This window comes from Hyperoodon ampullatus (genome assembly GCF_949752795.1).
Source record: "Hyperoodon ampullatus genome assembly, chromosome: 15".
NCBI lineage: Eukaryota > Metazoa > Chordata > Mammalia > Artiodactyla > Ziphiidae > Hyperoodon > Hyperoodon ampullatus.
The window spans coordinates 1,856,139-1,928,227 of NC_136928.1; the positions used below are offsets into that span (position 1 = coordinate 1,856,139).

At 40.4% G+C, this 72,089-nt stretch overlaps 3 protein-coding genes and 1 pseudogene across 5 annotated transcripts in view; 2 read left to right on the plus strand and 2 right to left on the minus strand.

The window, feature by feature from the left end:
* Nucleotides 1-371: 371 nt before the first annotated feature.
* STAMBP (STAM binding protein) lies at nt 372-30,098 on the minus strand (the record flags this gene model as incomplete). Its single annotated transcript, XM_079721317.1, has 10 exons — nt 30,080-30,098; nt 28,507-28,724; nt 12,468-12,543; nt 12,055-12,150; nt 10,555-10,921; nt 9,389-9,513; nt 8,378-8,515; nt 2,668-2,780; nt 2,000-2,099; nt 372-428 (listed from the first exon to the last, which is right to left on the minus strand). The coding sequence occupies exons 2-10, from the start codon at nt 28,707-28,709 to the stop codon at nt 372-374; spliced, it is 1,275 nt and encodes a 424-aa protein (XP_079577443.1). The 5' UTR covers nt 28,710-28,724; nt 30,080-30,098.
* Nucleotides 30,099-40,281: 10,183 nt separating this feature from the next.
* On the plus strand, nt 40,282-59,411 carry DUSP11 (dual specificity phosphatase 11). Its single transcript, XM_079721157.1, has 9 exons — nt 40,282-40,408; nt 41,797-41,872; nt 42,835-42,966; nt 45,949-46,072; nt 49,407-49,467; nt 55,971-56,017; nt 56,597-56,672; nt 56,901-57,083; nt 58,922-59,411. The coding sequence occupies exons 1-9, from the start codon at nt 40,308-40,310 to the stop codon at nt 59,115-59,117; spliced, it is 996 nt and encodes a 331-aa protein (XP_079577283.1). The 5' UTR covers nt 40,282-40,307; the 3' UTR covers nt 59,118-59,411.
* LOC307064375 (RING finger protein 11-like) lies at nt 52,475-54,663 on the minus strand (annotated as a pseudogene). The gene is made up of 3 exons: nt 54,643-54,663; nt 52,852-53,164; nt 52,475-52,641 (listed from the first exon to the last, which is right to left on the minus strand). The product of its transcript is annotated as an RING finger protein 11-like (transcript).
* Nucleotides 59,412-68,273: 8,862 nt separating the features above from the next.
* The window catches only part of LOC307064107 (EKC/KEOPS complex subunit TPRKB), a 6,066-nt gene continuing 2,250 nt past the window's right edge, over nt 68,274-72,089 (plus strand). Inside the window, exons 1-3 of one of the 2 annotated variants that reach the window (XM_079720596.1) lie at nt 68,274-68,352; nt 70,513-70,672; nt 71,578-71,700. In XM_079720596.1, coding sequence (XP_079576722.1) covers nt 70,532-70,672; nt 71,578-71,700 — 264 coding nt within the window. In that variant the 5' untranslated portion in view covers nt 68,274-68,352; nt 70,513-70,531. Of the gene's footprint in view, nt 68,353-68,525; nt 68,624-70,512; nt 70,673-71,577; nt 71,701-72,089 lie in introns of those variants that run through there. The other variant, XM_079720595.1, reaches the window with a different exon arrangement.

Sequence of the window (72,089 nt, forward strand, 5' to 3'; positions counted from 1 at the left end):
GTCCAAAGGTAAACAATAAACAAGTTGGCAGAGAAATTAGAAGGAGCTCTGAGAGGGAAAAAATGTTAACAATTGGTGAATCTAGAACAAAGGGTACATAGGTGTTCATTACAACATTTTTTCAACTTAATTTTTTAGTTACAGGCAGACTGAAAAGTTGCTTTAGCATGATCATGCTATTTTCCAGATGTGCCTAAAAAACATATTCAATTATTTCTTTTCAAACCAGAAATAGAAAATCAGTTCTCCCCCAGGTGACACGTTCTATTCTGTTTGAAAAAGCTTCCAGAGCTTTCTGGAAAGTTTAAATTAAGGGGCTACAGTACACTGATACGGTTTTCTAGTTCTTGGGAAGTGTCTGAGCCCAACTCTCATCGCAGGTCTGTGATGGTCACTGCTCTGTCCACAACAGTCACGTGGCTGCAGCTCTGCAACAGGGAGAAAGAAAGAAAGGGCAAGTCCTGGAAAATTCTGAAAAGTCATCTTTAAAACTCCTTACTTGTTGAAGTCATGGAAGATATCGTTTACTTAACCTCCTGTATGTTTTCTTATCTTTGAAAAGCAAGTTTAAAAGCTATTTACAATAAGCAGTCCACTGCCTAACTTCTTGTATCTTTTGTATATTGTCATGATATATAAATATATATGTTTAAAAAAAACCCAAACAAACAAACAAACAAAACTCCTATTTACAATGCTTATTCTGGCTAGTAGTTCCCAGGCTGGCAGCCAGACTGCTACTTAAATGGCTGTTATGGTAAGGGGTCCGGGAATTACTACTTCCACCAACCCAGAATCCATAGGCTGTAGCCTGAATCAATGTGGCCCCATATACCTTCATTTATTTTTCAAATGTATGTATATTCTAGAGTCATTCATAAAATATACATTTATTTTAAATAACTGCTGAATTCATTGCAGTTTTTTGTGTTATTATGTCAACCAGATAATAAAGTACACCTACTCTCACATGGGGAATACTCCCTCTTGGCATGCATAAGGCTTCATCCTAACTGAAAGCCTAGGCATTTCTGGGGGATTGTGTAGCCTCTGTTTCAACATCCTGGTACCTAGACATTTATTACATTCCAAGGCAGGCTAACCTATTTGTGAACAAGTCTGCCAGAAAGTTCTTTCTCATACTCAGCTGAAAACTGTCATCCCACAGGGTCTTAAGTTTTAGTTCTGGGAGTCACACCCAATACCTTTTTATGCAACAATTCTTCTAACACTTACAGTCAGTTCTCAGATGCTTCCTGGGGTTCTCTCCTAAACACCCCCAGCTTCTTTTATGTGACAAGGGTCTGAGTCCCTTTTCCATATTGGTCACTTTTCAGGGAACCCAAAAGAAATAATAATACTCCATGGCCAGCATGGAGTGAAGCAATACTATCACATTAGATTTGAGGGGAAAAATTGAAACATACTTATCAGCAACTGAAGGTTTTTACTCACAGAATACCACTTGGGGAAAAAAAACTTCCTAAGAAGGTCATAAAAATCCCTGTTATCTAAAATCAAATTAAAAGCAAAATTCCAAAATTAAATCTACTTTGCTTAAGTGGCTTTTTCTTTTGAATTCAAATCTCTTATTGAAGTGCAGGCTTAGCAACAGATGATGATGAAGGAGAAAACCTAACATTTGATAAGCAAGCTACTGCACTTGGTACTTTCTGTGCATCACTTCATTTAATCCTGTCAATAACCCTATTCAAGTATGTATTATTATTATTATCATCTCCATTTACAGATGAGAAAGCTGAGGCCCAGGAAGGTTAAGTAACTTGATCAAAGACACACAGTCCTTAAGTAGCAGAGCTAAGACTCAAACTCCTTCCTATCCCACGCTGCTTCCCATATGTTTTTATTAGGAAGATTTGGAAAAATAAGTGACAAGGCTGATCTTCTATGTGTGTCACAGAGGACAGTGTGCCTCATCAACTCTGACTGTCCTCCCTGGTTAAAGCACAGCTCCGATTTCTTCTACATAGATACATACACAGAAGAGAGGTGGATCCTTGCTGTGTGGATGAAATCCTTTCTGGCGACAGGAAGAAATCTCCTCTAGTCCGTGGTCAGTTAGTCTAAAGAATCCAGTTCTGAAATAAGAAAAAGCAGGTCTAGAATCAAGCAAAGGCGTCCCCTCAATCACACACACACACACAGAAACACACACACAGAGCAGTGAACAGCTCACTTTGAGACAGCTTCAAAAGTATGCTGGCTCATAGGTCTCTTTGGTGAATGAATCAGTTAGAGAATGACTCATCACTGCCACCACGCTAGTTTTACTGGCAGAATTCATAGTAAATAACAGGATTTAGAATGAAAAAGAAGTTAACTTTTGGAGATAATCTGTTGGATTTTGAAATTTTCTAATCTGATATCAATCTCTTGAAATTCCTACTGCTTTAAGTCAAACACTTCAAATTTTTTATGTCCTTTTCTTATAAAAGCATCTAGGTTGTTGCTTGGATACTTTTGTGAACAAGTAGAGTAGGTTTATCAGGATACAGGGCTTAAAAGGAAGCCTTTTTAAAAAGCCAATCAATACCACAGTCTATATATTTTACAGAGAACAAGGTCTTAAGAATGGAGAACATTTCCTCTGAGGCTTTCCCCCCGCTACCTCCTTGCAAAACCCTGAACCGCACCCCGTGTACTTACTCCTGGAACCTGGGGGAACAAACAATGGCTATTGACTCCGGCAACATCATCTGGTAGGAGCAGTGGGTGTGCAGGTCAACGCTGGAGAGGAAGGCGGTCTGCGTGGGATGAGTCTGGGAAGAGAGAAGAAGGCAGGGACCCCTTCAGCGAGAAGACACAGTCAAGCCTGGCCCATGAAGGAAGGTAGAGCTGAGTCATTCTCAGTAACTTGCCACGACCTCCTTACGTACAAAGCCATTAGCAGCCATGAGGAATATCCCTGAAGTTCATAATAAGTAGTGAGCCTCCTTCCCAGCCCTGTAAACGGGTAGAGTGTAACATGAGTATGTGAAGAGACTCAATTTCTACTTGACCATGAAGGCTTATCTGGCTCCTCACAAGCTCTCTTGACAAATGGCATCTCCCACACTGGATCAGACAGTACATGCTGCCCAATACAACAACCCAGTAGAAGTCAAGGACTTAACAAAGCACAGTTAGATGAATGATTCTTCTTCCTGATGGACAGGTTAAAAGGTGAAGCATGAGTCTGGGGCTCTATAGGCAAAAGTGGCAAAAGCTGTCCTGTGGTTAAAGCATATCTCTCAAGGATATGGAGGCAGAGGGTTACTGGGATTTCAGAAGGGTAGTTAAATCACACAAAGGACCCTGTCATATTTGAGAAAAAGACCAAGAAATTGAATTTTGAGGTTAATCAGTTAAAGCACCATCTAAATTACATTCAGTTTATCTCATTTGTTTTCAGTTACTTAATGGTTTTTTTTTTTGGCCACGCCTCGTGGCTTGTGGGATCTTAGTTCCCCAACCATGTATTGAACCTGGGCCACAGCAGTGAAGGCACTGAGTCCTAACCACTGGAATCCCCCAGTTATTTAATGTTTCATTGAGCACACTCTTTGTACACAAACGGACCATATAATGACTTACGTTCATCTCAGAGGGAATGTGAGACAACAAGGATGGAAAAAGGAAGACCCAATATGACTCAAAACGACCACCAATCTTTACTGACAGAAAAGCACAGAAAATCAGTATGTGCCCTTGACCAGTGTTTTCAACCCTGCTGTGCAAAAAATGAAGCTTCTGAGGAACTTGTCAAAAGCACAGGCTCCTGCACCCCACCCTGGAAATATCCATCCTGAGAAGGACATTTTTTTCTTTAAAGCTCATTAAATGATTCTTATGTGAAGCCTCATCTGAGAAGCACAACTGCATAGAATGCTGTGACCAGCTCATTGTGGAAGAGGTCTGCGATACAGGAACCTGTTAGCTGAGTGATGACAGTAAATCTACACACGGGTCTGCCTGGGGAAGGAAAGGACTTTCATGACCACGAGGGAGAAACAGTCTCTACCTAATAAGAATATGATCCTATAGACTGTTAAGGACAAACGGCCTGTGCCAACATCCTGCACCCCATGGTTACAGCCTGAAATTTTAACTGAGAACAAATAAGACCTACACAAGCTGATGAAGGCCTCCAATCTAAAGTTGGGCTAGCTAGAAAGATGATATACAGACACATAGCAGGGGATCGATAAATAATTGTTAAACTAAACCAAAAAATCTTGTTTGAGCCTCTGCTGCCCGCTAACTACTGCACCTTCTCTCCTTCCCTTTACAGTCAAGTTTCTTGAAAAACCAGTTATGCTCACTGTGCCCACCATGCTGGAGACAGAGGCAGGCATTTTTATGAAGAGAAAACAATACACCAAAGGAGCAGAAATAAGTGAGGAGAGTGAATGCTCTGGGCAGCCACAGGAGAGCAATGCCAGGTGAGACAAGGTGAAGCAGTGCCTCGAATACTGAGCTGGGGGTCACACAATAGCTGGTGGTAAACATGACCATACGAAGTTTTGGACCAGGGAACCTGATTTATAGCTGGCAAAGTACAGAAGGAAGAACTGACCTTTTGCCTTCTCCTCTTGCCAAGTTTAAGATCTGAGCAAACGTTATGGTCTGCTTTTGTTTGCTTTCAATCCCAAGTTAGGAAGGAATGCTACAGAAATATCATGGGGAAAAAAAGCTGGAATACTATCAATTTAGGCTCTAAATTTCTTCCTAGCTAGGCCCTCACTGATATTAAAAATCCTTTTACTCATTTGTGGCTAAGATCTACCTGAAGCCTAAACAGAAATTATTCCAAACTTTCCCCATCTTCTCCAGTTTTTAAACTTCCCTGTCTCCTCCTGCTGGGCAGTGGATCTAGACTTCAACCTTGCTGATCGCAAGATCACCTAAAATGAGTTCCCTCAACCCCTCCAATTATAACCTCAAAAATCTCGCTGTATCTTTCTTTCTTCCTTCAGTTCTGTCTCAGAGGAGTGAGTGTTTTCTCCCCCATATGAAGATGACCCCCTTTTGTACTTTTGATTTAATACTTTCCTATCTTCACGTTACCTTGTCTCTCCGGACCTCTGACATCTCCTGCACAGGCTCCACTATACTCCACCAGCTCACTGGGCTTAAAAACATGTTCAGGGACTTCCCTGGTGGCGCAGTGGTTAAGAATCTGCCTGCCAATGCAGGCGACACGGGTTTCAGCCCTGGTCCAGGAAGATCCCACATGCCACGGAGCAACTAAGCCCGTGCGCCACAACTACTGAGCCTGCGCACCTAGAGCCCGTGCTCCGCAACAAGAGAAGCCACTGCAATAAGACCATGCACTGCAACGAAGAGTAGCCCCCACGCGCCGCAACTAAAGAAAGCCTGCGCTCAGCAACGAAGACCCAACGCAGCCAAAAATAAATAAATATATAAAAAAAATGTTCAGACAACTATACACAAGAATGCAGATGAACCTTAAAAACTGAGCAAAAGGGCTTCCCTGGTGGCGCAGTGGTTGGGAGTCCGCCTGCTGATGCAGGGGACACGGGTTCGTGCCCCGGTCCGGGAAGATCCCACATGCCGCGGAGCGGCTGGGCCCGTGAGCCATGGCCGCTGAGCCTGTGCGTCCGGAGCCTGTGCTCCGCAACGGGAGAGACCACAACAGTGAGAGGCCCGCGTACCGCAAAAAAAAAAAAAAAAAAAAAAAAATTGAGCAAAAGAAGCCAAGTACAAAAGGATACATATTATATAATTCTATTTACATAAAGTTCAAAACCAGGCAAAACTAAACGATTGAGTTTAGGGATACACACTTAGGTGGTAAAGCTATAAAGAAAAGCAAAGAATTTCCAGAAATGTCAAGTGAGGGACTATCTATACCAGAGAGGAAGGGTGACTGGGCAGGACATGGAGGTTGGGAGTGTGCTTCTGGCGACGCTCTATTTCTTGACCTAGGTAATGTGTGCGCACAGATGTTTATTTAATGATTCATTAAAGTGTACATTTATTTTATGTACTTTCTTCTACACATTTCAAAAATAAAGGTTTAAAAAAAAACAAAATAAAAACAGAACACATTTTCACACTAAACCATAAATCAAGCAAATGCTCTCAACCTGGCTATTCCTTAAGCCACCATTCCACCTCTTTCCTTTCCTTTAGTCAGTGCTAAGCTCTTCAAAAAATCAGTATATATCTCACTATCACCACAACCTCAATACCCATTACTTCTTAAACCTTTTTAATCTGCCTAAAACCCACTAAGTTGAGGTCATCAATGACCTCATCAAATCCAAAGGGCTCATACAAGTCTTCATCTCTCTGCAGCATGTGGCGTAGTTAACATCCTGAAGCTTCTTCTTAAGACGTTCCTCCTCCTTTGGCATCTGTGCCTTAACACTCCCCTCACCTTTCTCTGACATCTCCTTGCTTCGTGACTGACTACTCCCTACGCTCCCCTAAGTGGCCTGTCCTTCAAGCTGCCAGTGAATCTCTTCTTGCTCTCCACCCTCCTCCAGTTCCAGGGCTTCCAAGGTCAGCTCTATGCGGAGGCCTCCCGGTTCTCTTCCCACCTAGACCTTGTTCCCAAGTTCCAACTGCCTGATAATTACCTCCACCAATATAATGTCAAATACTCACAACTGAAGACACCATTTGCCCCACTTCCAAATAAGTTCTCCTGCTGGAGCCTCTGCTTTTGCTTATGAGATGATTAATCGTTGCCACTCCCATGAGTCAGGCCTGAAATCTCTAAGTCATCACTTCTACTCATCATCCTCTCTTCCTCATTCCCCACATCCTCTGAAATCCCACATTTATCTCTTCCTTCCCAAATGCACTGCCATCACCGTAGCTCTCATCATTTTTAGATTTTATCATCACATTAACCTCTTAAATGATCTCCCTGCCTCAACCTCCTCACTAAAAAGCAGAACTATCCTGCCTGTCCACCCAAAACCCTCCAGAACACTGCTCCTAATGTATCATGTGAAAGCTTACCTACCACTGTTTCCTGATAAGAACCATAAGCCCCAGAAAACTGGACCACTCAATGCTCCAGGATCACAGTCTGCCTATTCCAATGTTGTCCCCTCTGTATGGAACTCTCCCTTGGCTCACCTTGTCAAAATTCTAGAAAATCACCCCAGGTGTGATCCTTCCCTCCTCTGAATTCCACAGGGCTGTTGGCACCTCTTGAGGCACTTGGCACATTCTGCCTCACATGAAGAGTTATGACTTGTCTATATGTCAGTCTCCTTTATGAGACTAAAATCATATCTTTTTTTTTTTTTTTGCGCGGTACGCGGGCCTCTCACTGTTGTGGCCTCTCCCGTTGCGGAGCACAGGCTCCAGATGTGCAGGCTCAGCGGCCATGGCTCACGGGCCCAGCCGCTCCGTGGCATGTGGGATCTTCCTGGACCGGGGCACGAACCCGTGTCCCCTGCATCGGCAGGCGGACTCTCAACCACTGCGCCACCAGGGAAGCCCTAAAATCATGTCTTACTCAAATTTGTATCCCCTGGTGGATAAGGTACAAGTTTTCTACTCCCCATGTACTATAATGGGGGATACACAATAAAAGGCAAATATTTATGGAAGGACAGAGGCACACTGACTGCCTCACAGGTCAGTATTTCCCAAATTCTAACACACAAATGTGTGCAATCTTCCCAAATCCAGAAATGAGCTGCCTTGTTTGTATGTGACCCTGTCACACAACATGGAAAACAGCTTGGTCTATGAGAATGAGGGGTTGAAAAGGAATAGAAAGAAAAATTAAGAAGTAATCTTTAGGGATGGAATTATATTTTACCTGAATATTACCAGAAGACTGTTAAGACATGCAGACACTTGAAAATCTCCTATATTGGTGGCCCTTCTGACTTACGTAAAAGTATAGGTTGCTTTAAGAAAGACCAAATGGAGGCATCTGAATTAACTTCCTTGGCTCATTTAAAATATATTGATTTATATATCTTTCATTTATATACCTTATATATACCTTTCATTTATATACCTTATATATACCTTATATACCTTTGTACAAAGTAAGGCATAGCCTCTACTGTCAAGGTACACATATACTCTACGCTAGCATCCTATTACTGTTCATGCTCACAGGGGAATTGGGACTTTAGGGAAACAAGTTCATTTCCATTAAAAAATTTTAAGTTAAAAAGCCCTAAGTAATGCCTAGAAATCAATACTGTGGTGCAAGCAGTTAAGTACGCTAGGGAAGTCAAGTCTGCATCAACAGAGGGAAATACAACCATCTAAATAGTCTGGATACAATTCACTCTGCTCCAAGAAACAAATAAGCAGTGTGTTGATAACACCACGTGAGAAGAGGAGACGAAGCCCTGGAGAGCTCGGAATTGCTTACGTGAATCCAGCCCAGTGTGATGAGACCCTGCTGATCCTGTATGAGGAAAAGCTCTTCTTCGTTCTCGGTGTTGCAATAATCAGACCCAGCACTTTGCTTGGGGATGAGGACATGGGTAACGGTAAATTCATTCCTCATCTGTCAAATGAGAAAACAGCTCATCACAATTCCCTGGCACTTAGGCAACCCCACTCTGTCACAGCAGTGGCAAGTTAAACATCTGTACAAGCGAAGGCCCGTCCCCCCAGCGTGAGTCTTCTTCGTGAGGTGAGTCCCTTATGTTCACAACCCTGACTGCCCAAGTACATTGCCTGGGGCCCTCTGCAAAGCCACAGATGCCCACAGCCCTGTGGGAATTCCCTGCTGCAGCCAAAGAGGTCTACTCATGATCCTGAAGAAGCTCTGGGTATAGTACCATTTCTCTTCCTCTGTTCACGTCTAGAGTAGTTTCCTTTTCCTAGTTCTCTAAGCCCTCCCCATCCTTTAAAGCTCAGTGTAAGTCCACTCCACCTTATGTGTTTATTGATTCAGCAGTTAGCAATGGGTTCTCTAAGCACCTCCATTTAATGATCCTTCTTTCCTCATAATTCCTACTGCTTTTATTGTACATACTAGTCGGCATACTATCTATCTTTTGGTGTATATCTCCCATCTCTCCAAAGTGCTTGGGTACTTTTTGCGGACACATGCTCTGTGCCTTACATATTTCATATTCCCAGGTCCTGCCGTAAAGTCGGTGTTCAAAAGCTGATATACAGGATCCTCCTACCAAGTTTAGAATTAGGTATTTCTTACCACTGGCATTAAAATAATCAGTTCAGTTCAAGGGACTTTGAAAATCAATCAAATACAGGGTCACTAAAATCAAGGTGACGTTGCATTACGCTGCCCACGGCTCTTTGGCAGAAGGACTGGCACAAAGAGTAACTGACTCTGGATATCTGCTCTGAGAGCCACAGGGGGCCAAGGGGGAAGAAACAGTCTCAGCTCAGGAAAGCATTTGTCTTTTACCAGTTTTCCACAGAGAATTCCACATGTCTCTACTCCCCGGGCAGTGCTGGCACTGGCCAACTGGAGAAACTGCGGGCAGAGCTTCCCAGGCACCACCACGTGGCGCAGCCCATCGATTGTAGGAGCTGTAACGGAGAAAGAAGAAACGTCTGAGATCATGGGGCACAGCCTCCCCAAGCAGACCTCAGAGTTGGCAGCCCTGGGAGAGCGATGCTAAATCACTGGGGTCCCACAACTGTAGGCAGCGCGTGGGGATCTCATCCTTATGGCAGAAGAAAAAGGGCTGTAAAGTCTCTTCTCCAACCTCTTGTCACAGCCATTGGGAGCACGTTATTTTAAGGAAAGAAAAGCGGCTTTAATCATTCATAACACAGGGGTAAACTACTGCTTAAAAGAAGTTTCTGAGCTATTCAGGAAAAATAGTGAGAGACAGTCCTGCCGAGTACATGGGGAGAAACCCTGAAGGCCAGGCTTCAAGCGTCCAGCACCCCTTGTCCACCCTTACCTTGTCCTCTTAAGTGGATCTTCTGCGAAGCTGAATTCCTTAATGACTACTTGAAAGACAATTCCTAACAAAAAGATGATCTATTCTAATAATCAAGGCATGCTCATTTTGCCGCTATTGTTATTTTCTCAGATAGCCGTACACTGGTGAGAGGAGGAAAGACTCAACAGTTTTTCATGGCTAGGCTGAATTATCACTGACTACATACAATACTGACCTTGACTAAACTCCTGACCAATCAGGGACATTTGCAGGCCAAGCACAATTCACTAGCTCTTTTTTATTATTTAAAGGTCAGTGGCTGAATTTGTAAAGTGGTACTATAGATCTCAAATTTCCTTTACAAAAGGTCAACAGTGGTCTCTAGTTCACTGAACATTTCAAATCTCTGTATAACCCTTAAAAGCTGAGGGTCTGACTTTCAAGGATGTTATTAGCTCTTCAGAAAATCGACCTGGCCCAGGTCAACTATATGTCTTAAGCAAAGTCCACTTTATAATATAGCTGTGATAGAACACAGTATGGTAATATTAATCAAATGGATTTCTGTGACCAGGGCCTAATGAGTGGGATCATGGAGGCAGCTGTAGCTGAATCTCCTGGAATGACACCCTGTTTGGCTGCAGCTGAGGTAGAAGAGTACGGAAGCAAATGAATTCACTACCTTCCGAGTTGCTCAATGCTCCAGGTTTCAAGGATCTATCCACTACAGGTGGCTTGGCAGGCCTTACAGTTGTATTACAGTCCGAAGGCTGTGTGTATATAACAGGTGTCGTGGGGAACACATCTAGGGAGGGCTTCTCTAAGTCAGGTACCAGTGGGCCGTCCAGGCCAGGGTCCACCTTCCCAAACTCCTGTACAATTTTCAGTCGTTCTTTTTCTAGTTCCTGGTTCCGGATCATCTCCTCGAAGGCGTGGAACTGTTCCTGCTCCAACTGTTGCTGCTTCTGTTGTGCCACCCTCTGTCTTTCCTTTTCCAGCTCTTGCTGGAGGGCTACGTTTCGGGCAAATTCTTCCTCTTCCTTCTTCTACAAAGAACGAATAGGAGTTAGGCTAACACTTTACACTCAAGTGACTTCACATCTTAGGAGGACAAGGCTTTTCAGCAGGGAGATTGCCCCAAATGTACTTCTGCTCTAGCGTGAGTCCCCAACACAGAATTCATGCTTCCCTTAGTAACTCTACACCCGTGGAACAGCTGCTGCTCCTGTCTATCTAACTGCCATACACCTGTTCTGCAAAAACAGGTAAAGTCCTGATCCTCTCGGTACCCTTTCCCAATGACCTTAACTAATGCATTCTCTTCTTTACCAAAATCTCAAGGCAACTTACTGTCTGCACCTCATAATCTGTATCATACAATTTTAGCCTCTGGTGTGCCATGTATACATTCTGTATCCCCAGTAAGGCTGTGAAACAGAACCAAATCCAAACCTACAACTGCCATGTTGGGGGTCTCTATTGAATTTTAACCCTGAATGAAGCCTCTGCAATTTTCTGGTGATTGGTCCAATATAGAGTGACATTTTAAACTACTAAGAAACATCAAGTAACAATCTCCTTCATGAAGGTTTTCACTCACTGGGTACCTTAGAAATGCATAGCTGTTCACCTCTCTGCTGATTTTCAACATCATAGTCCAGAACAGAATTCAGTAGAGTGTACAGAAGAATGTGGAAGTGCTTGCAGCGTGTGTTCTCACCTGACACAGACCAATGACACTGCCTCAGAGCTTCTCATGTATTTTAACTGACTCTTCCTAACAAGAATCATTTGAAAATAGCTTGAAAAAAAAACCCCAATTATTATAAACAGGTATATCCTATGTTGGATATAATCAAATGTGTATCAAATATCCCAAATTCTCTGATCTAAAAACCCTATACTTTAGTGCAATTTTCATTGTTCTTAGGTTCTAGCTCTAGACATAGCAGACAAGCAATAGATATTCTGTCCCTCAAGTCATCCTCTTAGATAAGCAGGCTAAATCTGTATTAGAATCCTCAGCCTAAACACCTTTTTTGAGTTTCTGGTCTTTGCCAATAAAGTAAAATATCACATTAAGATCACAAGACCTGCTGAAATATCTATTAGAATCCTAGGTCACAGCCTAAGAAACCAAAATAATTTCTTTTTTTTGTTTTTGCTATTACATACTCACTTTTTCTTCATTATACTCTATATATTCTTTGGTATATCGTTTTAACAGTTCTGCTTTCAGCTCTTCTGCTTTGGGAAATGCAATCTCCTTTAATTTCTGAGACACAAAATCAAAAACTGGGAGTTAGAACAATTGCCAGCTAATTAAGTAGAGAAGTAAAAAGACTGAAGTCAAGTTGGCAATGGCAACAATGTTTCTAAAAACATTTAAATAATTACTTAAATTTAAATAATTTAATTTAAAATACCCCCTACCATACCATACCTGATATTTCGTAACTGATCTAGTGAAATGGCCTTATCTCCTATTTGCAGGATATGATGCTCATATGCAGATACTGCTACTTATATTTTGGAGTTAGTCTGTGCTTCTCTGAAGCTTTTAGATGGGCAACAGTTAAAGTGAAGACCCACCTTTACTGTGTCTTTCTTTTCAGGAATGACAGCCGATTTGTAATCTCGATGCTTTGGTAGTTTCTCAATAAAGAGCCTAAGGGAACAGATCAGATTGACTGTGATGCAAAGAAGATGTCCAAATGTCCAAAAGACTCTGAAGCAATGCAACTCCCTTACCCTGCAGAGACTACTTGATGGGTTTCCAGGCATGCAGGGGTAACAGGCACACCCTGACAGGCCATGTTCCCCACTCATCTCTAGCCCTGTAAAGAGCAACAGAGTGTTTCCCTCTTCTCCCAAATCAGATGTGCAGCAGCACCAGACTCCTACAACAAAAACGATGGGGAGGAAAAAGCCTATCCTGTGCCCCAAAATACACCTCCAAAGAGATTCTTTTCTTGTTGTGACAGTAACAGGCTTCCAAAGGAAAAGGCCTCTCACAAATCATTCTTCAGAGAACAGTTTGGCAGCCAAGGACAGGAGGCTAAGAGAAAACCCACATTCTATTACTACTTCTAACTCTGTGTGACCTTTAATGCTGGCTTTTCTTCTTTGGGATTCATGTTCCATCAAAGAAGAATATTCCTTGCACCAGATTAAGCACTGAGATGCTTAGACAGTTCACGTGTTATATGTGTGTAATATGTGCACGTTACATGTGTAACGTGCATTATGATCTCTGATGAAAAGTGCTTAGAGAAACATTAAGTGCTAGATTTCCTCTTTCAGTTCTCGTCCTTGGCTGTAAAGCTCAGCGGGAAAAATAAACTGAATCAATTCATAGACCTCTAACATTTATGATGTCTACTTGGGGACGGTGAAAATAGATAGAAGTTCAGTAACTTGTCATAGCCAAAATGGAGGGTTCAGAATTCAATGCCAGCAGGCTGGTTCCAGAGTCTACGCTTTCAACCACTATATCATACTGCCTCCTCATGGCTCCTGGAATGTCTAGAACTGTTGGAGGGGTTCTGAACAAAGATGTCTTTCAACAGAATTAGGTTGTTATAAACACAAGCTGAGACCCAAAACAAATAAATCGAGGGTAGCGTGCCCACAGCCACAAAACACTGTTATGTAGTTGGGATTAACTGACTCTTTTTCACTTTTTGCCCATGGGTAGGAGGAAACAAAGGAGGAAGACTCAGTAGAGGGAAAAGAAGAAGATCCCCACCGAAACACACCCTCTATAGATGAGCCATCCTCCTTCTGTTCTAATTAGGCACATGAAAATTTCATTTCAATCCAATTTCACAAGACCCCTCAGGCAGGGATGAATTCCAAAATCAAAACAATTCTAAAAATTGTCCTTTGGGCTCATGAAAAATGAATTAAAAGTTTCCTTGAAGTCTATACTTAATACAAGCACAGATTCATTTTTCAACCATAAAGTCCTGAAGAGGATATTAGGATAAATAAGGCATAGATCTTGTGCTCCAGATACCTATTATTCAGTAACTCGAAAGACCAAGGTACACGTTCACTACCTTCAGCAGGCTAAGTGTGCTTTGTATTGAAGCCTCAATCAGTCAAGAAAGTAACATGTCATATAAACACCACACTTTGTTTTCATTTATGCTCTCAGCCTGAAGAACTGTAAAGTCCCTGAGGCCAGAGATTTCTGTTTCATGCTTCTTTGTATATTCCTCTAAAGCCAGCACAGTGCCTTGTATAAAGAGGCACTGAAAAAATATCTGATGAATAAAATTGTCTTAAAACCTTTGGATGAGCTGAGTGAAAAAACAAAGTGCAAAAAAGTATATATAACATGCTACCTTATATGTAAGAAAGGGGAAAATTATACATAGGCACACCTCAGAGATATTGTGGGTTCGGTTCCAGACTACTTCAATAAAGCAAATGTTGCAATAAAGCAAATCACATAAGTTTTTTTTAATTTCTCAGTGCATAAAAAAGTTATGTTTACACTACAGTGTACTCTATTAAGTGTGCAATAGCATTAGGTCTAAAAACATATACACTTTAATTTAAAATACTTTACTGCTAAAATGCTAAGAATCATCTGACAATGCAGGGTTGCCACAAACCTTCAATTTGTAAAAAATGCAGTATCTGCAAAGTGCAATGAAACAAGGTATGCCTGTGTGCATGTATATATATTCATTTATTTTGTTTATAAGTATATAAAGCAACACAGGAAGTATACACAGAAACTAGCAAAAATAGAGCACGGGGAAATAGAGTGGATGAGACAAGAGTGGGAGTGAAAATTTTCACTATATACCTTTTGTTTTATTATTTCGATTTTGAACCATGTAATGAAAACTAGCTTATAAGATAAAACTCCCAGACCTGAACATGAATACCTTTCTCTTGTTCCAGTAACTGTAGTCAATTTTCTGAATAGGGACATATGGGCAGAAGCATCTCCTGAAAACAGAATGGGCAGCATAACCCACTGCCCACACTGGAGGCAACAGAGCTTGGTGGTTAGCAGGGCAGGCTCTGGAGCCACCCTGCTTAGGTTCAAATCCTGGCTTTAAGCACTTACTAGCTGTGTGATCTCCAGCACCATCCCTCAGTTTCTCTCTCTATATAAATTATATATACAGAGACAAACTAGTACTACCTGATAGGGCTGCTATGACATTAAAATAGATTTTTAAAAATAAATAAAATGCTGAGCACAGTGCCTAGCACATAGCCAACATCTGCTATATGTTTATAGGATTGTTTTTACTAATAAATAAAAACGTGAGCAAGAAGAAGAGATGAAGATGTTAACACCAGGGTTAGAAATTTTCTAGGCAGAGAATAGCTGTGGCCCAGATGTATACTGTTCTCTGGGTTATATCTGGTTGCAGCCTACAGACAGGAAATGTACCAAAGCAAACAAAGATGCGTTGGCGAAACACAAGCAAAACAACCTAATGGAACAATAGAAAAAAAGAGATACACAGAAAAGTAAATAAAAAGGTAAATAAGTATATAAAATGGTACTCAACTTTACTTATATATGAAAGAAATTCAAATTAAGATGAGATATCATTTTCATCTATCAGATTGGCAAAGGCTTAAAAGTTGATTACAATCAGTGTAGGCAAGGGCATAGAGAAATGGGTATCCTTACACACTCGTAGCAGGACTGTAATTTGATAATACCTTTTTCCTTAGGAGAGGAAGGGGAGTGGGAGACAAGTATTCAAAATTTAAAATGTGTATATCCTAGGGCTTCCCTGGTGGCTCAGTGGTTGAGAGTCTGCCTGCCGATGCGGGGGACGCGGGTTCATGCCCTGGTCCGGGAGGATCCCACGTGCTGCGGAGCCTGCGCTCTGCAGCGGGAGGGGCTGCGGCAGTGAGAGGCCCGCGTACCGCAAAAAAAAAAAAAAAAAAAAAAAAAAGTGTATATCCTTTAAACTCACAACTCCACCTCTATGAATTTATCCTATAATAATACAAAAATATATGTGTAAGACTGTTCAATACAGCTTTGTTCATAAAAGTAGGGCAACCTGCAAACCTAAATGACCATCAGTAGGGGATTATTTAGTAAATTACGGTGTGTACCCAAATGTGGGAAAACAACATAACCATTCACTCTTTCCTTCAGCAAATATTTACTGAGCATCTACTATGGGGTCAGGAATTATTACAAAGGCTGGCGATCTGGCAGTGAACGTCACAGTCACAAACTTCTCCCCACCATAGAGTCTACATTACAGTGGGGGAACAGACAATAGACAAAATAAAAAGTATTATAGATAATCAGTGCTAGGAAAAAGTCACTAATAGGGAAGGGGAATGGAAGTGACAGGGAAGGGATTGAGCTTTTAGACAGGGCAGATAAGGAAGGCATCACTAAGAAGGTAGCAGTTAAGTAAGGACTGGAAGAGTAAGCCATGACGATATCTGGGATAAGACTGTTCCAGGCAGAAGAAACAGCCCTAAGGCAGAATGAGATGCTGGATCAATGTGTCCTGATGCGGAAAGACATGACTGTTAAGAAAGCAAATTGTAGAAAATAATATATTGTATGATCTCATTCAGGCTTTAAGAAAAAAGGATAAAGACATGAGCCCACGTGTTTGCATGGGCATATTTTCTTAACAAACACATAAACACACAAGAAACATAACAGTGATTACCTCTGGCGGATGGGAATTTTCTTTTCACCTTAATATTTCCCTTGCTGTATGGTTTGAAAAAAATTTGTTTTAATCAGGAACAAATATTACTTTTGTGTAAAAATAATTTAAAAAGTCAAGCAGAAATTCTATCACATGGATGTATTAAGGGCTCTAATTTCTTCCAATCTTAAAAGTTAGTCAGGAAAGTGAGCATGAGCACAAATGAAAACCCTCTTCAGTCCATAAGCCCCAATCCTGGTGGTAAACATTTTCAACACAGGTGACAGGCCATTTTCAGAAAGCAGGTCTGTGCTGTAGGGGGCTCACACAGCAGACAGGAATTGCCTAAGTCCTCTGTTACTCTCCTCTATGCAGCCTAGTTGATGACCATAAAAAGCTGCGAAAGAATCCACCGCCTGGATTACTGTCTGTGCTCACCATGAAAATATGCACTGATTTAATATGTTGAAGATCCTTCTTCTATACTGGGGTCTGCAAAAGGCAAAGCATTCCTACAGTAGGGGAAACCTCTGAGGGGGGAAGTGTGCTTGAGATCATTAAGACGCCTGAACTGCTCAAGGGAAAAGAACAAACATGCCTTTAAAATCCTGAGTTAAAGTATGCAAAAGGTCTAGAACAATGACTCAGTAGTGGGGGGAGGCAGAGGAGTGGTGAGGTAGAGGCCGACCCTCTTCCCTCCTCTCTCCTCAGTGTCACAGCTGCCAAAGTGAGCCGCTGTTAACTGCCAGGAATACACCAAGTGAACTGCGGTAGAAAAACTGACCAAGAATACTGAGCTAGAAGTTTTTTTGCAACTCCTAGGGCTTGTCAGTTCACAGAATCAGAGTTAGGGCCTTGAAGATATCTGCAGGAGAGATGAAGGTAGCTACATTGATTGATCCAGGTCTAGCCAATCCAACAAAGTTCCAAATGAAACCCCAAATCTAACAAGTTAAGTAATACATTCTACCCTCCTCTCACTCAACTCTCCTCCAGGCCTAGTTCATCATGTTAAATGGCCGTATAAGCAGAACACCACAGACAGGAACAGATGCCCCGTATCGGTCTTGTTGTTAACACTGATATTCATATCACTCAAAGTAACACCACATCACAGAAAAAAAAATCAACTTCTTCAGCATCCGTGTACCATTAATCCTACTCCCTCTTGCCTATATAAGAGTTTATTTCTACGCTGACACTCTCTTTTCTGTACCGTTAGCCTCTCCTTCTCCACAGTATCCTTTCCATCAGCAAAAAGTATGCTCTAGAATCTCCCATCTTCACACACACACACACGCACGCACACGCACACGCACATTCATGTACTCCGTGTCCCCTTCAATTACTTCCTCAGTTTTCCACTTTACTTCCTGTCCAACTTCTCCAAAGAGCTGTCTATGCCAGGGCTTGGCAAACTACGGCTAGCGCGGCAAATCTAGCTCGCCATCTGTTTTTATAAATAAAGTTTCATTGGAACACAGCCTCACCCATTCATTCGTGTATTATCTATGGCTTGCTTTCACACTACAAAGCAGAGGTTGCAACAGAGATCAAATTGCCTGCAAAGCCAAAAATAGTTACTGGTGTTGGGTGCAGCCACTTTGCCCTAGGAACTCTGGTCTGAAGTGCTGGGGGCAAGACCTCTGCACGGGGCACCCTGTGAGCAAATGAAACTAGATTAAGCACGAAGGAAAAGAAAAAAAAGGATCGCTGACTGAAAAGCTACTGACAGGGAGGACCTTCAAGATGGCAGAGGAGTAAGATGTGGAGATCACCTTCCTCCCCACAAGTACATCAAAAATACATGTACATGTGGAACAACTCCTACAGAACACCTACTGAACGCTGACAGAAGACCTCAGCCCCCCCAAAAGGCAAGAAACTCCCCACATACCTGGGTAGGGCAACAGAAAAAAGAAACAACAGAGACAAAAGAATAGGGACGGTACCTGCACCAGTGGGAGGGAGCCGTGAAGGAGGAAAGGTTTCCACACACTAGGAGCCCCTTCGCGGGCGGAGACTGCGGGTGGCGGAGGGGGAAAGCTTCGGAGCCGCGGAGGAGAGCACAGCAACAGGGGTGCGGAGGGCAAAGCGGAGAGATTCCCGCACAGAGGACCAGTGCCGACCGCCACTCACCAGCCCGAGAGGCTTGTCTGCTCACCCGCCGGGGCAGGCGGGGGCGGGGAGCTGAGGCTCGGGCTTCGGGGTTCAGAGGTCGGATCCCAGGGAGAGGACTGGGGTTGGTGGTGTGAACACAGCCTGAAGGGGTTAGTGCACCACAGCTAGCTGGGAGGGGGTCCGGAAAAGAGTCTGGAACTAAGAGGCAAGAGACCATTGTTTCGGGGTGCGCGAGGAGAGGGGATTCAGAGTGCCGCTTAAAGGAGCTCCAGAGACGGGCGCGAGCCGCGGCTATCAGCGCGGACCCCAGAGACGGGCATGAGACGCTAAGGCTGCTGCTGCCACCGCCAAGAAGCCTGTGTGCGAGCGCAGGTCACTCTCCACACCTCCCCTCCCGGGAGCCTGTGCAGCCCGCCACTGCCGGGGTCCCGTGATCTAGGGACAACTTCCCCGGGAGAACACACGGGCGCGCCTTAGGCTGGTGCAACGTCACGCCAGCCTCTGCCACCATAGGCTCGCCCTGCATTCTGTACCCCTCCATCTCCCTAGCCTGAGTGAGCCAGAGCCCCCTAATCGGCCGCTCCTTTAACCCCCTCCTGTCTGGATGAAGAACAGATGCCCTCTGGTGACCTACACGCAGAGGCGGGGCCAAATCCAAAGCTGAACCCCGGGAGCTGTGCGAACAAAGAAGAGAAAGGGAAATTTCTCCATGTAGCCTCAGGAGCAGCAGATTAAAGCTCCACAATCAACTTGATGTACCCTGCATCTGTGGAATACCTGAGTAGACAACGAATCATCCTAAAACTGAGGCCATGGACTTTGGGAGCAACTGTAGACTTTGGGGTTTGCTGTATGTGACAGATTAGTTTCTGATTTTTATGTTTATCTTAGTACAGTTTTTAGCACTTGTTATCATTGATGGGTTTTTTTATTGGTTTGGTTGCTCTCTCTTTATTACTTATTATATTTTTTATTTTAATAATATTTTTAAAAATTATTTTTTATTTTAATAACTTTATTTTTTATTTTATTATTTTATTTTTTTCCTCCCTTTTCTTCTGAGCCGTATGGCTGACAGGGTCTTGGTGCTCCAGCCGGGTGTCAGGCCTGAGCCTCTGAGGTGGGAGAGCCAAGTTCAGGACATTGGACCACCAGAGACCTCCCGCCCCATGTAATATCAATCGGCGAGAGCTCTCCCAGAGACCTCCGTCTCAACGCTAAGACCGAGCTCCACTCAAAGACCAGCAAGCTCCAGTTCTGGATGCAAACACATAAACACACAAGAAACATAACAGTGATTAATACTGTTAATAGTAACAGAGCAATTTGTTACCTTCTCTGGCTGCCCTACATTGAACAGAACCGCTCAGTCACTCTGCTTTCTTCTTTGCTTCATAGCACTTATCACACTTGAAAAATATATTTTTATTATCTGTCTTCAACACTAGAATAAAAGCTCCATGAGAGTTAAGACTTCGTTTTGTTCATTGTGATATCCCTCCCAAGTGACCTGTCACATATATGGTCAATAAATATCTGTTGAGTGAGTAAAAAAAAAAAAATCTCCAACCAAAAGACATAGACTGGCTAAATGGATACAAAAACAAGACCCGTATATACGCTGTCCACAAGAGACCCACTTCAGACCTAGGGACACATACAGACTGAAAGTGAGGAAAAAGATAATCCATGCAAATGGCAATCAAAAGAAAGCTGGCATAGCAATTCTCATATCAGACAAAATAGACTTTAAAACAAAGACTATTACAAGAGACAAAGAAGGACACTATATAATGATCAAGGGATCAATCCAAAGAGAAGATATAATAATTGTAAGTATTTATGAACCCAACATAGGAGCACCTCAGTACGTAAGGCAAAGGCTAACAGCCATAAAAGAGGAAAATCGACAGTAACACAATAATAGTAGGGGACTTTAACACCCCACTTTCACCAATGGACAGATCATCCAAAATGAAAATAAATAAGGAAACACAAGCTTTAAATGATATATCAAACAAGATGGACTTAATTGATATTTATAGGACATTCCACCCAAAAACAATAGAATACACTTTCTTCTCAAGTGCTCATGGAACATTCTCCAGGATACATCATATATTGGGTCACAAATCAAGCCTTGGTAAATTGAAGAAAATCGAAATGTATCAAGTACCTTTTCTGACCACAATGCTATGAGACTAGATATCAATTACAGGAAAAAACTGTAAAAAATACAAACATATGGAGGCTAAACAATACACTGCTAAAAACCAAGAGATCATTGAAGAAATCAAAGAGGAAATCAAAAAATACCTAAAAACAAATGACAATGAAAACACGATGACCCAAAACCTGTGGTATGCAGCAAAAGCAGTTCTAAGAGGGAAGTTTATAGCAATACAATCATAGCTCAAGAAACTAGAAAAACCTCAAATAAACAACCTAACCGTATACCTTAAGCAATTAGAGAAAGAAGAAAAAAACCCCAAAGTTAGCAGAAGGAAAGAAATCATAAAGATCAGATCAGAAATAAATGAAAAAGAAATGAAGGAAACGATAGCAAAGATCAATAAAACTAAAAGCTGGTTCTTTGAGAAGATAAACAAAATTGATAAACCATTAGCCAGACTCATCAAGAAAAAAAGGGAAAAGACTCAAATCAATAGAATTAGAAATGAAAAAGGAGAAGTAACAAGTGACACTGCAGAAATACAAAGGATCATGAGAGATTACCAGAAGCAACTATATGCCAATAAACTGGACAACCTGGAAGAAAGGGACAAATTCTAAGAAATGCACAACCTTCCAAGACTGAACCAGGAAGAAATAGAAAATATAAACAGACCAATCACATGCACTGAAATTTAAACTGTGATTAAAAATCTTCCAACAAACAAAAGCCCAGGACCAGATGGCTTCACAGGTGAATTCTATCAAACATTTAGAGAAGAGCTAACACCTATCCTTCTCAAACTCTTCCAAAATATAGCACAGGGAGGAACACTCCCAAATTCATTCTACAAGGCCACCATCACCAAGATACCAAAACCAGACAAAGATGCCACAAAAAAAGAAAACTACAGGCCAATATCACTGATGAACATAAATGCAAAAATCCTCAACAGAATACTAGCAAATAGAATCCAACAGCACAGTAAAAGGATCATATACCATGATCAAGTGGGGTTTATCTCAGGATGCAAGGATTCTTCAATATACGCGAATCAATCAATGTGATACACCATATTAACAAACTGAAGGACAAAAACCATATGATCATCTCAATAGATGCAGAAAAAACTTCTGACAAAATTCAACACCCATTTATGATAAAAACTCTCCAGAAAGTAGGCATAGAGGGAACTTACCTCAACATAATAAAGGCCATATGTGACAAACCCACAGCCAACATCGTTCTCAATTGTGAAAAAACTGAAACCATTTCCACTAAGATCAGGAACAAGACAAAGTTGCCCACTCTCACCACTATTATTCAACATACATTTGGAAGTTTTAGCGACAGCAATCAGAGAATAAAAAGAAATAAAAGGAATGCAAATAGGAAAAGAAGAAGTAAAACTGTCACTCTTGGCAGATGACATGATACTATACATAGAGAATCCTAAAGATGCTACCAGAAAACTACTAGACCTAATCAATGAATTTGGTAAAGTAGCAGGATACAAAATTAATGCACAGCAATCTCTTGCATTCCTATACACTAGTGATGAAACATCTGAAAGAGAAATTAAGGAAACACTCCCATTTACCACTGCAACAAAAAGAATACTTAGGAATAAACCTACCTAAGGAGACAAAAAACCTGTATGCAAAAAACTATAAGACACTGATGAAAGAAATTAAAGATGATACAAACAGATGGAGAGATATACCATGTTCTTGGATTGGAAGAATCAACATTGTGAAAATAACTCTACTACCCAAAGCAATCTACAGATTCAATGCAATCCCTATCAAACTACCAATGGCATTTTTCACAGAACTAGAACAAAAATTTCACAATTTGTATGGAAACACAAAAGACCCCAAACAGCCAAAGCAATCTTGAGAAAGAAAAACGGAGCTGGAGGAATCAGGCTCCCTGACTTCAGACTATACTACAAAGCTACAGTAATCAAGACAGTATGGTACTGGCACAAAATCAGAAAGATAGATCAATGGAACAGGATAGAAAGCCCAGAGATAAACCCACGCACATATGGTCACCTTATTTTTGATAAAGGAGGCAAGAATATACAATGGAGAAAAGACAGCCTCTTCAATAAGTAGTGTTGGGAAAACTGGACAGTTACATGTAAAAGAATGAAATTAGAACACTCCCTAACACCACACACAAAAATAAACTCAAAATGGATTAAAGACCTAAATGTAAGGCCAGATACTATCAAACTCTTAGAGGAAAACACATGCAGAACACTATGACATAAATCACAGCAAGATCATTTTTGTCCCACCTCCTAGAGAAATGGAAATAAAAAATAAATAAACAAATGGGACCTAATGAAACTTAAAAGCTTTTGCACAGCAAAGGAAACCATAAACAAGACAAAAAGACAACCCTCAGAATGGGAGAAAATATTTGCAAACAAAACAACTGACAAAGGATTAATCTCAAAAATATACAAGCAGCTCGTGCAGCTCAATATCAAAAAAACAAACAACCCAATCCATAAATGGGCAGAAGACCTAAATAGACATTTCTCCAAAGAAGATATACAGATTGCCAACAAACACATGAAAGGATGCTCAACATCACTAATCATTAGAGAACTGCAAATCAAAACTATAGTGAGGTATCACCTCACACCAGGCAGAATGGCCATCATCAAAAAACCTACAAACAATAAATTCTGGAGAGGGTGTGGAGAAAAGGGAACCCTCTTGCACTGTTGGTAGGAATGTAAATTGATACAGCCACTATGGAGAACAGTATTGAGGTTCCTTAAAAAACTAAAAATAGAATTACCATATGATCCAGCAATCCCACTACTGGGCATATACCCTGAGAAAACCATAATTCAAAAAGAGTCATGTACCACGATGTTCACTGCAGCTCTATTTACAATAGCCAGGACAAGGAAGCAACCTAAGTGTACATCGACAGATGAATGGATAAAGAAGATGTGGCACATATATACAATGGAGTATTACTCAGCCATAAAAGGAAATGAAATCAAGTTATTTGTAGTGAGGTGGATGGACCTAGAGTCTGTCATACAGAGTGAAGTAAGTTAGAAAGAGAAAAACAAATACCGTATGGTAACACATATATATGGAATCTAAAAAAAAAAAAAAAAAGTTCTGAAGAAATAGGGGCAGGACACGAATAAAAAAGTTTGAACTATTTTTTTATTGATAAACATTTTTATTCTAATATTATAGTAATAATTCAAGTGCAATTCTCTTTGAAAAGTCAACTCTGTTAAAACAATACTTGTTAAATATCTTTCGTCAAACACAGGCATATTCTTTTCAATCCCTCACAGCAGTCAGAGCCATGTAGCAGAGGTAAGAGTTTTTTTTTTAAAGCCTACTATATTTTGTTACTGCTAAAAAAATCTGAATCAGTTGTCAAGGTCTCAGAAGCAGTAATTAATTGACTTGTGAAAGCTCTACCAGATACTCTGACATAAAATCATGAATCCAGACATCTGTGTCTGGCATCGATGTGTCCACTAAATAGATCACTACTTTCCGGTCCCAAGGGTTAGTCTCTACGTAGATGTAAAGAATGGACTTGAGGACACGGGGAGGCGGAAGGGTAACCTGGGACAAAGTGAGAGAGTGGCATGGACATATATACACTACCAAATGTAAAACAGATAGCTAGCGGGAAGCAGTTGGAGATCAGCTCGGTGCTCTGTGACCACCTAGAGGAGTGGGATAAGGAGAGTGGCAGGGAGACGCAAGAGGGAGGGGATATGTGGATATATGTATATGTATAGCTGATTCACCTTGTTATGCAGCAGAAACTAACACAACATTGTAAAGCAATTATACTCCAATAAAGATGATAAAAAAAATTTACTATCTGGCCCCTTTACAGAAAAAGTTCTCTGATCTCTGGACTACACTCACAGTCTCTACTCTCTTACTGTCCATTCACCTTTCAACCACTCCAATCTTTAACCCTTCCAGTGAAATTGCTTACCAAGATTACGGATCACATCATGACATCAAACCCAAATCCTTGCCCATTTGACACAGCTGGCCACTGTCCTGCAAATACTGACCTCTTTTGGCTCCCATGACAAAGTGATGGATTTCCTAGATTTCCTCCTACCTCTCAAACCTTCCTTCAGGGAAAGGTTTCTTGATACTTTAATACGCCATGGATCCTTCTGGCATCTAATGAAGCCTACGGACCCGTCTCAGAATAATCTTTTAAAGATATAATATAAATTATTAAACATTACAAAAAGCCCAATTCTACTGTAATGCAGTTTTCAAAATATTAAAAAATTGTGATATGTGGTTACTTATTAATGCATTGTTAATACATTAAAAAACAGGATGTAGTTGTGGGTTTAATAACTCTGTACTGTAAATCTGAAGTAGTGGTAAGTATAAATGTTATTTTGAGATATCAGCAACAATCATAATTTAATATGAAAATATATTGATTTCTACTGGTGACAAAACTACAAATATTAAAAATACTGTGGTTTGACGCCTGTATTCAAAATTAAAGGAAGTGCTAAATTTCAGTTAGAGATTAGTAAAAACAAGAAAACTTTTTCCCAACCAAGTTCATGGACCCTGAATTTTATCAATGAATCCCTGTGGGTGCTTGGACCCCAGATTAAGAACCACTGCACTACAAGGTCTCAGCAGTTTTCATGGCTTCAGAACCAACTATATGTTGAGTACTCCTGGGCTTGTATCTCCAACCCAGACCTCTCCTCTGAGTTCAGACTGCTACATCCAACCTCCTACTGGACATCTCTACTAGGATATCGCACAGATAACTTAAACTTTACACCTTAACACGTCAAAAAACCAGGCCTGAACTCTTGAATCTTCCCATTACCCAAACCCTTTTCAACACCACTCTCCCCATCTCAATAAATGGACCAGCAAATCCTAAGTTACTCAAGGCAGAAACTGAGGTCGATCTTGATACCATCTTCTTTCCCAAGTTGTCAGTAAGTTCCATGGACTCTATCTCCAGAATACCAAATCCATCTGCTCCTTTCCAGTCCACATGTTCCTTCAACCTACCAGCCTCTCTCTTGACACTCCCTCCACCAGTTACCACATACATACCAGCCAAAATTTATATTTTTTAAATATAAGTAAGATTAGGTCACAACCTCACTTAAAAGTTTTCAATGGCTTTCTATTGCTCTCAAGATAAAATGTAAACTCCTCACCGTGGCCTGTAAGTTCCTGTGTGATTTGGCCCCGCCTGCCTCTCCAACTTCATCTGCGGTCATTCTCCCTCTTCACTTGCTACACTCCAAACACAATGATCTTTCAATCCTCAGAACACACTAAGGTCTTTCCTACCTGAGAGCTTCTGAATACACAGCTGTTTTAAATGCTCTGCTTTATGCTTTTGGAATGACCAACTCTATGGCATCCTTCAAGTCTCAGTTTTAATCTTATCTTCTCAGATAGATGTTACTCTATTTAATTAGATAACCTTGGTTATTCCCTGTCCCAGCACTCTCCGTTGCTTCCACAGCATTTTCCCTATTTTGTGAACTGTATATTTATTTGCTTACCTATATACTGTCTTCTCCCATAAGTCGAATAAGGGCAGGGGCCATTTTACTTACGACGTATTCAGGACCTACTGCAGTGTCAAGTAGACAGTAGGTACATGTAATATATATTTCTTGAATGAATATGGTCCTCACCCTCAAAGCACTTTCTCTGTGGGACAACAAGACCCAGAGGGCCCTTCAGAAAATACCTGGTAGAGTGATTCCATGATTCTACTGAACTTTCTCAACTATGATTTCCCAAAAGAATTGTGCCCCTCATTCTGAGGGAACTACCTACAATATTACTGGAAATATACAAGAATACTAATTCTACCAGCAGCAGAGTATATGAAGGGAGGGACAATAGCCAAAGAAATTTCTCAGGAAAATAAATTTTGCGCCCATTGTGCCTAGGAATGAAAAACCATAAAAGCAAAGAGAGGCAGAAATATAATTATAATTCTATGAAACTTTATCAACATTGAGGCCACATAACAGGACATTATGGTATGGATGGATGCAAGATCTCTGAGGAAACAGACACTATTTCTAAACTTAAAAATAAACAATAGCAGTCCCTTTTCTCCATTCTAAAATTACAATATGAATTCTAGGCAATCCACTCTTACACCTACTCTTCTTTAGAGTACTGGTTCTCAACTGGGTCAGTTTTGCCTCTTAAAAAGCATTAGTTGATGTCTGGAGACATTTTGCGTTGTCACAACTTGGGGGTAAAGGGTTCTACTGGCATCTAGCGAGCAGAGACCCCAAAGAGGCTGCTAAACACGCTACAATGCACAGAACACTCCCCACAACAAAGAATTATTCAACCCCAAATGTCATTAACACCAAAGTTGACAGACTCTGCTTTAGAGTAGCATGTGATCAACAACTTAATATCATATAATTGATAGGCATACATCACCTCTGGAAGAACATATAAGAAACTAGTAAGAGTGATTGTCTCTGGGGAGGGGAGCTAAAGGCTTGGGGGAAAAGAGGAGTGGTAGGGAGATTTAGTTTTTAAATATACACCCTTTTGTGCCTTCTGAATTCTGTACTACACGTACATGTTACCTATTCAAAAACAATAAAACATAACCAAAAATTAGTGTGGCTCGAGACTATGATCTCAAAAGACTACCTTCAATTCATGAAACATTACCAAAAAGAAAACAAAAAGAACAGGACCTATGTTGTAGAATGAATCCTGAATTAAGAGTTAAGAAAATCCAGGTTTTGTCACTCCAAACTGTGCAACAAAGCCTACCACTAAACCCGGAGGGTGTTTCCTCATATGCAGAATGGGAGGATGATGCGCCTTACTCAATGTACGCACAACTGTGAAGATCAAGTGAAACAATGCAGGTGAAATACTCTACAAACTATTTAAGAGCCATACAAATACACTGTAATTATTATTATTTTAAGATCCTGGTATCATGAAAGAACAAAACTAGAAATTATAAATGAGACCCTTTAACATTATTCCCTTCCTAAATTAGACATCTTTTCCAATATCACTGGGGCTTTAGCAATTGTTCCTGTCAACTGAACTGAAATCTTCAATTTATGCTGCAAGAGGCTAAGCAACTCAAGGGAAAGGTCTTATGATGAGCTATACAAACTGTAGGTGATCAATACTTATTTGATGATTTTTACGCTTATGATAAAGGTTAAGAAAAAAACTTTTTCCTGAGTCATTCAATTTGCTACAAAATAAGCACAGGTGAGGAATTTTGGCTCTGTTAATCCTCAACAATAATTTTCTGATTGGCTGTCTTAATAGAGAGAGGAAACATTCATCAATACAAAACATGTATAGTTTAAACACCAACTCTCTTGCCTAACAGCTGGGCCATGTGGGCACAAGCCAAAGAGTTAGGTCTCTTACTCATGAAATTACTGAGTCATGAAAACAACACTTTCAGTACTCATGTCTTTGAATGTCAAGGACAGCCAATATGTAGGAGCTGCTAGCAAAAATGATTAATGATAATGATGCTGTAAAGTTCTCTAGTTTTAGCAATTCTGAGCTGAACTAAACGAGCACAAGGACAGAATGAGTGAGACACCAGTCACCGGAAAAGAAAAAGGAAACCGGAGGCGTCTTACGTGATATACTTGTTATAGAGGATGAATGCATGTTCAATGTTGCCTTCCTCAGAGTAAATAGATGCCATTCGGATAATCTCCATTCCAGAGCGGAAGTACCGACGGGGTGGAATGTCTTCATTTATCTCGACTGCGCTACCCATCTGGGAGAGAGCCCTCACCCGGTCTTCGGGTGGGAGGCTCACATCTCCACGGTCAGACATCAGGACCAAGAAGTTCTGAAACAGAAAAAAAAAAAAAAAGATGGCATCGACACCAAGGCCCCCATCAGCCGAGCACAGCCTAGTACACTGTTTTTCCCATAAAACTCTACCTTACAAAGAAATTAAGAGAAAAATACCACATGCTGTAGCTCATACCAAATAAGGTCTCTTTCCCATAAGAAGCCTGAGACCCTCAAGGAGGCCCATATCACAAGGACGAAAGGATTGGCAGACTCAAAAACCCATAATCCCTGCACCATAATTAGGTGGAACAAAGAGTAAAACTATAATGAGCCACGAGGGTTTCAATTCTCTCTTCATGCTAATCGTTCCACGTCATTAGGTAGCCCTGCCCTTGGCATCATACAAAGGACAGTATCTTATATTTTTTCCATTATCTCTCCTCCCAGCCACCCAGTTCCATCCACCCCAGTACCTGGCAGAGTATACTCAATGAACTTTCATGATGATAACTGACTTCAAGCTGATCATTTAACCTGAGGGTAACTGACTTGAGCACACGGTTAGTTAGAGGAAATGGTGTGGGAATGAATGCTCATAATCCTAACTCTGCTCATGAAACCACTATTCCAGTCAATCTACAACATCATTCACCATTTCAGGGCAAGGAATTTAGATCTAGAAAACAATGTATTTAAACCTATCTCCAAAGACTAAGTACTCTTTGAATAACAAAAGGACACAAAGATAACTTGAAATGCAAAAAACAAACCAACAAAAAACCCTGGACGTTTTCCCTTCTTGGGTCTCAGATTGCAGTCATTCTATAATCTTTCTTGATATTGTTGCTGTTAGAATCAGACTCCAACTTCCAATCAGATACCACTCTACGATCATTTCCAAAAAGACTCTGGTAATTGGATACGTACTGAATTACAGCACATCCTAACCAGCATGCTGTAGAATATACAAGCTACAGCAGATTTTGGAATTCAAGGCCCTGTGTCAACTGGCCTCATTTTGTCTTTTCAATCTTAAACCTTACTCATTCCCAACAGAGATCGTTTGCTTCAGTCAGGATTCCTATCTGCCCAGAAATCCTGACATTTCAGTTTCATTTGTCTATCCACTGCTTTTGTTTTCCATTCCAACCCCTCCCTCAGAGATGGTCTTCTCCGGGCCAATTCTATCTCTAGGTCACACTTCCTCCACCAACCTTCTTCTCAAACACCCTAACAGTACAAAAGTTGTGGGGACTACCAGGGATGTAGAGGCATTCCATCTCCCGTGGGAGCTTTTTTAGGGGCTCAGAAAGCTACTAGCAAATCTAAAACCTCCCAAGTTGTCTAATTAGTAAACTCAGGGCCAAGCCCATCAGAGCTAACTGAAGCAGAGCGAGCTTGTTGCTCTTCAGTCCCTCTTGGTTAGAGGATCTTTTGCTAGAGAATGGAACCCCCTCCCGAGGCCAGGAAGTGGTGCCCAGAGCTACAAGGTTGAGTAACACTCCAGGGAGGAGATGCAGTATCCGTAAATAAGGGGGGAAGGTGGCGTAAAGAACCGAGGGGGAAAGATGAGGAGGAGGCGAGAGGAAGTAGCAGGAAGGAGCGAAGGGGGCGTATACAGTGGAGAGGGACCTCCTGACAACTGCGTGAGGCCCCCTTCTCGAAAGCACTCAAGCCCAAGTTGTCAACACCCGGCAAAATCAGCCAAGGTTTTCGGGTCTTTTGCGTGCGGTAGGAGGGGACGCGCTGGGCCCGGCTGGGGACCAGAGCCGTCAGGGGCCTCGCGCGCAGCAGGCCGGGCAAGGGACGGGGGGAGGAGAAGGCTGCAGGCCCCACACTCACGGTGGCCGCTCCCCGCCAGAGTCCGACCACGCTCAGCAGCCCAGCCCCACCATACTCCCGGGACCCTTCCCCACCTGTCCCCACGAACGACACTCGGCGCTTCCGGAAACGTCACATCCGGCGCCACCCCGCCCCCTCCCTCTGGTCTATCGGTTAATTGTCAAGAACTTAGGGCAAGGGGCGGTGACTGGTGGGCGGGGCTAGAGCTGCCACCTGCGGAAAAACCCACCAATGAGGAGAGAGCGGGGCGGCGGCCACTTTGGTAAAACAAAACCAACGGGGAAGAAAGGGGAAACAAATAGTTAAAGGACCCAATGACCAAGCTAACTTTTATTTTTAGGTTAGCGCAGACACAGTAAATGTCTGCGCTAACCTAAAATGTCTGCACTAACCACCGATGCATTCCACCATGTGAAAGGCTACACAAGTTGTAATACAACATCCCTTAGAAAAGCTTAGAAAATATGGAATCAGATAAAATCTATTACATAAATCATACATTTATTGGAATTAGACTGGCAACTTTCATGCTTACCCCGTGCCTTCATGTCCTTCACATTTGTGATGTGTGTTAAATGATTATGTCAGTCCTAAAAAGCTACCTTGTCCCAGTTCTCTGGAGAAAACTGTATGAGCTTTATCAGAATTGACTGGGTGTTGAACACTATCCCCCCAGTCTGTCAATGCCCTATGTACACTACTAAGTCATTGGAAAACCAGGAGATGAGCTGTGTTTTTACTTTTATTTTTATTGCTAAATACATATCCTCGGGTCTTCTCTATGTGGAAAATTGCTTTCTCTGAATTTCCATTCCCTTATTTTTTAGAAATTACTCAAGTCTCAGCTCTTGATTTCTCCTTAATTTTGTTCATTGCCACATTCAGAAACTCAATGTCCAGTTCTGTTTTAAATCTTTGTGGCCAGAGAGGTAGGTCACATTAGACTCATTGGCTGTTAGGGTCCATCCTTGTTAGTGGCAAGGTTTCCAGAGGAAGAGCATTTGGAGAGCAAGCATTCTAGTGGTTTCCACTAGTAGGATCTAAAAGTAAATTTCATTTTGTAAACTTTAGCACACCACTTTAGCCCCTCACGTTCTTTTTTGAATACTGGTTAAATCATTAATTTTTTTTTTAGCATGTGTTACAACAAAATTTTACCCGTAAATTTGAAAAGCATATCTTCTACAACTGTTTCCTTTTCAAACTGAAAGCCTTTCAAAGCTTCATTAAGAAAAGACTTCATCAGCTTGTTACTAGAAATTTCTCTCTATGTTTTCATGGATTAACTGATTCTGTTGATGGGGTTACCATCACATAAGAAGCAGGTGCACATTTGTTCTAGTTTAGCAATATTAGTTCTTGGTCATCATAATATTCATTAAATGTTTTAATATTTAAATCTGTTTCAATTTCTAGTCTGAATTTTGTTAAATATTACATTTGAATTTGTCCCTGCTTCAATGTATAGTATTCAGTTTTATAAATTTTAAAAAATATTAGTAGACTAAAGAACAAAGTTTAATATTTAAGATTGTCTAGAAATATTATATCAATATGCATTTGTTCTTGACCACTATATAATATCAATGAATTTGCTTGCTTTTGACCACTGCAAAATTGTCAAGTACTTTTCTATTTATCTGCACATACTATTTCATAAATGGGTGTGCTTAACAAGTACTAAACGCTTTAAAACTGAAATAGAAACCCATTTGCTTTGGAGTCTGATTGTATTACCCAGTAATTGAATTGCTTTGTCCTACTGCTGTCCAGAAGAACACCCACAATTTCTTTAAACTCTAAAAATAGTTGCTATAATAAAAAAAATCTTCTGCCTCATTGTCTTATTAACTTAAAATTTTGAATCTTATGAAAGAACTACTATTTTGATTTTGAGTAGGATTTTCCTGCCAGATAGCCCCTCTATCACACCCACATAAATCCAACATTCGGAGAGGGACTGCTGATCTGAAAACCTGGCTAAACTTACCAGGGTTTCTAAATCAGGGAAAAGAAAGCTCCTTCTGAAAATTTCAGTTGGTTTATGTTACTTTCTACACACAATTGTTGGCCTGAGGTATTAGACAACTGTTTTTTGCCTAACAAAGGACATAAGACTAACTTTTTAATGTCACAATGCCAATAAAATCGTATTGAAAATGAGTGTTTAATCTCTAAGGGTCACTGTGCAAAGCAATGGGGACAAAAATATATGTATGACACATGTGTATATTATGAATGCATGGAAACTATGTTCCTTTTCAGTTGGAGTTGGAATTACCTTATGAAGAAGTTGTTCCTTGAGAAGGCTACAGTAAAACTAGTAACATTGAGATGAAGCTGAGGGTTGGGGCTCCACCTGTAGTTTGTTTTGAAGAATAGTGTCTCCTGTCACCAAGAAAAATATCTAGTTGGGAAAATGAGGTTTTGTTTTGTTTTTTAAAGATATATATATCATGCAAGCACCATATTTATTTATTTATTTATTTATTTATTTATTGGCTGCACTGGTTTTTCGTTGTGGCGCACAGGCTTCTCTAGTTGTGATGCGTCGGCTCCAGAGCATGTGGGCTCAGTAGTTGAGGCACGGGTTTAGTTGCCCCGCAGCATGTAGCATCTTAGTTCCCCGACCAGGCATCGAACCTGTGTCCCCTGCATTGGAAGGCAGATTCTTAACCACCGGACCACCAGGGAAGTCCCAGGAAAATGAGTTTTTTATGTATGCTTGTAAAGGTTTGAAATGTGTGTGTATTATTACAATTAATGCTTAAATTTGTGCATAAGCAGTCAATTTTATTTTAGACGTATTTTCTTCCTTTGTTACCTGCTAGTTAGCTGTGAGTTATATGACTTATTCCTAATAGCTGAGAGCCTTTTGTTTTAGGTAAGAGTGCCATTCTCAAGGTTGAAAATTTCAACAAGAGTTAAATGAGAAAAGAAACTTTAGGACTATTTGAGTTGTACAGTTTAGGTTAAGGGATTTTATCATTTTATATTTGGTTTACACATTTATTTGCAAAAATATTGCCATATGAGCAACCACTATAACTTTGATTGCAAGATAAAGAATTGCATACCGCTGTATTTATACTCCTTGAAAAACATTCATTCACTCATTCATTTATTCAATCAATAACTATTTATTGAGTACCTACTTTGTGCCAAACACTGTTCAAGGCATTGGGCATATATTAGCCAACAAAGCAGACAAAAAAACACACAGCCCTGCCCTCAAGGATCTTATATTCTAGTGATGGGTTAGGGAATGTTGGATTACAAGCAATTATGCGATAAATAAGTAAATTACATAGTATATTAGAAGATTCTAAATACCATGGGAGAAGTGGGCTCTGTAAAGGTAATCAGATGGAAGGAAAGGAGACCTGCAGGGGGGCAGCTGTAATTTCAGGTAGTGTGGTCAGATAAACCCTCACTGGAAAGATTTGAGTAAAGCTTTGGAGGTAACAGCAGGCAGGGAACAGCAGCACAAAGGCCCTGAGCCAGGAGCTTTCTGATGTATTTAAGGACCAGCAAGGGCTGCGCGTGATGGGAGTGGAATGATGACAGGGAACATAGCCGTAGATCATGTGCAGCAGGGTTCAGCACACTACTTGTCTTTGCAAATGAAGTTTTATTGGAACACAGCCATGCCCATTCATTTACATATTTTCTATGGCTGCTTTCATGCTACCACTGCAGAGTTGAATAGTTGAGACAAAAACAATCTGGCTCACAGAGACTCACATTTTTACTGTCTGGTTGTTTATTTGTTGACCCCCGATGTAGGTAGGGCCACATAGGCCGTTGCAGGGACATTGGCTTTGACACTGAGAAAAATGAGAAGCCGTGGGAGGGTTCAAGCAGAAGAAGCACAGGATCTGACTAATGTTTTGAAAGGATCATTACAGTGGCCGTGTTGACAAGTTTTAGGCAGGCAAGGGTGGGAATAGGAAAGCCAGTCAGGACTGTGGTTCACAAGGTACACTGGGGCACCCCCCAGGACACCACATAAATTCATCAGCCTGTAGCAGGATATTTAAAATTTTTGAAGGATTCACAGCAATATTTGACATCTGTTAGATACCATGTGAGCTTCTAGCTGGTAAATAGTTCACAGTTTCAACATTAGGTCATGCTATGTTCCTTTCAATGCTGTCATATGATTGTGAACCTGGGATTTTGGCAGTAGTTGTAACAAAAGGCAAGTACTAATTGAAGATCAGTGTGGAGCAGGAAATGAGTCTGGCAGCATCCAATTTAATTCTAAGGTTTGAGATGCTGTACAGTGCCCAACAGTCCCCCACATTCCATTAGCAAGTAATTGTGGTTATTTCAGAGTGAAATAAAAATATTTTTCTTTTAATTCACATGTATTACTTTTCAAATGTCTACCTAGTTGTTGGAGCATAGTATTATTGTGCAAACGGAGCCTTTTTCCTGTGGCTGCTCTAACAAATCACCACAACTGGTGGCTTTAAAAAGCAGAAATTTATTTTTTCACAGTTCTGGAGGTCAGAAGGCTGAAATCAATACCACTGGGACAAAATTAAGGTGTCAGTAGGATTTACACTCCCTTCAGAGTCTCTTGAGGGAGCTTTCGTTCCTTGCTTCTGCCAGCCTCTGGTGGCTGCTGGCATTGCTTGACTGGTGGCTGCAACACTCCAGTCTTCACTTCCATGGTCACTTTGCCTTTCCCTCTTCTGTCTCTATCAAATCTCTTTCTGCCTCCATTTTGTAAGACGCGTATGATTACATTTAGGGCTCACCCTGATAATCCAGGATAACCTCCCCATCTCAAGATCCTTAATTTGATCACATATGCAAAGATCCTTCTTCTAAATAGGGTAGTAATATTTATAGGTTTGAGGAATTAGCATCTGATCTCTTTGTGTGGTCGCTATCCAGCCTACTACAAACATAAATGCTTATTAATTATTGGCACCCAACTAGTTAATAAATGGGGCTGTTAAGTATTGTTTTTAGCCTAGAGGTGAGACACCAAAGGCTCTGTGAATCTAGAAAGTTTGGGAAGCTTCTGAGTTAGGAGGCTCTCCTAGTAATCTGGGCAGCAAATGATGGGGAATTGGAGTAACGTGGAAATGGAGGAAAGTGGTTAGAAGTGCACAAGTTCTAGATACAATTCAAAGGTAAGGCAGACAGAGTTTGCCGATGCATGGTTGGCAGGGAGGAAGAGGAGTCAAGTGATTTCGAAGGTCTCTGGCCTGAGCAACCGAAAAAACGATATTACCATGAACTGAGATGAAGAAAACTGGGCATGCACCAGGTGTTTTGCTGGGGAGGAGGGCAGATTGGAGATTCCATTTTGTACATGCTTAGAAAAGTCAATAAAAGAGAAGGAAAAGAGGGGAGGAAAAGATACACATTCCTGACCAGGACCTGCCTTCAGACTCTCCCCCTGCCCACAGGCTTACTCCACCTCTCATGGTGGCCAAACGTCCCCCAACCCATGAGCCCTTTAGGTTGTTGTGTTTTGACTTCCTACTCAAAACATGGACTGAGCAACTACACACATGAGACATCAGACAGAGGAGACTCAGAAAGCCTCATCTGACCCAGAGTCCTAACGAGAGTAGTGTAAATGGGGCTCTGCTTCGGGAAACTGAAAATTACAGGGCCCCCACATTTCAAGTAATTATGGCAAATGATGGAGCAGAATTTCAGAAAGATGGAGGCAGTTGCACAGTTTTTGAATCTCACCAAACCCTCTCATGGAGCTAGATCAACCAAAACCAAGTGCCCATGGGTAGCACTTATCGAGAAACTAGAAACCCCAAAACAAGAGGGTGTGTCAGACCACCACCAACACAGACCTGCCTGGTCCCAGCATCTGCACCAAAGGAAGTGGCAGACAGGAGCAAGCATCTGTTGGACATGAAGACAGGAGTCCTTCAAAATGCCAGCAGGTATTCATTGGAAAGCACTGTGGGCCAATATGAGAACAGCAGCTGACTGGGAGAGATTGTACCAAACTCTAAAGTGAGTAAGTGAGTAAGGAAAAGGGGCCCAGAATAGTCTAAAGGGCTGGAGCAGTCTAGCCCTTCCACATCTTCAAACGGAGCAGCCAGAGCTCCTTTCCAGGACGCGACCCACACAGAAGAGAAACTTCTGGGAGGAAAAACAGGCGCAAAGCGAAACGTGTTGGTAAAAGTCAGGGAGGGCAGCAGAGCCAGGAAACCTCCAGAAGTAAGCCACTATGTTTTTGAATACTACATTAACAAAGCAGACAAACAGAGATTCTGTGAAGTTACAAAAGCGATTCTCAATCACACCTCCTTTTTCTTTTCTTAATATATATATTTTAAATTAATTTATTTATTTGGTTGTGCTGGGTCTTAGTTGCAGCAGGCAGGCTCTTTAGTTGCAGCTCCTTAGTTGTGGCACTCGAACTCTTAGTTGCGGCATACGTGTGAGATCTAGGCCCCTAACCAGGGATCGAACCCGGGACCCCCTGCATTGGGAGCGTGGAGTCTTATCCACTGCACCATTAAGGAGCTCCCTTTTTCTTTTTTCTTCCTTCCTTCCTTCCTTTCTTTAAAGCTCCAAGTCATTAATTAATTAATTAATTAATTATATTATTATTCTTTTTTTTTGTGGTACGCGGGCCTCTCACTGTTGTGGCCTCTCCCTTTGGGGAGCACAGGCTCCGGACGTGCAGGCTCAGCGGCCATGGCTCATGGGCCCAGCCGCTCTGTGGCATGTGGGATCCTCCCGGACCGGGGCATGAACCCATGTCCCTGCATCGGACTCTCAACCACTGCGCCACCAGGGAAGCCTGTGGCTCCAAGTCATTTAAAATACATGACTTCTTACTAAAAATCTCCAGTTCATATAACCAAGGGGTTTATAACTTCTCCTTTAAAAGTTGTATTCCTGGAACTTCCCTGGTGGTCCAGAGGTTAAGATTTGGCGCTTCCAATGCAGCAGGCGTGGGTTGAATCCCTAGTTGGGGAGCTAAGATCCCACATGCTGCGCAGCCAAAGAAATTTTTTACAAAGTTATATTCCTGTGTTATTGAATTTAGTGGTTTAGATTTTTTTCAATGTTTAGAAGATTTCAATTTATTTACCAGGAACAAACAAAACCTAATGTAAAAATAGTTTTCCAGAAACGATTTCCATCATTCTCTTTTTCCTTTCTCCTGCAGACTGGTGTTTTATCTTTACAAGTTCTCCGTCATTGCATAAGAAAGCTGCTCTTCTACCGGTTTCATAAGAGATGGTGAACAGTGGTAAAATATCCAGGTTACCTAAATTTCTAGAGTACACTTCAGGGAGCAAAAGATCGGGTGGGATGTTGGGGCTGAGTGAGAGATACAGATTCTGGTGAGACTGAGAGTCATTCACAAACATCACTGGGCTGTGGTGAAGGGAGAACAAAAATAAATGAGGTTCCTGCTGGTGGACGGGAAGCCAAAACGAAGAAGAATGGTGCGTAGCTGGGCAGTGTCATTAGGCCCATAAGTGCTGTGTCTTCTGATAGTAATTATGAACAGGAACCAACTAATAATTACTAATAACGTGTAGGTGACCAATCCTTGAGAGCTGAGGCAGAGACAAGGAAAGATGGCATGATACCTTGTCTCTGGTTCATTGAGTTTCCCAGGCTGGGTTGTGACCAGTCTTGGGTGAAATCGTAACTAAATCATTTTTGCTAAGGGGATCAGCTTTCATGGGGTCCTTTCTCTGCACTCTGTCCAGTGATAAAGCCCACTGTTTTATGCCTCCTGGAAAACAGTTATTTCCAAACAGTATAAGTGAAGCATTGATGAAACAGCCATGAAGAATATGTTTCCACATGGCCTCGCACCCCCTTTTCAAAACGCTTTTAAAACATTTTTCATCCAAAAATCAATAACAGAAAAGGATTGGGATCAAATCCCGTACAGCGGTAGTGGAAGAAAAAGGAGAATAAGGAGCAGAATAGCATCTCTTCAGACAATAAAATCAAGTTGGAAAAGACAGGTCCACAAGACAGATCAAAACTGTAACCTATTATTTCAAAATGGGCTAAATGATGTTAGGAAAAACAATGGAAAAGATGAAAGAACGTGGATTGAGGAGGGAATGGGAAGTTATTGTTTAATGGCTATAGAGTCTCTGTTTGGGATGGTGCAAAAGTTCTGGAAATGGTAAATGCTGATAAATGCCACCTATGGGTGTTTGGTTTTACTTGATCTTCTTCCATGAAAGGGTTTGGAGAGATTCAGAAACTGTGCTGCTGCCTCCATCTTTCTGAGGTCCTGCTCAATCTTTTGACATAATTATTTTGAATTTGGATAGTGCTGATGGTTGCACAGCATTGTGAATGTATTTAATGTCACTGAATTGTATACTTGAAAATGGTTGAAATACTAAATTTTCGTTTATGTATATTTTACCATAATAAAAAAGATAAAAGAACAGCATAAATCAGAATTAGGTAAGATGATAGAACTCAGGACAGAATTCAAAATAAAAGAAGAAATTTTCAGAACTGAAGACTAAATTTAAAATAATACGAGTGGGGACTTCCTTGTTGCCCAGTGGTTAAGAATCCGCCTTCCAATGCAGGGGATGCAGGTTCAGTCCCTGGTTGGGGAACTGAGATCCCACATGCTACAGAGCAACTAAGCCCGCACGCCGCAACTACTGAGCCCACGTGGTGTGGAGCCCACGCACCACAACAAGAGAGCCCACGAGTCGCAAGGAAGAGCCCACGCACTGCAACGAAGAGCCCACGTGCTGCAACTAATACCCGACACAGCCAAAAATTAATTAATTAATTAATTAAATTAAATAATATGAGTGAATGAACATAATGGATAATGTCTTAAGAGAAACAAACAAGAAAAGGACAAATTTTTTTTAATCAAAAAGAAGATAAAAAGAATTTTAGAGAAATGGCACACATAAAAGATAGGCAAAAAGAGTCACATTTTATTGTAATCATTTCTGAAGTGGGAAGAGAATTTTAAACATTGGAAAACCCTTTCATAACTGTTATCTCAGTTGGCCCACCCTGATAAAATATTTTTGAAAGGTTGATTAGGCAGATTAGATTGATTGAAAATCAGTATTTAAAGTTTGCGTCTCTTTCATTCCAGAAATTCTATGTCTAGAAATTTATATATAGCTATACACATGTATAAAGATGTTCACATTGCAGCCTATCTGTAACAGAGGACAAAAACAAAAAATAAAAAACAAAACCCCAAAGTGAAAACAACTAAAAGTCCATCAGTATTGGACTGGTCATATAAATTATGTAATGTTATGCAGCTATTAAAGAGAATAGAATGGATGTACGCAAAAATTGACTGGGAAAATCACTATGCAAGACAGATTGTAGACTATGTATAGTATGCAGCTCTTATATAAAATACAGGATATCCATTACGTACAAATACAGACAGGATACAACAAGTGTGAATATAAGCACTTAAATATTTGAAAGAACCACACAACAAACTGGGAGAGTTGGACAACTTTCCATGTCCCTTCTTACTGGAATTCTGAAGGGTACACACACGAACTAATGGACCTCTGCTACCATCCTCCGGCTAAGGAGGGAATTGCAGTCATCTGAGTCCTCTTCCTTAATGAAGCGTCTCAGTCCGCCGGCGTGAGGACGTCATCTCGACGGGCGGTGGCGCATGCGCAGTAGAAAGAGTCCCGCGAGCTGCGTCGGCTTGTGACTAGGCGCCTGTGGTTCGGGGCCTTGTGCTGGCAGCGGGGGCGCTGGGTTGGCGACTTTGGCACTCTTGATGTTGGGTGGGCGGCATCTTGGGGGTCACATGAACCAGTGGCATCATGCCCGTGGGCGCTGGGGTCAGGGTCGCGGATTTTCCGGACGTTCGTCGTCCAAGAAGAAGGGCGGAAACCACATCCCGGAAAGGTAATAACGCCTCGGCCCCTGGGCGTTGCCGGTGGACCTCAGAGCCCCTGGGCCTGGGCTTCGTCTCTTGTGCTGTCTCCTGTCCCTGTTGCCCCCGCGCGCTGGCCCGTCCGCGCTGTGCTCGGGGGTATTGGTCGTCACAGTGGCTGAAAGGGACAGTGTGAGATGTTCTGATCTCCCCCCATCGTTTTAAAAGGGAGGCTCTGGCCATTGCTCCTCGGGTGAAATGCAGAGGGACTGCTTTTTAAGATGGGACTGTCAGTGTTGGGGACACTCCTTAATTACCAAAATGGAATCCCCTTCTATTCCTTAAGCTGTGTTGTTTTGCCACAGAAAATGTGAGTAAGAGGAACTGGAACTAAGTTTGAGTGAAAAAACGCACGGGTACTGCCGAATTTTCCATCGAAACAGTTGATTTGCGTTGTCTCTGGGAATTATAAAGGGCGCACTGGTGCTTCCTAACCGCTGTCATTTGAGAGATCTACCTCTGTACGTTCAAATGCGTAATTTTGAGACTTTGCTCATGTGTGCGGTAAACCCTTTAATTCCCTAAGACCTTCCTCTCCTCCATCTCATAGCCCATTAAGCCCGCTTCAGTTTATCTCCTGAATTTCTTTTGAATCTGTCAACTCTTCCTCAACATCCTAATACTGAACTTGCCTGTCTGTTGCAGTTAGGTCCTAACTAGTGTCCATATTTCTTGTTTCCTTCCAATCCATTCTTCACACCAGAAGCCTTAAAAGCAAGTTGGAACATTGCTCATAGACAGCGCTCAAAACCATTGTTTTGAGACTAGAAAACAAACTGTTGGCCTTTAAGACTGCGTGGTCTAGAATCCTCTCTGCTTCTCTAGCCCCATCTTGTGCCACTATTGCCCTCACTTTCTATGCTTCAGATACACTGAATTAACCTTAGTTCTCACTCATCTTACAGGAGTCAGTTCAGATATTATTGTTCACTGTGATTCCTAGCATTAAGGAATTTTATTATCAGGTTGTGTATGAGGACTAACACTAAACTGTGATGTGGAAGAATTGAGTTTAAACTATTTCAGTCAACTCGCATGTATTAATGATAGTATTCAACATCGGGCTAGGTTTTATCAGGGATACAGAAGTTCTGGCCATCTCTCTGGTTTTAGATATCCCTTATTTGTTGAGACCTTTGCATTGTTTTGTTTCCTTTTATCTGTTTTCAAGATGGGAAAACAGGAACAGGGAAGTATAGCTTGTTACTAGCTGGGGTTGAATAGGCGGAGCAGCAAAATGCAAAGCAGAAAGAAGAGGGACCTACTGTAGAGGGATATGCTTTGCATTTTCAAGGTGCATTCATCCTATGCAGGGAGACAGTCTAACATAAAATTTGCCTAACAAAAGATATATTAATAGGTGGAAAGACTATCTCCCAATTGGACAGCGGATGCCTGGGACTCGTTTCATTGCTTTCAAAGTTCCTTTAAAAAAGGTAAGCAAAAGTTAATACCGTATTCTTCCAGAAATCTGAATTCACCATATAGAGCCCTGGCTCTCAACCCCGTCGTACTCCATTTTCCCTTTTTATAGCAAATACTTTTTAATACCTCCTTTACTATCCAGAAATGGAATTCATAGATAAATAGAACCTACTTTTGTACTTAATTAAAAAAAACAATGTAATGCCCTAACTATAAATAAAGAATAAAGTAATTTATAAGAAAGTAATATATACCTCCGTATGTAAATGTTTGGGGATGACTATACTAGAAATAAAGAAATAGTCAGTTACTTGTACCATGAATACAATAAACTATGGACTTCGATTGATAATGATGTGTCAGTGTTGGTTCATGAATTCTCACAAATGAAGCACACTGGTATGGCATGTTGATAATGGGGAAGGCTGTGTGGGATGAAGGAGAGAGGGTATAAGTGAGAACTGTGTACTTTTTGCTCAGTTTTGCTGCGAATGTCAAACTGCTCTAAATCCAGTCTACTAATTTAAAAAGAAAAGTGTGTTGCCGGCACTTGAATAACCAAACAGATCAATGGAACAGAGTACATCAATAAGCCAAATACATAAAAGAATATTTAGCAGTGAAAGCCATCCTTCATATAGGTAGATATTCAAGAAGTATTTATTTATGTGTCTAGTTACAGGCACTCTGCTTGGAGCTGGCAATCCAGTGGTAGGCAAAACTGATGTGGTCCCTGCCTTCTGGGAGTTTACAGTCTGGTTAGGAGACCAACATGAAATAAACAAACATAGAAATAAATATATAGAAGTGAGCTTATTTTCTTCCGTCTAATCTCTCTGGAAGAAAGGATTGTAATATCGCTTGTAAATTCCAGAGGAGGAAACATTACTTTTAATCTCATATGTTAGCATCACAGGGTTTCAATAAATGGGTAATATAATAAAGGATTTTAAACACATGTTCTTTCTGACAGAGTTTTGAAAAGAATCTCGCTCCAGAAGAATGTTTTTCCCCCTTGGATCTTTTTAACCAAATCCAAGAACAGAATGAAGAACTTGGACTGATTATTGACCTAACGTACACGCGCCGCTATTATAAGCCAGAGGTAAACGGAACCCGTAATTGAGAACGACCTCCTTTCTGATACTGTCATAATTCATAGTAATTCAGTAGTCATCATCTTACGCTAAGGTGAATCCTGGCCTTCTTTCATGGGTTCAAAAAGGGAAGCTAGTGGTTTCCTTAAATACACATTTGTAATTGCTGTTTCAAAATGAGATGAAAGATATGAATTGAACTATAGTATTTGGCAGTAGGCCCTAGATATGCTTAAGAAATTCTATAAGCTTCCATGTTCTGTATTTTGAAAATGAAGTAAACTTTTAGTAAGAATAGTAGTAGCCTAAAAGGAAAGAAAGGTATGTCCATTATGTCTTCAGCACTTATTTTAAGCAGTTGCCTGAGCATGTTTAAGCATCAGGGTAAAAGACAATTGTTCTCTAAGTTTTATGCTTTCTTTTCCTAATACCTTCTGATAGAGTACAGAAACCCATATATTCTCTTGGCCCATGTAGGACATACCAGTGCAAAAGAATTATCCTTCTTCTGACCTGTTCCATGGCCTTGGGAGACAGTAACACCTAATGTTTGTTAATATTTGTATAGCAGTTTGCCATTTAGAAAGTTCTTTCATATCCATTGACTTAGTTAATCTTCACAACAATCCTTTGCTGTTGAAGTGGAAGTAGTACTGATATCTCCTACTGAGTGCTTACTCTGCAGTAAGCTCAGAGGATAGACAACTACAATTACTAATTTTACAGACGATGAAACTGACTCTCGGACAAGGAAGAATTGAAATTTCAACTCAGTTATTCCTCTTTTTTTATTGTGGTAAAATATACATAAATCATATTTATTTTAACCATTTATAAATATGCAGTTCAGTGGCATTAAATACAGTCACAGTGTTGTGTAACTATCACCACTGTCTATAACCAAAACCTTTTCATCATCCTCAACAAAAACTCTGTAACCATCCAACAGTTACAACCCCATTTTCCCTCCCACCAGCCCTTAGTAACCTCTATTCTATTTTCTGTGTCTATGAATTTGCCTATTCTAGGTACCTCGTGTAAGTGGAATCTACAATATTTGACCTTCTATGTCTGGCTTATTTCACTAAACCTAGTGTTTTCAAGGTTCATCCATGTTATAGCATGTAACAAAATGACATTCCTTTTTTGGCTTAATAAAGCCCATTGTGTATATATACTACATTTTGTTATTCATCGGTTGATTGACACTTGGGTTGTTTCCACCTTGTAGCTATTGTGAATCATGCTGCTATCATCATTGGTGTACAAATATTTGTTCAAATCCCTGCTTTCAGTTCTTTTAGATGTGTAGTGTAGGTGGTAGCAGAGTTGTTGGATCATATGGTAGCTCTACGTTTAACCTTTGAGAAACTGCCAAACTGTTATCTACAGTGTCGTCTTGTTTTTAAACAATTATCACAATTTTTAAACATATACAAAAGTGTGCAAAATACTGTGAGTGTTCCTTGTATACCCATGAACTCATCCAGCTTTAATATTTACCAACTGATGGCTGTCATATTTCATTTATACCCCCACCTGTTTCACCGTATTCCGTATTATCTTGAAGCAGCTCCGAGACAACATGTAATTACACCTATACATTTTTGGTATGTATATTTAAAATATAGGACTTTTATTCCTTAATATCATTTTTTAATAGTAAATACCCAGTGAGTGCTCAAATTTGCAGTTGTCTCCTAAATGTCATAAAAAATTGTTTAGAATTTTGAATTAGATCCAAATAAGGTCCACACTTTGCCGTTGGTTGTTAGGTCTCTGAAGCCTTATTTAATCTATAGGTTCTCCCTCCATGTCTCTCTCACTTTTCTTTTCCGCCTTGAATTTTATTTTTAAAGAAACCAGGTAACTTGTCCCATCTAGATTTTGATGATTACATTCCGTGTGTTGTTAACATATTCTTCAATCCTTTTATTTACTGTAAATTGGTAGTTGATCAGAATGAAGCTTGCTTGTTTTGTTTTGACAAGACAGTTTCATAGGTGATGATGTGTTCTTCCATGGAGACATACAATTGTCTCTTTGTGTGATATTAGCAGTCACTGATGATTCATAGCTACATCCATTAATTCAGTTGAGGATTCAAAAAATGGTGAATTCTGTTGTTCTTTTTTCACTTATTAGCTGGGTATATTTCTGTCAGGAGAAGATTCCCCTCATCAGCTATTTGGTTGCCCAGTTGTAGAGGCATGATTCTCTTCTTTTATTTAACAGTTTTCAAAATAATGAGTTGATTCACAAATATCCTCCAGTGGTGACCAATTTTTTAAAATTTATTTATTCATATCACCGTGGACTCCGCTACAGTTATTATTCTAACTGAGTCCGTATCTTTGGCCAGTTGGAGCTTCTCAGTGACTCCCGAGTCCTTTTGAAATGACATCTGTTGTTTCTAGACTTTTTCAGTAGTCAGAGCTAGGAATTATGTATGTTTGTTTTTAATATAAAATATGTCATAGGTCCATACTGCTACTTTCCATTTATTTGCAGAACTACAGAATTTTCACTTATCCTTTTCTGTCTTCTCTTGATAGTCTACTTTCTCGTACCCCAAGAATACCAGTCCTCAACAATGCCTGAAATTTGCTCTATTTCCTAGTTAGAATCCAAGTTCTTCTGACTCTATTCTACTATTCTACTTAAATCACAGCTGCTTTATGGCCCTTGAAATGTAAGATAGAAAATAAATGTAGGTAGAACTGTTTATATCGTTTTGAGTTACATGCGCATTCATTCACATAGATTTGCTTTTCCTTTTGCATGCCTAGTAACTGTCCATTCTGCAGTTTTAATGAAAATCAAGTGATACTTACTGGTTAAAGCAGCTTTGGAAAAAATGGCTCTTATCAGAATGACTGACATACTAAGCTTAATGTCCTCTCTTGGTTTATCGTCTGCCTTCTCTACTTAATTTTTTATTCTTTCCCTACAAAGGAAATAATACATATTTTCATGGTTTTGCCTTATAGGACTTACCAGAAACTATTCCTTATTTAAAAATTTGTACAATTGGGCATCAGGTGCCAAATGATGACACTATTTTTAAATTCCAATGTGCTGTTAATGGGTTTTTGAAAGAAAATAAAGATAATGGTGAGTTGTTTTTTTTGTTTGTTTTTCCCTTTACCTGTACTTTGGTATGCATTGTGAGTGGGGTTGGGGATTTTTAACATTTTTAATAGTTCTGACATTAGGCCTGTTGTGTTTGATAACATTAACATGGAAATGTCAGATGGTGCTAATAGAGTACGGTGTTTTTCCTGTTTATGGTCACAAACAATTTAGTTTAGTTTGGAAAGTGATTTTTGTGAGAAATATGAACTGAACTAGCTTACTTATCTCTTTTTTTTAAACTTTGAATGGAAAATACATAAAAAAATAAAAATGTTCTTTTGTCCTATTTATTGGTTGAGAGGTGGAAGAAAAGGTTAAGACTCTCAGGTTCTTAGCGTATATAAAAGACAAAACAAAAAGCAAAGGTTCGGAGTGAGACAGATCCCTAGAAGCAAAACAAAACAGAGTGGACCAGAAGAGTGGCTTCCTCATCATATGTGTTTAAGATATTTTTGCTGCTTTTACACTTTGGGTGCAAGTGAGGAAGAACACTACCACCTCTTATTCTTATCTTCAGACAGGAAAAACTTAAAAGGCTGATGTTTTCTTGTTTCCACTTTAAGATCTACTCTGTTGATAGTAGGTCTTAATAGCGTCTGAATTTTAAGGATCCACTTGCCTTTTTCTACCATCTAACTATCAGAAGGAACATGGTATTTGCCATGTTTTAAGACTGAGGAATCTTTTGTCCTTGGAACACCACTGACCCACATGAGAAAGTGTTCGTTTTGTCCTCTTTCTAAATTTAGCCTGAGGAGTGTGCACTTTATTAAATAAACCTAACAGACAGTAAATATTCCATATATATGTATATAATGATGCACATATATACATAAAACAGGGAGTAGCGAGAAGGAATAGAGATGGAGGTGGGAAGATAGGAGATAGGAGGTGAGAGAGAGAGGGAGAGACTGGAATTTCAAGATAAATTTTCATTCTATAACTTGGTTGCTTAATGCAGGTCCTAGCTCTTAAATATCTTAAGCCCTATTCTCAGATCTTCCCTGTACTTTAACTTTAAAACATGAGAGGCTTGGCCTTGCCTGTGATAACCAGGGTGTCTAGAAAGGAGGCAAATTCTCTGATTTGTGTAAACTGTAGTCACAGAAATGTTACCTCTTAAGATGTTAGGGTGCAGCTGCCGGCCTCCTCACTTCCTCCAGGCTCCTTTGTGTGTGTTCTGTCTGCTCCGCGTGGGCTAGAAGATCCTTACAAGTGCATGAGAACACGTTTGTAAACCTTGATTGTTCACATGTTATACCAAGTGTAGTCCATTGCATATGCTGACTCCTCTGTGGGTCTTCTGCATGCAGTGGGCTAACTTCACCATACTCTCTGCCAATGCAGTCTCAGGACCTTAGTTATGATCCATTGGTGGCTTCCTCTGCTATAAGCCCCTCCCACAGATGCCAGGCTTACTGATAATGAGGATGAGACTATACTATCCACTCCCTAGAATTCGAAGAGACTCAGACAATAAATTGTTTTAGTAAATACCGAGAGCCTTATAGGTTTGTTGTTAGGGCACGGGGATACAGAGGTGACTAGAAGTCTTCGTTCAGTAGCAACTTACAGTTATCTAGGAAGATAAACATGTAGTGACTATAAGTGGGTTAATTATAATAAAATAATCAAGTGCAGCAGGAATATAGGGGAGAAATTGAGGAAGGCCTGACTGAGGAGACAGCGTTTGAGCTGGGCTTGGGGGAAGAGGATTTTGCCAGAATGAGGAAAAGACAGCACAGGTATTGGGGACAGGTACCAAAGGCACAGGGCTTGAACTTGTGCTCTGGAGGGGCAGCCTCTGGTGTGACTAGAGGGTAGTGTGAAAGGGCAAGGAATTGATACATTCCTTTTCAGCAAATATTTATATAACACCTTCTAAGTTGAAGGCACTATTCGAGGCAGTAGGAACAGAACAAAGTTCTTCCCCTTACGTACTTTACATTCTAGTGTGGGAGAGAGATGAATAAATAAGTAAATACATGGAGTGTCAAGTGGTGGTAAATGCTTTGGAGAGTAACAAAACAAGATGAAGAGATGAGGGAATGTGGTAGGTGATCAGGGAAGTCCCCTTGATTACGATGTCGATTGAGCAGAGCCTTGAAGTGAGAAACAAGCCATTGGATATCTGGGAGAGTGGAGATGGGTTGGGAGAGTGTGTTCTGAAGCAGAAGGAATAGTAGGTGCAAAGTCCCTGAGGCACGACTGTGCTTGGCATGTTTGAGGAATAGTAAGGAGGCCAGTGTGGCTGGACAGGGGAAAGTGAGTGAGGGCAGGGCAGTAGAGGATGGGATCAGGGAGGCTGGCAGGGGAAAGGAGGGAGGTGGAGGATGGAGGTCCTTGTAAGTCATAGTTTGAACTTACCATTCAGTTGGAGAGACAGACTGATACTTGTTTATAAAGAGTTCTCAATGCTGTGCTAAAAACTTGGGCTTTATTCTGTGCTAAGTGAAGATGTTTAAGCAACAGAGCAATCCAGCCAAGTTTCTATTTTAGAAAGATAACATCTTCCATGTGGAGGATCAGTTGAAATAGAAGAGATTGTTAGAATTGTAGGGCGGTAGTAATCCAGGCAGGAGATGACGAATGCCAGACACTACCTAGTCACAGACACACCTTTTGCAGAGATCAGCTACGTGTTGTTGTTTTTTATTTACTTTCTCAAATAATTTTTTTTTTAAGTGCTGGACCATGTAATACTGTGGCATAGTTGGAAAAATCTGAGACTTGATTCTAGTCTTTTTTTCTGTTGCCTGCTGTGCAGCTTGGGCTTAACGTCTCAAGCCTTACTTTTTCATTGTGAAATAAGCACGGTGCTACTTACCCGAGAACTGCACAGGCACATAGACCCTTGGCGTGTGAGGAGCAGTGAATGAGAGAAGGAATGGAAGTGCTTTGGGACCTCAAGAGCCCTTCAGAAACTGTTTGTCCTTTTTAATATTGAGCATTAAAAGTGAAGGCATTCCATTTGTTTCACTCAAAAACAAATTCCAGTCTTCTGATAGCCTGTTTTTTTTTCCCACTCCCTTTTTCTGTAGTCAAATCAGTTCCTGATGGGCATTCTCCAGTCCACACTATTGCATCTGATTGGAGGCTATGCAAAATTTCCCAGAGACCATGAATTTTGACTTTATAGTAGTTAATTCTTCATAGTACATTCCTTCAAAAACACCCTTTTCTTCAGAGTTTTTCCTTTTCAGGATATTGGTAGTGTTGTGATAACTAATAAAGGCTACTCTTCAGAAAATTGTATAACTTGTTTTTAGTGTATCTACTTTGCTTACTGAATTCCATATTTCCTGTTTTATAGACAGACTTATTGGTGTCCACTGTACCCATGGTTTAAACAGGACTGGCTACCTCATCTGCAGGTGAGTTGCCAACCCTAAGAGGCAGGCCATGTTTAAATTGTTGTGTTTACGATAGTACTGTAAGCTAATGTAAGCTGAATGCAAAAAATTTAGTCAGAACGGCTTCCCTGGTGGCGCAGTGGTTGAGAGTCCGCCTGCCGATGCAGGGGACACGGGTTCGTGCCCCGGTCTGGGAACATCCCACATGCCACGGAGCAGCTGGGCCTGTGAGCCATGGCCGCTGAGCCTGCACATCTGGAGCCTGTGCTCCGCAACGGGAGAGGCCACAACAGTGAGAGGCCCGCGTACCGCGCAAAAAAAAAAACAAACAGAAAACTGCAGTCAGAGAGATGTATGAAGTGCAAGGCAATTTTGCCCCCTACTCAGAGGTTACCACCAGTAATAACTTAGCACATATTTTTTCAGACGTTAAAGAATGGAGATATAAGCATATACAATGGTCCCTTGGTATCTGCAGGGAATTGGTTTTAGGGCTCACCATAGATACCAAAATCCTCGGATGCTCAAGTCCGCTATGTAAAATGGTGTAGTATAGTCGTCCTTCCATATCTGCAGGATATGGAACCGTTGGATATACAGAACTGACTGTACATATGATTTAATGGTATAGTATTTAGACATTCTGGTTTATAATTTAATATATGGTGGACATCTTCCTATGAAAATATTTGGAGACCTCATTCTTATTTATTTATTTATTTATTTATTTATTAATATTTTTTTCCTCAAATTTGCTTTATGTAGTTGGATATAAATTAATGAACAAAAACTTATGCAAGATACATGTAACAATTTAATAGAACCTGATACTCTAATTCTTTCAGTTTTTCTCAAACTCATCATGGGGCTCGTAAGAAAATTAACCAACATGGATACTACTACAGTTGAATGTCAAATCTTTAAGTGCTTATGACATACTAAATTCTTCTATAATGTACTTATGAAGAACCCTTCAAGAGACTGTGTTTTGTATGTAGAAAAGTGTTAAGAGTCAAATATTCAACTCAATATAAAATAATAAGAAACACTTCTGATTTGTTAGGTTGAGATTGCTTCTTCTTTTACTAATGAATGATTTTTTTAGCTGTAATATCACTGAGCTGAACAAATATGTCACCTTCGAGTACATAAGGAAAAATAAACACATACTAAATGGGTAAAACATTACAACTACATCTTTAGTAGTCCATCTCTACTTCTAACACTTCAGAAGCTTAGAGATTCAGAGTGGGCTTACATTAATTGCAAGAAAAATATAAAGGAGAAATTGCTTCTTTTTTGATATCACAACTGTGAAGTTGTGATTATACAAATTCTGCATTTGTGTGCAAAACGTGAAACACATTTATCTTAATTCTCCCTGCTTAGAATTGTCAGTCAACTACCAGGACTTTCCTTCCAAGAAACAGAGACTGAGGTGTGTTTTATATAACTTCAGTAACCTCAGCACTACAATAAGAAGACATGCAGTATCCTTTTGCTGTGGTTGAAGACAACAGGGAAGGAGGTCACAGGAAAGAATAAATCAAAATTGTGACAACTGAGAAACTTTTGTCAGTTTAACTATGGTGCCACTTTCATTTTTACATAAGCATGGTGGCATAATTCAAGCTCAATAAATCAGAATTCTTAATATTTAAAATCTATCTTAACTTTTAATTATCACCGTGTTAACAACCAAAAGAATCAGATGAAACACATAAGAAAGGGTAATGTTAAACCCCACTTTACTAGAGTTAGTTTCTGGACACATTAACTCATTTTTTTTAATAGAAGAGGGACAGTGAATCTCAGTTTGCTTACAAGGTAGGAGATCACTTTGAATTTTGCATTTCTTAACTGCAAACAAATACAGCACTTGTAACAGGTTATAAATAAACTGGTTTTCAAGCACAGAGCCAGCCCCAACAGTAATAGTACACTATTTAAAAAGACCTAAGGCAATAAATTCCATTTCCAGTGGAAAAAAAGAATCATATGGTCTTGGACAAACAATTCTGATGGCTTACTTAACAGTCACTCAGTAGTTCTTCCTTGCTCATAGAACTTTATGATTTTTTTGAGGAGTGAAGCATTCAGCTTTAGTGGATAAATCCTTGTTAGGCTAAGACAGTCATTATTATATCCCTCTTTGCCATGAATTGTCTTATGAATGGTCATATCAATCTGTTTCGGCAAATAAGTAATTAGGGGAAGGCTGTTATTGTGCTTATGAGAATGATATTTTTCTCTGAAGAAAGATAAATATGCATTAGGAAAATGACCATTTGGACTCTTTTTCTGCTTCCTCCTTGTTTTGTGAGAATATGATACTTGGTTTTACAGCAGCCATCTTGTGACCATGAGATGATAATATGCCAATAATGACAAATGGTAGATTAGAAAGAACCAGCAAAGACAGAAAACAGCAACATCAATAGTAACAACAATCACAGCAAAAGAACAATGGGACCTTAACTTGTGGAGTTCCTATAACGTAAAAAATAAATGCTCTATGTTTATTCTAAAAAAAAAAAAAGAACCATGCAAACAAGCTTAAAACTACTTTTTTTTGTGCCAGTGTTATAAAATGTAGCTTTTAATAAAACCTTGACCCAAATGCCAGCAACTTAGGAAAAGAATTTGGGTAGGGGGAAGCAGAAAGTTATCTCACGTAGGAAAAACAACCGCTATCTTTATCCTAATCTTCGACACACAGTTGAAACATATATAGGTGCTGTACTTTACACTTTACACAAATCCTATGTACTGGAGCAATAACAAGATTTAAATACAATTGTATTTTTAAACCCTGGGTGAAGGCTTTACATGAAAATAGCATCCTACTTTTCCCCCTAATTTCTAAACTATCACGTACTTTTCCCCAATGTCTGCAGCCGTTCAGGAATTTTTAGGAAACTTTCATGCATGATCTTCATTCCTAATCCCCGGCTCTGTCGGCTCAACGACAAAAGATCAAAACCACCAAAGATGATGGTTCTCTTGAAGTCAGGTGAGAGACACTGGCTCAGTTAGTCTCGTAGGACAAAAGCAGTGCTGCATCAACTGTCTCCATGCAGGAGGGGCACGTGAAGGATCTCATCAGCGACTCATCTGTACAGCCCAGGTGATCTGCATACACAGCAGAAATCAAATTGGGTTCTCATAAGCAAAGTCCATACAGATCACACACTCCTGGATCTTTTTTTCTAATATTTAAAAAATTTTATTTATTTATTTGGTTGCTCCGGGTCTTAGTTGCAGGCAGTGAGCTCCTTAGTTGTGGCATGCAAACTCTTAGTTGCAGCATGCGTGTGGGATCTAGTTCCATGACCAGGGAATGAACCCGGGCCCCCTGCATTGGTAGTGTGGAGTCTTTAGCCAGTGCACCACCAGGGAAGTCCCCCGGATCCTTTTTTCTGATCCATTTCTTTCAGGGTCGTAAACTCCTTTAGGCTGATGCTGTATGCCTATTCTTTGAGCTATCCTATTTTGTTCCTCTCAGCTGAGTTGCTAGGCGAGTCTGGCTAGGTGTTGGATGATAGACCAAAACTGGAACTTGATCCAGATATGGCAGCAGCGGCTCCTGATCCAGCTCCATCCCCTTGCCAAAGCTAGCCCAGTTGGACTGAGACTTGTGAGGCAGGGAGATGTCATCTGAAGTGGGGGACTTAAGGCAGTTCCCCGTCTTCCGGGGCTCGAGTGTGTGATCTGTGTGCTGTTTTGACAGTGTTCCAACCTCATTCTTTTTTTTAAATTAATTAGTTTATTATTTTCATTTATTTATTTTTGAATTTTAAAAGTTTATTTAGTTTTTATACAGCAGGTTATTATTAGTTATCTATTTTATACATATTAGTGTATATATGTCAAGCCCAATCTCCCAATTCATCTCACCACCACCGACCCCCGCCCTGCCCCGCTTTCCCCCCTTGGTGTCCATACGTTTGTTCTCTACATCTGTGTCTCTATTTCTGCCTTGCAAACCGGTTCATCTGTACCATTTTTCTAGATTCCATATATATGCATTAATATACAATATTTGTTTTTCTCTTTCTGACTTAACTTCACTCTGTATGACACTAGGTCCGTCCACATCTCTACAAATGACCCAGTTTTGTTCTTTTTTTATCTCTGAGTAATATTCCATTGTATATACGTACCACATCTTTTTTGTCCATTCCTCTGTTGATGGGCATTTAGGTTGCTTCCATGACCTAGCTATTGTGAATAGTGCTGCAATGAACATTGGGGTGCATATGTCTTCTTGAATTATGGTTTTCTCTGGGTATGTGCCCAGTAGTGGGATTGCTGGGTCATATGGTAATTCTATTTTTAGTTTTTAAGGAACCTCCATACTGTTCTCCATAGTGGCTGTATCAGTTTACATTACCACCAGCAGTGCAAGAGGGTTCCCTTTCCTCACACCCTCTCCCGCATTTGTTGTTTGTATATTTTCTGATGATGCCCATTCTAACCGGTGTGAGGTGATACCTCATTGTAGTTTTGATTTGCATTTCTTTAATAATTAGTGATGTTGAGCAGCTTTTCATGTGCCTCTTGGCCATCTGTGTCTTCTTTGGAGAAATGTCTATTTAGGTCTTCTGCCCATTTTTTGATTGGGTTGTTTGCTTTTTTAATAGCTGCATGACCTATTTATAGATTTTGGAGATTAATCCTTTGTCTGTTGATTCGTTTGCAAATATTTTCTCCCATTCTGAGGGTTGTCTTTTCGTCTTGTTTGTAGTTTCCTTTGCTGTGAAAAAGCTTTTAAGTTTCATTAGGTCACATTTTTTTTTAAAGGCTGCATTGTTCCTTTGCTTACTGATGAACATATAAAAGTCAGAAGTTTTTGATATTATAAAACGTCAAAGTAATGAACATTCCTGTGTGAACACCTATGAATATATATGCTTTGTCTCAGTTAACTTCACTCAGAATGGGACTTCTGCATGAAAGAGTTTATGCCCTTATGCTTTTGGTGGATGTTGCTACACTGTACTAATTTATGGTTGTTCATTCAGGAAGTACTTATTGAGCACGTGTTATGTTTAAGCACTGTGCTGGGCGCTAGCAAAAAGACTTGTGAAATTTTGTGAGTGAAGAGACTTGACCTGCCCTTTGTGAATTCTAACAGTCCAGAGAGGGAATAGATATTCAAGGATCATACTCTGCATGTAGAATTACAACTCTGACAAGTGCCAGGGAGAGGGACATGGTACCATGAGAGCATATTTTAGGGAGGATTTGATCTCATCCTGGAGATTAGAGAAGGTTTATTTAGGGATGTTTCAGCTGATATCTGAAGGATGAGTACGTATTAACCAGATAGGGACGTTGGGGAGAGATTTCTGAGCATAAGGAATAGCAAAAGACCCTACAAGAGGAAAGCATATGCTGTGTTGGAGGAACTGGCCAGGAAGGTGGGGCTGTTGGGGGAGCATGTGATTATAATGGAACTACAAGTGTGGGTAGGAGCTCGATCGTGCAGGCTTACGTTTAAGGTTTCAGACTTTAAGAATAATAGAAAACCATTGAATTTTTTCTGTTGAAGGTGAGTGTGTGGAACATACCCAATTGCATTTTCAACCTATCATTTTGCTACCGAGTGGAGAATACACTGCAGGGCGAAAGAGTGGAAGCAAGGAAACCAGTTAGGAGACTTTTGTAGAAATTGGGCATAATGGTGGCTTGGACCAGGGTATGGTGGTCATTTTGGTGGAAAGATGTGGACAGATTCTAGAGGTATGTAGGCAGTATCATTGTTAGCACTGGTGGTGGGTTGAGGATGAGGGTGAGGGAGAAATAGCTGTCAGTGATGGTGATTCCTAAGTTTCTTGCTCCTATGGTTGGTTAGATAGGGTTTTTTAGATATGATGTTAATATTTATCCTAATTTGTCTTGTTATTTGTTGGTTCTTGATGAATACTCCGTCATATTAAGTTTCCTGTTTTGAGTGTACAAAGCATTTTGATCGAAACTGACTGTTGTATGTTATCAGATAACTTTTTTTTTTTTTTTTTGTGGTACGCGGGCCTCTCACTGTCGTGGCCTCTCCCGTTGCGGAGCACAGGCTCCGGATGCGCAGGCTCAGCGGCCATGGTGCACGGGGGGCCCAGCCGCTCCGCGGCATGTGGGATCTTCCCAGACCGGGGCACGAACCTGCGTCCCCTGCATTGGCAGGCGGACTCTGAACCACTGCGCCACCAGGGAAGCCCCAGATAACTTTTTAACATCTGCCAGTTTGGTCCTGTATTTTATTCTCTTTCATTTATTAATTATTGTATTAATGTAAATAATTATATTAATAGATTTTCTAAAGTTGCATTATCCTTGCGTCCTTGTAATAACGCCTTTTTGTAATCATGGTATATATCATTCTTTAATAATTACTGATTAGATGTGCTGATACTTTCTTAGGATTTTTATATCTATATTTGTAAAGCGAAATTGGACCTTTTTTGCAAAACCTTGATTTTCTTTTCTTTTTATTTACAACTGATTCGAATTTTGTTGTTTTGTAGATATTTGATTGATGTAGAAGGCATGTGGCCAGATGATGCAATTGAATGTAAGTATAAGGGTTGTCACTACTTTTACCTTTTTATAAAATTTGAAGGTAGAAGTGTAGGGGAATTTCTCAAATTTTGGAAAAAGAGAAGTTTGTAATTCATTTGTTCTGACATAAGATAACCTTTTACCAAAAGTTTATAAAGGGATGTATCTGGAAATAGCGAGATATAACAGCCTGAATAATTAGTCAGTGGATTTCAGCATTTTTTTTTTCTTTTTTAAATTTATTTATTTTTGGCTGCGTTGGGTCTTCGTTGCTGTGCGGGCTTTCTCTAGTTGCGGCGAGCGGGGGCTACTCTTTGTTGCGGTAGGCGGGCCTCTCATTGCGGTGGTTTCTTGTTGCGGAGTATGGGCTCTAGGCACACGGGCTTCAGTAGTTGTGGCGCATGGGCTTAGTTGCTCCGTGGCGTGTGGGATCTTCCTGGACCAGGGCTCGAACCCCTGTCCCCTGCATTGGCAGGTGGATTCTTAACCACTGCGCCCCCAGGGAAGTCCCTGGATTTCAGCTTTGATCTGCTTTCTCTGGGAAAGATTTGCTCTTTGTACAGTTATTTCTAACAGCTCGTCTGCTCCTCAGTATTCAATAGGAGCCGTGGACATTGCTTAGAAAGACAAAACTACATTGAAGACCTTCGGAACGGTCCCATCAGAAAGTAAGTTGCATTTTATATGTGATATTTGTGGTTAGGAAGATCTATTTTTATATCCTTTAAGTTGCACATATCCCTTCTTCTTACAGCTTGTTTACTTGCTCGAGGAAACCTAAACAAATAGGAATGGGGGGAGGATGGAATTGTTATTTTCACGGGCCAAAATATAGTCACTAAATTGGCTACTGAATTTGCAGACCCGTAATATTTTGTGGAAACATTCTGTTTAAGGAATCGGGATTCCAGTGTATCCAGAACAAGTGGTTTTGAGGACCCAGCGCGTATGATGGAACCAGGTCACGCAGCTAATAAGTCTATTAACCAAGGACTGAAGTATAACCTACGTCAGACTCCAGGTTACCCAACATCTCGGCGTTTCCGTACCCAGACCCAAGATTTGCAGCAATCAGAAAGGTATCTCTGCTTTCCCTTTTTCTAGAATTGAAATAGAAATTAATATTATAAATTAGTGCAAACACATTGTAATGTGAAGAATTGGTGTTTTCTTGCTGATCAGTGTCAACCAGGAGGTATTGTTTGTTCCGTATTTTGCATTTAGGGCTGGAAAATCAAGTATAGGAGGGGGAACAGGTGATTTTTCAGAGGCAGTTGGGAAGAGGACTTAGAAATTTTCATTGATTCTTAAACTTAGTTTAAGCCAATAATTTGATGTGGGTGTCAGAAAGGATCTTACATTCTTAGGCCGCAGTAATAGTGGTATAGTTTTCAGAATAAAGAAGGCTGCTTTATTTAAAGAGTAAATTCAAATTATAGGGAAAATGGTAAAATTTGCAGTAGAGAAACTTGCAAAGGGATTGAACACATAAATCACAAACATACTTTTACTTGGGAAACAGGAAAAACCTCAGTACAATTAAACAACAATAGTTTTTGCTATTTTGCTATTAATTTAGCAAGTTTTTGACAAGGTAGTCCAGTGTATTGATTGTCAGGCTGGACTTGGGTTTGCATCGTGGCTCTGCTGTTCACCCTGTATGTGATCTTGAGTAAGATCTCTAAATTCCTATTTTCTTATCAGTTAGATGGAAATTTTAATAATATTATAAATAAAATTTTAATAACATATACTTTGGGATTGTTGTTGATTATTACATGAGTTAAGAAAGTACTTTAGCACATTGTAAACTTTCAGTTTTCAAAAAGATGTTTTGGCATTTTAGCAGATGTAAACATTTCAAAAAGGTGTTGCTTGTGTTGCCAGGGGCACTGAAAAATGGTATAGCCCTTTTGAAACATAACTGTAATAGCCATAAAAATGTTCATACCTGGTAATTCCACCATGAGGTTACAGAAATACTTAAAAATATGGAAAAATCTACATGCATTTAATCATTCAGCACATTTCTCAAACTCCCTACTATGTATCAGACTCTGGACTAGGTGCTTAGGATACAGTTGTATATATTCTGGGATGTTAATCCCAGCATTATTTACAGTAGTGGCAAAATTGGTAGCAGCTTGCATTTCTAACGATGAAGAATAGCTAAGTAAATTATTATATCCATACTATGATATTTTATAAAGCCATTGAAGGTGAAAGCTTACTTATGATAAGTGAAAATAATAGGTTATGATTCAGCAGTCAAAAAAAGATGCTAGGGGGAAAAAGACCAAAAGTAAATATTAACCAGTTTACTTAGATTAAGTGGGATTGAGGGGTTTTTGGGGGTGTTTACTTTTCTCAGATTTCCAAATTTTCTTTTGTATGATTATATTAGATTTACTGATGTTTCTTTTGAAACAATTAAATATTAATTTCCCAAATTTGCTGCATGTGCCATGGTTAGAATTTCTACATTTTATAATTAATTTATATATGTATTTACTTATAAAGTGAAAGTAGGTTCCTGGTTTCAAAAATAAATAGCTTATTCTGTTTCATGTCAGCCCTGCCACACTTGGAGGGAATGTATCTGATTAGAATAGTATGGGCATTTATCTCTATAGGGAAAGGTGGAAAGGCTTCTGGGAACCTACAGTGTGCCAAGGCATTGTGGTGGGTAATTGAAGTATATCATCTTAATTTACCTTCAGAACAATCCATGAAGATGGAAGGTATTATTACCTCTATTGTATAAAGAACTACGAAATCCAAAGATTAAGCAATTTTATCTGCTAAAATCACACAGGTAGAAAACAGTAGAACCAGAGTATCTATGTATAATTTTATAAAGCTTATTATATATATTTATTAAAACTAATAATGGTGTATTACTTTTGTTTTGTTTAAGAAAATCTTCACAGAATCAGAACAGTTACCAGAGAGGCCATATTCCTCCTCCTGGTCCCCACGGAGAGGACTGTTTACACAGGAGGTACTCTTGGAAGGTAAAGCCAAACGCCAGTCAAGCAGCGCAGAACAGAAGGTGGTATCCTGGCAGTTACTACAGACTACCCTATCCGACCTGTTATAGATGGACCAAGTGACACAAGCCTACCCTGGAAATCTATCTGGAGACAGAACAGGACTGAAGACAGCCAGAGTGACTTTTTATAAAATCAGGTCAAATGAGGTTTATAATCTATTTTAGTGCTCCCTTATGTGTTCAAGCTTAAGGAAAAATTATATTGATACTTAGCTCCGCTGATAAATTTGCAGTATTTACAACAGTGAAGGAAGTAATCTGTCATTCCAGTCTTAAATTTTTTTAAAGGAGGATGATATTTTAGAACTGATAAAAGTAATAAAGAACATCCCTTGTAAATTATTTTTAAAAATTCTCTTCCTTTTCTGGTGTATTTCCTTCTGACTAGACTTGTAATGTTAGTGTGTGTGTGTATGTATGTGTGTGTGTATGTATGTGTGTGTGTGTGTGTGCAGAAAATTTATAGTGTTTTTGTCATGTTCTGTTATTACCCAATCATCAGGGTATCTTCCCCCCCGACCTCCCCGGCCCCAAACTGTTCAAGATTTCTATTAAAATCTACCTAGGAGATAATCTCTTTAGAATCTAATCACTATTTGTAATTAGTTGTAGTATTTTTGTGATTAGACATTTCTTTCTTTCTTTTGGCAGTCTATTGTTGGATTTGACCAATTTCCTTTCACTGAATTGTCAGATACGCCATCTAACACTGGATAAACTTTTAGGGATTGATTGTCAATTGAGCAGGAGAGACCAGTTGGTAAACATAAAAGCTAAATGCTGGGTAATTTACCTGACAGGGTAATTGTTATCAACTGGGTGGAGCTACCCAGAAAACTTGAAAACTTTTATAGACTATAAAGGTTGCTTGATGAACAGAATAGGGTGCGACATTTAAAGCCTGGAATATCTGGGGAGACTTGCATGGCTCCTTGTGTTGTTGCTTCTTTGTTGAACGTAACCTGCTGCAGTCTTTCTCCACTTGCCTCTCACAGTGGAATGGTGCCTTGACCTTGACTTTTTCTAAGTTGCCCCTTCTGCTAGTTTACCTCTGGAACACACAGCTGGATCATGTGGGAGGTGTTAATTATTTTTAGTTGCAGAGGAAGCCAGAAACCTTTGTTTGCTCAAGAAAGGGTCTAACTGTCATGACATCATAAGCCTTGGTAAATATTTGATGAATACGTGGGCAAATTGGCTTCATTGTTTAAGTCTCTGATTTTGAAGCGTTGTATCACGGAAAGTCTGATACTGCACATGATAGTTGTTTTCTCTGTTCTGTGTTACAAATGAACATCATGTGGAACCTGACCCTAAGGCAGTGCTCTGACTCAGCTCCTCCCTGGTCTGTGTCTGATGGGCTCAGTCAGGTTGCTACCTTTCATCTAGGTGGTGGCTCAGAAAGTTTTTTTCTGCCCGCCACATTTAACAGAGATACAAGAGTTCTTCTTGCCAGAAGGCTGCTCTGTGGAATTGTTCCTTCACATACATCGTGAACTCTCCCTTGGAAAGATACTGGCGCAGCAAGACAGCTGGTGAGGCAAAAAAAGAACCACCAGGGACAGGCATGGGAGTCCAGCTAATCTAATAGTTTTAAGGAGTTCCTTGGCAAGCAGTTTCTGAGGAGGACATTGCCAGCAGAAGTGTCATCTTAAGCACTGCCACCTTTGAAAACCTTCTTTGATCGTGTTGTCCTCTCTGTCCCCATCCCATTTCATTTATCAACACAGCTTATTGAAAACCAGTCTCCTTTTGCTATCTCGTGTCTCATTTGTTCTTCAACACACTGTGTTTCCGGCTTCTGCTCACATCACACCACTGAAAGTCCTCTGGCTAAAGGGACGAGCAAACTTTTTTAAAGGTCTTTAGTGGTCTGTTTAAGCTTTTAAATTGTTTATTTTTATTAAAAAAACACAGGTAAGTATTGGGTTGGCCAAAAAGTTCGTTTGGGTTTTTCTGCAGGATGTTACAGAAAACCCAAACGAACTTTTTGGCCAACCCAATAGTTTAAAATTCAAATAGTTCTACCGCGATTTCTATGCAAAAGAGTAGTCTTCCCATCAGCACCCCTGCCCTATCCCCTGATTGTTACTCCCCAAGGGCAATCACTTTAAGTATTTTTGCATTATTTTCTACCCAAAGGCAACCACTTTAAGTATTTTAGCATTATTTTCTAATATTTGCCTCCGTATTTAAATACTAGGCTTATATTACCACGTCTTGATTTTTCAGTTTCTGATACTATCTATTGACTTCCTGCTGTGGAAGATGGGAATTTAGCTCTTTCACATCATCTGTCCACATACACACTTCTGTTCCCCTCATCTTTTCAGGATAGTTATTTCCCAACTTTTGGTTATATCAGTATTCTAAGTTTATGTTATTTGCTAGGTAAGTATCATTCACCTCTGAACCATCGTGTACGAGTATGTTTCCATTCTTACACCATTTTGTCCCCTTCATTTTTGTTTGTGTCTTTTCCTATGAACCTATCACTAATTCATCCTCCAAATCTCTAACACCACTCTAACATTTCTCAGTGTGGATAGGGTAAACACATCAGATTCTTTTTTGTTTGAAATCTTTCCTGGATTGATTGGACTTGTTCTTGACCTGTTCTAGGTCGGGCACTGTTTTTAGTTTGCCAGGGCTGCCATAAAAAAGTACCACAGACTGGGTGGCTTAAACAACAGATGTTTATTTTCTCACAGTACTGGAGGCCAGAAGTCCAAGATCAAGGTGTTGGCAGGGCTGGTTTCTTCTGAGGCCTCTCTCCTTGACTTGTAAATGGCCATCTTTTCCCTTGGTCTTCCCTCTGTGTCTGTGTCCAGATTTCCTTTTCTTATAAGGATACCAGTCATATTGGATTCATGCCCACCCTAATGACCTCATGTAAACTTACCTCTTTAAAGACGCCATCTCCAAGTACAGTCACATTCTGAAGTCCAGGTGGTTAAGGACAGCTTCCACATGTGACTTTTGCGGGAGCACAGCTCAACACACGACAGGCATGTTGGTGGTTCTCTACACCTGGGGCATAGCTCTTGCCCTGAGATTTCTCTTTGCCTTCACCCTGGTCCTTTCGTACACCCTCTTCTGTTTCCTGGATCCACAGCTGCTGCTTTCATGGTGTACTTCCCTGTTTGGTGGAGCATATCCTTCCATGGTTTCCCAAAGATGAATGGGATGTAAATTTTTTGAGGCTTTTGCATGTCTGAAATGGGTTTATTTTATTCTTCTACTGCATTGATAGTTTGATAGACTGTACAATTATAGGTAAGCACTTTAAAATGCATTTATTCATTGTTTTCCATAGTTCATTGTTGCTGTTTGAAGCCTTGTGCTATTCTGATTCCAGAACTTTTATTTGTGACCTGTAATTTTTCTTTCTGCAAGCTTTAGGATCTTTGTTTCAGGTGTCCTGAAAGTTCATGATATGACTTAGTGTGGGTATTTTTTAAATTCATAATGCTAGATACTAAGTGAGGTATTCCAGTCTGGCAGGCTATGTGCATCAGTTCTGGGAAATTTTCTTTTCACTTTATCTTCTCTATTTTCTTTTTGGGAAACTTCTATTAGTTGACTATTGGATTTTCTGAAATGTACCTCTAAGTTAATTATATGTATTTTTTATTTTCCATTTTTAATCTTTCCTTTCTTATTTTTTTTAAATCACAAGAATTTTATCAGCTTTATTTCCACCCTTCTGTTGATTGTTTAGGTTTTCTGCTACGTATTATATACATATTTTTTCTACTATATGTTTTTTAAAAAATACATTTATTTATTTATTTATTTTTGGCTGCATTGGGTCTTTGTTGCTGCACATGGGCTTTCTCTACTTGCGGGGAGCGGGGGCTCTTCGTTGTGGCGTGCGGGCTTCTCATTGTGGTGGCTTCTTTTGTTGCCGAGCACAGGTTCTAGGGCGCGTGGGCTTCAGTAGTTGCGTGCATGGGCTCAGTAGTAGTTGTGGCTCATGGGCTCTAGAGTGCAGGCTCAGTAGTTGTGGTGCATGGGCTTAGTTGCTCCGCGGCATGTGGGATCTTCCCGGACCAGAGCTCGAACCTGTGTCTCCTGCATTGGCAGGCAGATTCTTAACCACGGCGCCACCAGGGAAGCCCCCTGCTATATGTTTTTAATCTCCAAGAGCTAGCTCTTCTTTTCTGAATGGTTTTTTTCCCCAGGCACTTCATTCTTTCATTTTTTTTTAAATGAATGCATTATCTTTTCTCTCTCTAAAGTTATCAATTTTTAAGTTTGTTCTGTTCCCTGTGTCAGCTGTTTTTGTTTTTTGTTTTTTCCTGTTTGTTGATGCCTTTCTCTCCTGTTAGATGTGATCTTGAAATATCTGGTGATCTTTGCCTGTCATTTAGTATTTAAGATTGAGGCACTCAGAGCTGATGGAAGTGTATGGTAGACTTGTAATAAGGTGGTCAGTCACCTTGACTTTTTTGTTTAGCTTCCCCTTGCTGCACACAATTAGGTTTTATTTTTCTCCATTCTGAGAGTTAATATCTTTGAAATTTTTATTGCTCTCTCTGTCTACCATTCATCATCCCTCCCATTCTCTTGTGAGTTCTTAATCTTTAGGAGTCTTATTTTCTTGGTAGGGTTTGAGTAAAGAGTAGAGATATAGGCATGAGTTCAATCTAGCCAGTGTAATGAGACTTTGGCAATTAAATTGGTTTGGGGTTTAACCTCAGTCTGGTAAGCTTGATTTTTATGCATCATGTCCCAGGACTGTAGGCCATTCAGTGCCCTAAGTCATGATTTGGACCCACAAAATCAACTACAAACACTCCTGCTATGGAGGTACGCCCTACCTAGATCCTGTCTGAACCACCTTTCTAATGTAATTCTAACAACTGCCCCAGAATTATGTCCTAAAACAAGCTCATTAATGTTATTCCCCTCTTGGAAATCTTTAATGGCTTACGGCCTTCAGAATCCATTTCCAACTCTTTGTCAGGGCCCTGTGTGATCTGACTCCCAGCTGACTTTTCAGAGCCTCTGCTGTGTTCCACTCCATTCTTCAGTGTGCCAGCCGTTTCTTGACCACAACATTATACATGTTTATGCCACGGTATCTTTGTCTTTCAGGTTGTTCCCTTGGCTATAATGGCTCTCCTATAGCCTCTGTGAACAAATCATTCTTGAAGCCCCCTCTCCTCAGTAAAGCCTTCTCTCCCAACCCTACCCCCCTACTGAATTATACTCCTTTTTCTACAAGGTACCTTGTATCACTATTTAGAATTTATTTCATTTATATCTCCTGTTATGTGAAACACAGTTTCTAAGAATGGTCTCAGATTCCCTCAACCTCCTTCTCCTCCCTGAAGGTGCCATCTGCCACCTGGACCACACTCCCCTGTTTTGCCTTTGCCAGCAAACCTAATTAGCACTCTCTAAGCTGACTAGAGCCCAAGTTAAACTCTGGGCCTCCATACCAAGCCCTGTCCATTCTCAGCCATCCCTCCATGTTAGAGTTGGAGGAAATGCTACATATCAGACCAAAACTCTGGCTTTCTGAGCTGCCAGAGAAGGGTGAGATGATGAACAGAAGTGTAGAGGAGTTGGCTCCCATGGAAGGAGCCTTGATTAATGAAGTGTGTAAGACAGGAGGAAACCTGGCAGGCAAATTCCCGCAACTTTCTCCCTTCTGTGGATTACTCTTAGGAATGGTTTTCCTTTCAAGCCTCCCATAGAAAGTCCAGCCTGCTGAGTGAACACATATACCAAACAACCTGTGTGTCTTTTTGTCTCATTGTGAAGCCTGTTCCTCACCCTCACAACTCTGTTCTTAGATACCCCAAATAAAATAACAGCATTTTAATCCTTGCCTCAGGCTCTGCTTTCTAGAGGCCCTCAGCAAGACAAATGTAACACATTTAAAATTCATGAATGTAGGGACTTCCCTGGTGGCACAGTGGTTAAGAACCTGCCTGCCAATGCAGGGGACACAGGTTCGAGCCATGGTTCAGGAAGATCCCACATGTCATGGAGCACCTAAGCCCGTGCGCCACAACTACTGAGCCTGCACTCTAGAGCCTGCCAGCCACAACTACTGAAGCCCGTGCACCTAAAGCCCGTGCTCTACAACAAGAGAATCCACTGCAATGAGAAGCACGCACACTGCAACAAAAAGTAGCACCTGCTCGCCACAACTAGAGAAAGCCTGTGCGCAGCAATGAAGACCCAATGCAGCCAAAAGTAAATAAATAAAATTCATAAATTTATTATTTGTTAATAAATCTGGCAGTCATAGCTGTTAATTTTTCAACCACACGTATGAGACCAAGAAGTACCTGAACTCTTCCACTGACTTGACATTGAGATCCTACAAATATTTATACCTTTCAGGAATACAGAGACGTCAAAACAGTTTATCAAGAAGTAGAGGTTTCATTTGGGGGGTTATTTTCACATGACACAGGAATGGTTCCAGTTGCTCACATTGTTACCAGCACTTATATTGTCAGTTTTTTCATTTTTTTGAGCTGTTCTAATACAGATGTAGTGTTGTCTCGTGATTTTTAAAACAGCTTTAGAGATATAATTGACATATGATGCACTGTACAACTGTTAAAGTGAACAGGTTGATAAATTTGACATGTATACATCCATGAGACCATTACCACAATTAAGATAGAACACATCTATTGATATTACCCCAAAGATTCCTAGTGCCCCTTTGTAATTCTCCTTTTCCACCCCAGCCACCAGTGATTTGCTTTGTCACTATAAATTAGTTTTATATAAATGGAGTCATACAGTATACACTATTTTTATGTCTGGCTTTTTTCTTTCAGCATGACTATTTTAAGATTTATCCATGTTATTTTATGTAGCAATAGTTGATTTCCTTTTTACTGCCAAGTTGTATTCCATTGTATGGATATACAGTTTGTCCATTCACTTGATGAACATTTGGGTTGTTTCCAGCTTTTGGTGGTCACAGACAAGTCATTGAACTGAGACAACTTTTTTTTTTCTATGTCTATTTTTTAATTGACTTTACTGAGGCATAATTTTATAAAATGTACTCTTTAAAAGTATATAATTTGATGAATTTTGACAAATTCATACTCCCTTTTAACTAACACCACATCAAGATATAGAACATTGGGGCTTCCCTGGTGGCGCAGTGGTTGGGAGTCCGCCTGCCGATGCAGGGGATACGGGTTTGTGCCCCGGTCCGGAAGGATCCCACATGCCACAGAGCGGCTGAGCCCGTGAGCCATGGCTGCTGAGCCTGCGCATCCGGAGCCTGTGCTCTGCAACGGGAGAGGCCACAACAGTGAGAGGCCCGCATACCACACACACACACACAAAAGGAAAAAAAAAAGATATAGAACATTGGCTTCACTGCAAAGTTTCCCTTGGGGGTTCTTTTCAGTCAGTGTCTCCCACTTGTCCAGTCCTAGCAACCACTAATTTGCTTTCAGTCACTCTAGAATAAATTTGCAATTCCTATAGTTATAGAAAAGGAATTATACAGTAACATAATTTTAGTTTCTTTTTTGCTGATCATGTTTTTAGATTCATCCATGTTGCAAATATTGTTGCAAGTATGTTCATTCCTTTTATTAATAGTATTTCATGACATGAATTTACCACAATTTGTTTATCCATTGATGTGTTGTTGGGCACTGGGTTGTTTCCAGTTTGGGGCTATTATGAGTCAAGTTACTATGAACATTCACGTTCAAGCCTTTGTGTGGACACATTTTCACTTCTGGGTAAATACCAAAGAGTGAAACTGCTGGGTATGGTAAGAATATACTTAACTTTTTAAGAAACTGCCAAACTCTTTTCCAAAGTGGTTATACTATTTTATACTCAGACTAGCAACATGTGAGGGTTCTAGTTCTGCATGTCTGACAACACTTGGTATTTAAAAATTTTAAGGTCTTTTAAATTTTAGTCATCTTATGGGTATGTAGTAGTATCTCATTATGTTTTTAATTTGCATTTCCCTGATGACTAATGATGTTGAGCATTTTTTCAAGTTTTTATTGGCCTTTCATATATCTTTTGTGAAGTGTGTTCAAAAATGTCTCCTTAATTAGGTCGTCTCATAATTTTTGAGTTGGAGTTCTTCACATAATCTGGATACCAGTCTTCTGTCAGAACAATTTTTTTTCATATATATTCCCACTGTGCTCAAGCCACAAGGTTCTTTGCTCTTTCTTAAATAGGCTAAGGCCATATCTGTCTCAGCCTTTGAACATTCTTTGTTGCCTGGAATGCTGCTCTTCAAATACACACAGAACTTGCTTCCAGACCTCCTCCAGTCACTGTTCAAATGGCCCTTTTTGGTGAGATCTTTCTTAACCATCCTATTTAAAATAGTAATACCCACGGCCTGACATTACCTAATTTCCTCTGGTTTTTTTCTCCATAGCATATATCCACACTATTTGTTATTTACCTTTTTTTGTTTTTTTTGGTGGTACGCGGGCCTCTCACTGCTGTGGCCTCTCCCGTTGCGGAGCACAGGCTCCGGACGCGCAGGCTCAGCGGCCATGGCTCACGGGCCCAGCCGCTCCGCGGCACGTGGGATCCTCCCGGACCGGGGCGCGAACCCGTGTCCCCCGCATCGGCAGGCGGAGTCTCAACCACTGCGCCACCAGGGAAGCCCTTACCTGTCTTTTTGTTTAAAGAAAAGTATTGACCAACATGAGTCCCAAGCATAAAAAGCATGGAAAATAATTCTCTACAGCCTGTTCAGCGGATTACCTCCTCTTTTAGAGGCTGATACACTTAAGGATGACAAGTCAAATTTGTGAGCCTGCTGGATGAAGAGGTTGATTCCATTAACGTACTGTCACCTCTCTCTGAAGTACCTCAGGTAGGTCGCCGACTGCATTCGGCTCCAGGAGATCCTTCCCCAGTGAGCGTACCCAGAACAAGAAGCAAACTGAATCCCGCCTGCCTCGAAAAAGAACTGTTGAATCTCGAGCAGCGGAGACGTACGTAGAGCTCATTGGAGCCAATACTTTTCTTTGCACGGGAAGAAACTGAGGACGTCTCGTCCAAGATCAAGGTGCTTAAGGACCGGGCGGAGACCCACACCGATCCCTCAGTTTCCGGCCCCGCCAGAGTCTCGCTTCCTCCCTCGCCGGAAGTGGCGGACGGAGCACCGGCTCTCCTTCGCGTCCGCTGATGCGATTCAAGCCGGGGAAGAAGGGTGTGCCGGAAGGGCGGAGAAGGGGCGCAGCCGAGGCCGATCTTCCGGAAGTTCAGGGCTTTGTTTCCGTGGGGAAGATATTACGAGACGAACAGGGACGCGACGGGTGAGTCCTCGCCGAGCAAGAGCTGGCCGGGCGGGAACGGAAGACGCAGTCCCAGCACCCATTTTCTAGACAACGGATGTGATTCTTGGCGTCCTCGTTTATCGAGCGCCTCCCGAGGCCCGGCCCTAGGATGCAGCCCGGCAATGATCTGCTTAGTCTGTCCCTGATGTATCAGCTGACGATACATCATCCTGATAAGGCCGCGGCTCACCAAAGTTGTGACAGAGGAGCTCGTAGAATAGGGAGCTAGTCCTGGGTTCTGGGCGCGCTGGTAAATGGACTCTTACTGGCGAGTTGAAGGGAGGAAGGATTGCATCGGGGAACTGCCTGTCCTAGAGGGCGCGTGGGGGCGGGAGCTTGGTGACTTGAAGCTGAGAAGTCAAGTGCGGCGGTGGCGGAATGAGCGCGACCCGGGGAGGGGTGCGCTAGGAAGCCGAAGAGGGAGGAAGGGCTCAGATCATAGAGTTTGGAACGCCCGTGGGTGGAGGTTGGATGATAGGAGGGTAGGAATTGTGAGGCGACCTTCTAGGAGGTCACAGATGTAGATGAGAGATGGTGGCCTACGGTGGTGGCAGTGGGTATAGGAGAGAATTGGAGCTGTCAAGATGATTAAAAATTGACAAGACTTTTGGATTAAATATGGGATTTGAATGAGAGATTAGTATCCAACGATGATTCGAAGCTTCTGACCTGAGTGAATTATATAAAACAAAACAAACCATTTTGACGTTTGCTAGGGGGCCTTTTTCCCCTAGTGTAAAAACAAAAACCACAAAAATTTTTTTCCTCCCTGGTTATATGTACTCATTATATTTTGAGTGCACACTGAAGAAAATTCAGAACATACACACAAAAATATTTTTTATAGAAAACAATAAAAATTACCTGCAATTCTGCTATCCAAGATGGCCTTATTTTGGTGCGCTCCTTTATGTTTTTGCTTTCTGAGTGCATCTTATTGTATAATTGGGTATACATTCTGTATCTATTTTTTTTTCCATTGGACGTTGTCATGATAATAAAGGTTGAACTGCTGTGTGCTAGGACATTATTCACAAATTTTATTCTTTCCTGATTGTAACAGAAAAGATCAGATGTAATTCCAGCAAGTCAAGGATAACTTTTTGTTGTATTTTTCTTTCAATATTTTTTCTTTTTGTGTACCTTTTTAAAAACCCACAATTTATGTCACATTTTGTGTTTTGTTTTCCAATCAGATGTGAAGTACTTAATGTTATTTATTGCTATATTTACACATCCTTAACTACTCTTCAAGACTAGTTTTTAGTGGCTGTTTAGTAAAAACCAATCCCCTGTTACTAGTTAGGTAGGTTTTCAACTTTTTACTCTTAGGATGATGAGAAGGACATCTTATTACATAAATCTTCAGGTTGCCAATTTATTCCTTAAGAAAAATGCTAGCAATGGAACCTCCTAGGTAAAAGGATAAAATGAACCTATAAAATTGCCTCACCCAAATATCTCATTGGGACTTTAATTGAAATTGTTTTAAAGATCAGATTTTTTCAGTGCTTAGTTTTTCCATTTCAAAGATAGATTATGTCTTTCCAGTTATTTGTCTTTTATGTCCTTTTCTTGTTAAATCTACATGTATAAAGGGTCAGCATTATTATTTAAGAATTGTACCCTCATGGCTAAATTCCCATGTGAAATGAATATCTTTGAGTTGTGTCATACTTTCTTCTATAAGATTATTTTCTTTATATTTGTGTCTAGGTTCTGCTAAAATATAAATAAATGGTGAGATCAGAAAGCTAAAGAGACCAAGTTAGAGTGAGGTTTCCTTAATGCTGTAAGTAACCTGTGGTCTGAACAATTTCTGGTTTCTGCTCCTAGTTGTTTGTTGGGAAGCTGCCCTTCTTCCATGCTTCAGAGCCTCTGCCTTATCCGCACAGCCAGGGGCCAGGTGTCAACCTTGATCCTTTCCCAGGAATGGTAAAGGAAGCTAGAAACAGCTCAGCAGGGTTAGGAAGACAGTGTCTCATGAGAATGCCAAATGTTTTAGGGTGGATTTTTCTAGTTTAACAGTTCTACATCTCATTATTCAAGTTACTTTAATATATTTAATTGTTAGTAAGGATATTTGTTCGTTAGTGACTTACAGTTGTTAACTTTTGGTCTTTTGGTCTTGTGCAATAGAATCTTGCTTATCGATGAAATGAAGTTAACACATCAGCTGGACCTATTTCCTGAATACAGGGTGACCCTTCTGTTATTTAAAGATGTAAAAAATGCTGGAGACTTGAGAAAAAAGGCCATGGAAGGTGCCATTGATGGCTCATTAATAAATCCTACAATGGTAAGTACTTGTGGGAGTGAGTGAACTATATGGGGAGTTTAAGAATATGATGATTTTTCATGACATTATAGGTTAGCCTAAAATTGTTATCTTCAGGTAAAAAGTTCTTGTCCAAGCTGTAGGGTGGAATCAGATTTGGCCAGCCTTGAATTTAACAGTGAATAGAAACTGAAGTGCCAGGGCCTGCCCTTGGAGATGTGAAAGGTGGTCTAGCTCTGATGTGATGGCAGATGCCTGGATCTCCATCTTCTCTTCTGAACTAGAAAATCTCTGTAAAGGAGACATTGCATAGTGGTAGAATCAGCAGGACTTAAATCCCAGATATGCCATTTTTATGACTTTGAGCAGGTGGTAGCCAACCTTTATATAGTGCTTATTTGGTTCCTGGCATTGTTCTAAGTTCTTTACATATACTGCTAACTCACTTAATCTTCACAACAACCCTGTGAAGTAAGTATGGTGATTATCTGCTTCTACAGATAAAACACTAAGGAATTTGCCCAGATTCCCTCCGTGGTAAGTGACAGAACTGGTATTCCAACTCATTTTTGCCTTGGTTTCCTCATCTGTTGCATGTGAATAATGATACAGATATCATAGGGTAGTTTTGAGAAGTACAGAAAATGAAGGTAAAATGTTGAGAATCTGGCCTTTCCCATAATAATAGCCCTCAATAAGTGTTGTTTTAAAACTTTCTACTATTTACCTAAGTTGCTTGCAGCTGTAAAATTCTGTGATTTTCTAAACACCGTAGGCCCTTGAGATTTTGAAAATTTTGAAAATGTAGTCCATAGGAATTGTGATGAAGTAAAACACCCTGACATTGGAGTTACCATGATATAGGGCATACGTCTTCAGAGTACTCCAGATTCTCTGTGTGTAATTCTTTTTGTTCTCTTTGGTAGATTGTTGATCCATTTCAGATACTTGTGGCAGCAAACAAAGCAGTTCACCTCTACAAACTGGGAAAAATGAAGACAAGAACTCTATTTACTGAAATTATTTTCAATCTTTCCCCAAATAACAATGTAATTAATATGGAATTTACTTACTTTATATCTTTTGACCTTGTCATGGTAGCCTTTGTACTCATTGTTGGGTTGGAGCCTGTTGTTAGTAACAAATGAAAATAATAGTGAAGAAAGAATGCTGGACAGAGAGTTGAGGTTTAGTATTGCCTCTTACTAGACAGATAAGCTTTGGAGTCACTTCACGTATGAGTAAACTAAAGTTTAGGTAAATTAAGTGAGGATAGTTTTATTTGTCCTTCCTGTCCATATAGAGTCAGGAAGATCACTCTAAGTGATATTTAAATCTAATGATAAAAATTAGGCATGGATATTTGTGTGTTATCATGTGTATCTTTCGTTCTCCCCATAAACTCTTTGAGGATAGAACCCATGTCTTTTCCATACAC

Coding starts and splice junctions, on each gene's coding strand:
- DUSP11 (XM_079721157.1), top strand. CDS start 40,308: ATGAACCAGTGGCATCATGCCCGTGGGCGCTGGGGTCAGGGTCGCGGA. Junction 49,468..55,970: donor ACTGGCTACCTCATCTGCAG/GTGAGTTGCCAA, acceptor GTTGTTTTGTAG/ATATTTGATTGATGTAGAAG. Junction 57,084..58,921: donor GATTTGCAGCAATCAGAAAG/GTATCTCTGCTT, acceptor GTTTTGTTTAAG/AAAATCTTCACAGAATCAGA.